The sequence below is a fragment of the Malus domestica genome, chromosome 14, assembly GCF_042453785.1.
Source record: "Malus domestica chromosome 14, GDT2T_hap1".
NCBI classification, from domain to species: domain Eukaryota; kingdom Viridiplantae; phylum Streptophyta; class Magnoliopsida; order Rosales; family Rosaceae; genus Malus; species Malus domestica.
The window spans coordinates 7,820,000-7,880,711 of record NC_091674.1 but is presented as its reverse complement, the minus strand read 5'-3'; the positions used below and the strand labels follow the sequence as shown (position 1 = coordinate 7,880,711).

At 41.8% G+C, this 60,712-nt stretch overlaps 3 protein-coding genes and 1 long non-coding RNA gene across 5 annotated transcripts; 2 read left to right on the top strand and 2 right to left on the bottom strand.

Annotated features, from left to right (window-relative positions):
* Positions 1-14,745: 14,745 nt before the first annotated feature.
* Positions 14,746-20,685, bottom strand: LOC139191451 (uncharacterized). Its single transcript, XR_011575508.1, has 2 exons — positions 20,267-20,685; positions 14,746-15,026 (listed from the first exon to the last, which is right to left on the bottom strand). It is a non-coding gene; the product is annotated as an uncharacterized lncRNA (long non-coding RNA).
* Positions 20,686-44,818: 24,133 nt separating this feature from the next.
* Positions 44,819-47,341, top strand: LOC103454398 (putative disease resistance protein RGA1). The gene has a single exon (XM_070811691.1). The coding sequence runs from the start codon at positions 44,819-44,821 to the stop codon at positions 47,339-47,341; it is 2,523 nt and encodes an 840-aa protein (XP_070667792.1).
* Positions 47,342-51,745: 4,404 nt separating this feature from the next.
* On the bottom strand, positions 51,746-56,524 carry LOC103454392 (G-type lectin S-receptor-like serine/threonine-protein kinase SD3-1). Of its 2 annotated transcripts, XM_070812304.1 has the most exons (3): positions 56,201-56,524; positions 55,822-55,889; positions 51,746-54,481 (listed from the first exon to the last, which is right to left on the bottom strand). In XM_070812304.1, exon 3 carries the CDS (start codon positions 54,458-54,460, stop codon positions 52,190-52,192), a length of 2,271 nt encoding a protein of 756 aa, XP_070668405.1. In that variant the 5' UTR covers positions 54,461-54,481; positions 55,822-55,889; positions 56,201-56,524; the 3' UTR covers positions 51,746-52,189. The 2 variants fall into 2 exon arrangements, with proteins under 2 accessions (XP_070668405.1, XP_070668406.1); XM_070812305.1 differs by lacking the exons at positions 55,822-55,889; positions 56,201-56,524 and adding an exon at positions 54,788-55,013.
* A 631-nt stretch (positions 56,525-57,155) lies between these two features.
* On the top strand, positions 57,156-59,660 carry LOC103454399 (disease resistance protein RGA2-like). The gene has a single exon (XM_008393996.3). The coding sequence runs from the start codon at positions 57,156-57,158 to the stop codon at positions 59,658-59,660; it is 2,505 nt and encodes an 834-aa protein (XP_008392218.3).
* The last annotated feature ends 1,052 nt before the right edge of the window (positions 59,661-60,712 follow it).

Here is a 60,712-nt window from a genome sequence, read left to right as displayed (position 1 = left end):
TCTTGTTATTGTTAATGAAAATACTGTTGTAACTTGCTTGAATTTCTTTGGTCAAATTGTTGCTTTCCCCATGTTTTAGTTGATCGGATTTCTCGCTTTGCTTCCCTTTGGATAAAAAGGAGAAAAAGGGAGGCCAAAAACTGACATCCTTTTATTGTCTCCGGTGGTGGAGTTGGTTGGATTTGCCGAAGTTTTAGAAGGTGTGAAGTTTTTCGTATTCTTGCTTGAGATGGTAATCATCAACTCCCTGACCCAATATTTGACTCAAAGCAAGAACTATTACTATGTATTGGATACGTAAATACAGTTTGATTTGTATTTACTCCAATGTTATCCCCGATTGTTGTGCTTTGAGATTTGCTTTCATTTTTCCCTTATGATTGAGAGCTTCGTTGACTACATTCCCTAGTTTATCGGTCGCTTAAGACAACGTTTCTTGAGCAACTTTACCACTTTGGAATGGAAATGTTTCTTTGATATGGGGATTTGGCAAATTTGTCCATTTCATTGGTAGACCCACACCCTGTTCTATTCAAAATAAACATTTGGAACATGAGAAATCTTTGGCCAATCTTCTCCTGTGTTGTACTGGCATCTCCTCTCCAGATCAGGACACTTTCTAATTATAAGTTTTGTTAAGGCAGTGAGGTGGTGCCATCGTCTCTGGCAAAGACAACAGTTTGGGACATGATCTGAGGCCAAGCATTTTAAGCGATGTGAAACTCAACCACCAGGTAATGCCTCTTCCCACAATCTAATAAACAAACAAGCACAATAATCAACCACAGAAGGAACCGTGGCTGATATATCATAAGCCTTCAATACCTTGCTTGTTCTTCGTTATGCTCGGATGTAACCATTCCTCGTTCAAAAGTATCTGATTCTTGTTTTTAGGATTGTCACTTCTTGAAAAAGTAATAAATGTGTGGAACTCTTTTTATTTCTTTTTCTTGCCATCAGGACTCACAAGAAGCATGAGCTTGGCATGAACCTGAACACGAGCAAGTTATGCACTATCCAGCTACTTAGAAGGAAATCACATATGGGGCTCAGTTTCAATCTAATCTATCTGACATTACTACAAGAACAAATTATATTGGAGTTACCCTATTGATGGCAAGAAAAAGAAACAAAGAGTTCCACACATTTATTATTTTTTTCATGCAGTGACAATCCTAAAAACAAGAATCGGATACTTTTGAATCAAGAATTGTTTCATCTAAGAGCAGAACGAAGATCAAGCAAGGTATTGGAGGCTTACGTTATTAAGTTTGTTTGGATGTGGAACTCTCCAAACGGTAAACTGCCGATTACCCCCCAACCCCACACCTGCACCGCATTAACCGCAATGGTATCAATATATAGAGGGTAATAAACTTATCAGATATATGGCATGTCATGTTATAAGACTCTGAATTTGGACCTCCTATGCATTCGTATAAAAGTTTACGAGATAAATAATCTCGATAAACTCACAATGTAACATCGAAAGTATCATAAGAACATTTCCCTGTAAATGCAAAACACACATGTGATGAAGTACCTTTGGAATTCAAAAACAAGTTTGAAATGACGAGCTGCTAGTTTTTGAGACATAGCTTGCTAAAGGGCAAGGAAATGACATGATAATCCCACAGAACAATCCCTTCGGTTACTGGCCTTCTGGTGCCACAACGGGATCTACACGATTTTATTTACAACACAACAAACTCTAAATTCATTGAAAACAAGACATATAAAACATAAGCTTTAAGACAAATGGCCTGTTGGGTAACATGGACACACAAAAAATACATGCATGTTTCTTGTCATTGGAAATGGAAACAATGAAAAGATCAGACCCCTGTGCGTCTATGATGCCCTTTTTGCACTGTTCCTAGCGAAGCAAGTACACACTCTCCTCACTACACAAACATAAGTACACAAAAAGGGTAATTAGCAACTCAGCAAAAGCACAACAACCAGAAAACCAGAAGACCAAAAACACAAAAACACGGGTTAGGCAAGTTCGCTTAGGTACAAAAACGCACAAGGTATATTGATTTCTGAAAGGCCTAGGCCAAAACTAAGGTCATCTCCATCTGATCCGGCCAGAGGGCCATAGGGCTAAAAATAGCTCGAAATGATACGAAAACCGTCTCCAACCGAGGGCTAGGCCAAAGGGCTCGTAGCACCATTAGGCCAAAAATACCAAATTAGGCCAATTGACTAGCCCAAATAAGCCAACCAGCCCCAAGCTGACCCAAAAATTTCAAATCCAATGGCTACTGGCATCAGCATGACACCAGCTAGCAACGTCTAGTTGATGTCATGCTGATGCCAGTAGCCATTGGATTTGATTTTTTTTTCTTTCGGGTTCATGCCAGGGCGCTCAACCATGGAGGCAATCTATCTCTTACGAAGATTGATGGAAAGATATAGAGATGGGAAAAAGGATTTACACATGGTCTTTATAGATTTGGAAAAAGCGTATGATAGGGTCCCAAGAGACATTCTTTGGAGGATTTTAGAGAAGAAAGGAGTACGAGTAGCATATATCCAAGCTATAAAGGATATGTATGAAGGAGCAAAGACTGCCGTAAGAACTCATGAAGGACAAACCGAAAGCTTTCCCATAACTGTAGGATTACATCAAGGCTCATCCTTAAGTCCTTACCTTTTTGCGTTGGTAATGGATGAGTTAACACGACATATTCAAGATGATATTCCTTGGTGTATGCTTTTCGCAGACGATATAGTGTTGATAGATGAAACTCAGGAAGGGGTAAATGCAAAGCTTAACCTTTGGAGAGAAGTGTTGGAATCTAAAGGTCTTCGCCTAAGCCGATCAAAGACAGAATATATGGAGTGCAAGTTCAGTGCAAATGGAGGCCAAAACGAGTTAGGGGTGAGGATCGGAGATCAAGAAATACCAAAGAGCGACCGTTTTCGTTACCTAGGATCTATCTTGCAAAAGAACGGAGAATTAGATGGAGATCTCAACCATAGAATACAAGCTGGATGGATGAAGTGGAAGAGTGCATCCGGCGTGTTGTGTGACCGCCGTATGCCACTGAAGCTCAAGGGAAAATTTTATAGGACGGCAATAAGGCCGACAATGCTGTATGGCACAGAATGTTGGGCGGTGAAACATCAACACGTACACAAAATGGGTGTAGCGGAGATGAGGATGCTTCGTTGGATGTGTGGGCACACGAGAAAGGATAAGATTAGGAATGAGGATATCCGGGGTAAAGTAGGAGTAGCCGAAATTGAAGGAAAGATGAGAGAAAATCGGTTACGGTGGTTTGGACATGTGCAAAGAAGGCCTACTGACGTTCCGATTAGAAGATGCGACTATGGGACAGAGGTTCAGGGCCGAAGGGGTAGAGGAAGACCTAGGAAAACTTTGGAAGAGACTCTAAGAAAAGACTTAGAGTACTTGGATCTAACGAAGGACATGACACAGGATCGAGCACAATGGCGTTCTAAGATTCATATAGCCGATCCCACTCAGTGACTTGGATTTTCCAAGTCTCCAACCGAGAAGTTTTCCTCACTCGGGAAATTAAGGGAACACTACCCCAACCTACATGCTCCACTCAGAAAGCTTTAACATACAAGCTTTAACAAAAGAAAATTCAAAGAACTTAGCGAAGAAGGCTTTGGTGTATTTAACACAATACGTTGAAATGAAGGAAAGCTTATTTATTGATATCCCTGATAAGCTACAAATATGTACATATACATGAGTCAAAATAAGCACACAAGAAGGAGCCTTCACAAAGGTTGCTTAGGAGAAGTCTCAGCAGTCGGTAGAGCCCCAGAAAGAGAAGGCACCGGAGGGGGATCATTTGGAGCCTCAGTACTGGACAGAACCCTAGAAGGAGGAGGCATCAGAGGTTGATCATTTGGAGCTTCATTACGCGGTACAGCCCCAGAAGACGAAGGCAATAAATGTCTTTGGAACAAACCCACAAATCTCTGATGATCAAGTAAAACCTGACCATCAGTTTCCTTCATCTGGTCAAGCTTCCTCTTCATGTTTGTAGCATAGTCATGTGCGAGCCGGTGCAACTGTTTATTCTCATGCTTGAGTCCTCTAATCTCCTGTTTGAGACTCATCACTTCAGCCGCCAATGATTCAACTTGGCGGGTTCGAGCAAATAGGCGTTGGGCCATATTAGACACAGAACCTACACACTGAACACTGAGAGCCAGCGAATCCTTAACAGCTAACTCATCAGACCGTTTGGAAAGTAGTCTGTTATCTTTGGGAGTGAGAAGGTTCCTGGCCACCACCGCAGCGGTCATATCATTCTTCATCACGGAATCCCCAACGGTAAGAGGACCAGTAGGGGAGACGAAGGATGGGCGCCATATGTTGTCTGGAGAAGGCGGGGCTGCCTCTTCAACAAGGTTCAAGTCAAAACGACGGTCGGAGGGGCCAGACATTTTCAAAGGTGTTGAAGAGAGAAGAGGTCGGACAAATCAAGATCTTAGAAGTGCAAGAATGAAGCTTCTACTGGTGGAGATTCAAGTGTGCTTTGGAACTTAATGCCAGCCCCTATAAAAATCTGCACTCGACGAAGCTTCAGAAATCGAAGAGGCGCCTGCTCAGAAATCGAAGAGGCGTTTGCTTTCTCAAAAGCTGGGCTGCTTAGAGATCACGAGGGTTGATCTCAGAAATCGAAGAGGCGTTTGCTTTCTCAAAAGTTGGGCTGCTCAAAGACCACGAAGGCCGATCTCAAAAATCGAAGAGGCACCGCCCTCCGAATCTCGAGAGCCAGACTCCCAACATGATTACTTTCTCAAAAATCGAAGAGACACTGCTCCCCGAATCTCGAGAGCCAGACCCCCAGCATGATTGCTTTTTCAAAAATCGATGAGGCATCGTTCTCCGAATCAATCGAAGAGGCGCTCGCTTTCTCAAAAGCTGGGCTGCTCAGAGACCACGAGGGCCGATCTCAGAAATCGAAGAGGCACCTACTTTTCTAGCCTTGTCAGCACCTGTCACACGCACACTCAGCTTTGCAGAAATTATGGGCATTCTGTCGAAGACTTCTGGTGAAGTAGAAAGCACATGAATCTTACTGTTCAATCACCCACTTCCCACACGCAACAATAGCTCATGGGTACCACAAATAACTTTGCCAAAGTTCTCTGCCAAAGTTGAGCACGTGAAGCTTACAGCTCCCACTACATCGCTCTGACCAAGAAAGGTAAAAGAATAGCAAAGAAACAGCACTAACAAAAGTTTAGACACATAAATTTTGAAGGTCTAGCTACCATATTATTACCCACAACTGTAAAGGAACAGTACCACTGCTGGATAATTGGAAAGTCCCTGTGTGTCAACCTTTGTGCTTCGTGGCAAGGTAGACTAGCAAACATGCCCAACCTTTACTCACATTCGAGAAAACACTCCCAATAAGATTGCTTGCTCCAAAATCGAAGAGGCACCGTCCTCCGAATCTCGAGAGCCAGACTTCCAACATGACTAGTTTCTCAAAATCGAAGAGAGGGTAAAGGAACAGTACCATTGCTGGATAATTGGAAAGTCCCTGTGTGTCAACCTTTGTGCTTCATGGCAAGGTAGACTAGCAAACATGCCCAACCTTTACTCACATTCGAGACAACACTCCCAACAAGATTGCTTGCTCCAAAATCGAAGAGGCACCGCCCTCCGAATCTCGAGAGCCAGACTCCCAACATGATTACTTCCTCAAAAATCGAAGAGACACTGCTCTCCGAATCTCGAGAGTCATACCCCCAGCATGATTGCTTTCTCAAAAATCGAAGAGGCATCGTTCTCCGAATCTCGAGAGCCAGATACCACAGACCACTTTTTCAAAGTGCTCTGACAGAGTTAAAACATGTGAAACTGGCAGCTCCCACTACCGTGCTATGACCAAGCAGGGTAAAGGAATAGCATTACTACTTGTTGTTAGGGAGACTCCTATATATGTCGACCTCCATCCCCAACGGACAGGCAGACCTGCAAAAATGCTCAACCCTTCATCATATCTGATAGGGCACTCCCAACGAAGCCTTTCGAAATATTCAGCTTTCTTTCCCCCCGATAATACCTCTGCAAACAAGCTATACTAGAGCAAGAATATCTCATATCATCAGGGTTAAAAGCAAGAGTATCCCATATCATGCTTTTTCCCTGTCTTTTCTTTTGGCCTTGTTTTTACCTGCAAGACAAGGAGAAAGAGAGCAATCAGTCAGCACTTGGAATCAAGCTTCCAGCCAGGAATTGACTGCCTGGAACCCCTTACCTGATTACTTACCTGGCATTGCTCTCGAGTACTCATCTTCAACATCTTATGTTTCTAGGGAAGATTCCGCATCTGCTTGAGGAACAGATAGGGCAAGTGCGAAGGATACAAGGAAGCATGTGGAGACAAGCGTAACAGCACACGTGCCGATACATTCATTACTCTGTCAAAAGCAGAAGTATCCCATATCAGCAGGGTGGAACGTACTCTAGATTTGATGGACTTGTTTTGACCCTCAAATTCTTCAGTCGGCCTTATACTCTGGAGAAAACCAGAAAACCCTCCAGCTCAGTTCAAGAATAAGCCTGTGGAAAGTTACTTCTTCAAAAGCAAAAGTATCTCATATCATCTCTTCTCATTTTTCTTCTCTTTATCCTTCATGCTGCTGCAAGATGGGGAGAAGGTGAACAATCAGTCGGAGCTCTGATTGCTTACCTTGTCTGTCACCTCTTTCAGCAGACCCCCTAGCTCGGCGACTTGGGGGACTCCTACTACATGGTTTGTATCGCGCTTGACCAAGCCTGAAACTACAAGTAAGCTTCAAGTGAAATTGATACATTACCTTGTGCATCTCCACCAGTTAAAGATACCACCCCTGGATGGAGGAAGAGTACTTCCAGAGAAGATGCCACATCTACCTATGAGACAGATAAGGCAAGTCAAGACGACACCACACTCCGATACTTAGAAGTTTTGTGATTACGAGATCATTCTCCCACAATATTTCCTAATGTCATTTGTACTAAATCATTCACTTGTACTCACTAAATGAGAGCTTGAACCTATGTACTTGTGTAAACCTTCACAATTAATGAGAACTCTTCTATTCCGTGGACGTAGCCAATCTGGGTGAACCACGTACATCTTGTGTTTGCTTTCCTATCTCTATCCATTTATATACTTATCCACACTAATGACCGGAGCAATCTAGCGAAGATCACAAAAAGCGATCGTTTTCGCTACCTAGGATCTATCTTGCAAGAGAACGGAGAATTAGATGGAGATCTCAACCATAGAATACGAGCTGGATGGAAAGAGTGCATCCGGCGTGTTGTGTGACCGTCGTAGGCCACTGAAGCTCAAGGGAAAATTTTATAGGACGGCAATAAGGCTAGCAATGTTGTATGGCACAGAATGTTGGGTGGTGAAGCATCAACACGTACACAAAATGGGTGTAGCGGAGATGAGGATGCTTCGTGGGATGTGTGGGCACACGAGAAAGGATAAGATTGGGAATGAGGATATCCGAGGTAAAGTAGGAGTAGCTGAAATTGTAGGAAAGATGAGAGAAAATCGGCTCCGGTGATTTTGAACATGTGCAAAGAAGGCCGACTGACGCTCCGGTTCAAAGATGTGACTACGGGACAGAGGTTCAGGGCCGAAGGGGTAGAGGAAGACCTAGGACAACTTTGGAAGAGACTCTAAGAAAAGACTTAGAGTACTTGGATCTAACGGAGGACATGACACAAAACCGAGCGCAATGGCGTTCTAGGATTCATATAGCCGACCCCACTTAGTGGGAAAAGGCTTTGTTGTTGTTGTTGTGGATAAATTTTTTAAAAAAAATGTAACAAAAAATTCCAAATTTTTTCCTATAAATACCTAAGTCATTCCTACACCATTTCTCACATAATTTTCATCATTCCATACTATCTTACTTCATTCTATTTCAATTCTTCACATTCTATTCTCTTACCCCTTCCAATAATCTTTCCTTCAATTTTTTCAATAATTTTCAAATGGCCACATCTACAATGAAAGGTAGGGCTTGGACCCAAAAATAAGATGAAGCTCTTTGTAGGTCTTATAGATGGACCTCGGAAGATAGTGTGAGGAGGAGTTCTCAAAAAAGTGAAGGTGTTTGGAATCATACGTTCAAAAAATACTATGAGTTCTACGAAGGTACCACTCCACCGAATACTTGAAACCATGAGAGTTGTTCTTCAAGATAGAAGAAACATCTTCATCCAAGTTTGAATAAATGGCATCAAGCAGTGTTAAAGGCCGCAAATAGAAATGAAAGTGGAGCCAAAACATATAAAACATAAACTTTAAGACAAGTAGCCAGTTGGGTAACATGGGCACAGAAAAATACATGCCTGTTTCTTGTCATTGGAAATGGAAACAACAAAAAGATCAAACCCCTGTGCGTCTGTGATGCCCTTTTTGCACAGTTCCTCACAAAGCAAGAACACATTCTCCTCACTACACAAACATAAGTGCACAAAAACGGTAATTAGCAACTCAGCAAAAGCACAACAACCAGAAAACCCGAACACCAAAAACACAAAAACACGGGTTAGGCAAGTTCGCTAGGGTACATAAACGCACAAGGTATACTGATTTCTTAAAGGCCTAGGCCCAAACTAACAAACTTTCCCTAGCACTTGCACCCATGTTTGAATCTTGTAACCCGTACATTAAAATGTTGAGTAGTTTAGAATATTGAAAAATAAAATAAAATAAACAAAGCCTGGTTGATTGATTTGCCGAAGCCAATCACATACCACCTCCATCGTCGGCCGTAAGCTCCGGCCAGGCTTCTTGTCGCTCCTCGACCAATCCCCGTTCTCCATCTACCTTTCCCCACCTGCCGTCAACCTATCGGACCTCCCCACCTCCTTACTCCTTCTCGTTCTTGTCGCACTCAACGCCTTTCAAGCACGGGAGATGTCGAAAGCGAGCGAGGGGTTTTTGTCGGCGTTCGTGACGAGGGTTTGTTTAGATTCGGAGTTAGTTCCGAGGAAGGAGCCGTTTGGCGGGTGAGTGAGTACTTTGGAGGCTGTGGCCAGGGCTTTTGTTCGCTGGTTATCTTAATAAGCCCATAAAAACCAGGCCCAAGTTGTTGAAGAAGGGCTAGAAAAACAATGGAAGAGTGACAGTGAAAATCCTAAAGTACTGGGGAAATGATTTCAGATACTTAGTATTACGGTCTAGTAATATTCTTCTTCACTTGTAAGTGAGAGGTTTTAGGTTCGATTCTCGCCGAAGGTGAATATGAACCAAATACTTTTGAATTAAGAATTGTTTCATCTAAGAGCAGAACGATGATCAAGCAAGGTATTTGAGGCTTACGTTATAAAGTTTGTTTGGATGTGGAACTCTCCAAACGATAAACTGCCGATTACCCCCAACTCCACCCCTGCACCACATTAACCACAATGGTATCAATATATAGAGGGTAACAAACTTATCAGATATATGGCACGTTGTGTTATAAGACTCTGAATTTGGACCTCCTATGCATTCGTATAAAAGTTTACCAGATAAATAATCTCGATAAGAGTAAATTGTAGCTATGATCCCTTAACTTTAACTCAATTGGAGCAAAGGTCCCTCAACTACAAATCCATTACCATTGGTCCCTCAACTCATCAAAACGTGCAGCTATGGTCCCTCAACTAAAAATCTATTACCATTGATCCCTCAACTTTAATTCAACTGGAGAAATGATCCCTTAACTTTAACCTAATTGTAGCAATGGTCCTTCCAACATAACTCATTTTGACAAAATTTTTGACGTAGTTGACGAAAATGACCATAATTACACACTTTGATGAGTTGAGAGATCCTAATTATATAAATGGTTATTCCAACATAACTTATTTTCACAAAATTTTGACGAAATTGATGAAAATGACTATAGCTACACATTTTGATAAATTGAGGGACCAATGGTAATGGATTTTTAGTTGAGGGACCATTGCTCCAATTTGATTAAAGTAGAGGAATTATTGCTACAATTTACTCTCTCGATAAACTCACAATGTAACATCCAAAGTATCATAAGAACATTTCCCTATAAATACAAAACACACAAGTTATGAAGTACATTTGGAATTCAGAAACAAGTTTGAAATGACAAGCGGATAGTTTTTGAGACATAGCTTGCTAAAGGGCAAGGAAATGACATGATAATCCCACAGAACAATCCCATTGGTTACTGGCCTTCTGGTACCACAACGGGATCTGCATGATATTATTTATACCACAACAAACTCTAAATTCATTGAAAACAAGACACATAAAACATAAACTTTAAGACAAATAGCCAGTTGGGTAACATGGGCACAAAAAAAATACTTCTGGTCTTGGAAATGGAAACAACGAAAAGATCAGACCCATGTGCGTCTGTGAGGCCTTTTTTACACAGTTCATTGCTTTGTACAGTTCATTGCAAAGCAAGTACACATTCTCCTCACTACACAAATATAAGTGCACAAAAAGGGTAATTAGCAACTTAGCAAAAGCACAACTACCAGAAAACCAAAAGACCAAAAACACGAAAACATGGGTTAGGCAAGTTCGCTAGGGTACAGAAACGCACAAGGTATACTAATTTTTGAAAGACCTAGGCCCAAACCAACAGACTTTCCCCAACACTTGCACCCATGTTGGAATATTGTAACCCGTACATTAAAATGCTGAGTAGTTTAGAATATTGCAAAATAAAATGAAAAAACAAAGCCTAGTTGATTGGTGTTGCCGACGTACCAATAAAATGAGGTGGATCAAACTGCGAGATGTCGCAAGAGCTATTGCTTGCTTCCAACTTTGACATGTCATCTCTCTCTCCTCTTCTCGAGGCCTCTCTCTCTTCTAAATTGAATAATCCTCCACCGTCCCACTGAAGCCAATCATAGACTCTCCACAAATCCAATCCACACCAAATGCCTCTCCAACGCCATCGCAATCTCCGGCCAGGCCTCTTGCCACTCCTCGACCAATCCCCGCTCGCCATCTACCTCTCCCCGTCCACTAAATCCTTGCTTGCCGTCAACCTATCAGACCTCCCCGCCTCCCCACTCCCTCTCGTTCTTGTCGTGCTCAACACCTTCCACTCGCGAGAGATGTCGAAAGAGATCGAGGGGTTTTTGTTGGCATTCGCGACAAGGGTTTGTTTAGATTCGGAGTTGGTTCCGAGCAAGGTTCTAAAAAATGCTAGGCACTAGTCAGGCAGTGGGTAAAATAATTATATATATTATATAAATTAGTTAAATTTACTATATAATGGATAAATAAACATTGAGTAACATGTTATTTTTGAAAAAGATATACATATATAATGAAGAGTATAATATAATTTAGTCTTAAAAAGAAAAAATAATAAAATATTATATTATAAGAATATAATATAGTATAGTTGTAAAACAAAACAAATAATAAAATATTACTGAATAATTTATATAATATATTTATTAGTGGGCAGTGGGTATTATTTTTTATGCTTTTTTATTATGAGCCTTGTGGACTTTCACACAAAACTAGGCATTTTTTCCTCTTTCCCAATTTTCCCTACTGCCTAGTCTCTATCTCTCACCTCGAGTTCTCCGTTTCTAACCCTCCATCTTCTTCTCTTTTGAAAAACAACAAATCAAACAACTCCCTCTAACCCTCTATCTCTCCTCCGCATATCTCCCTCTATCACTCCCTCTAAGCCACCACGGTAATTCTCCGTTTTCATGCACATAAGTTATGGGAAAGAGACAGAGCCACGCCAACTTTGAGTTTTGATTCGGTGCGATGTGGTCGTACTCCTCCATCATGTTGTCAACGTCCTTGTCGGTGGTGATAAGGATCAACAAGTCAAGTTCCTCGTTCAACAGTTGGTGCTTCACAGTCACGTCACTCAACCTTACCCCACACTTGCACTGATCAAGTATGCAGTTTGCACAGACGCAAAGTGAAGAGACGAGGAACGACTAGCGCCGCCTAGCTTCGTCTAGTCGACCGCCTAGACCTTCTCTGATTTATTGAACGTTTTGCCCAAAATCACCACGGAAGCCCACCGCCCAACTCCTAGGCGCCGCCTAGGCTGATTTTTAGAACACTGGTTCCGAGGAATGAGCTGTTTGGCAGGTGAGTGAGTACTTTGGAGGCTGTGGCCAGGGCTTTGGGTGCGCTCGAGCCTAATGGGATGGATAGGGTGGCTTTTATTGGCTGGTTATCTTAATAAGCCCATAAAGACCAGGCCCAAGTTGTTGAAGAAAGGCAAGAAAAACAATGGCCAAGAGGAAAATGATTTCGGACACTTGTAAGTGAGAGGTATTAGGTTCGATTCTCGTTAAAGGCGAATTTGAACCAAATTATTGTTAGTGCATTGTGAGGTTAAGTCTGTCCCATCCCCTTTAATGTAGATAATATCGTTTGTTAAAAAAAATGTTGTATTTCATATGCGAAAATTTATTCATTAAAAATTATTTTTCACTTCTTTCTCTAGGAGAAGGAAAATGCAAAAAAAAATTCTCATGTTTGGTAAGAATAGGAATGTAGGAAATATCATTTTTTGGGGGGATATAATGGAAATTTTGCAGTGTTAATTTGTTACTGACACCAAATTTGTCATAAGAAGATAGCAATCAATGCATCTTTTTTGGTTTCCTGTAAGGAATGAGAAGTTAATACCAAGGGCTGGAGGGATTCACTTGTCCTCCTATTTTTTTGTGACCCAAAAAATCATTTCACGAGTGTGCACTTAACCCAACATGGGAAAGTTGTAATATCCCGTCTCAAAATTTATTATTTATTTGTTTTACTGTTTTGAAAAATGTGATTCAATTTAAGTTTCAATTTGGTGTACTCAAAATAGATAGATAGAGCTCATAGCATATGGTGGGTGTGTACTTAGAACCTTAACTTGAGGCGGTGGCCGTGGCGGAGTTCAATTGGTTCTTTGAAGCATTTGAGAAGCCTGGACTTTCCTCAAAATAAAGGAATCACCGATCTCCTCAATTCAATTTGTAAGTTGCAGAGCTTGCAAAGTCTGAATCTCGATGGATGTGTGAATCTTAAAGAGTTGCCTAGAGACATGAGCAAGTTGATCAGCCTTAGATTCCTTAGAATAACCACAAAACAATCAAGTTTCCCAGAGGAGATGCATCGGCTCAGTGCCTTAACACAACTCAGAATCATAGAGTGTCCTGATCTGGAGAAGAGATGCTAGTGCGACACATGAGAAGATTGGCCAAAGATTTCTTATGTTACAACTATTTATTTTGAATATAATAGGCAAGTGTCTTCAATGCCGCCTGCCTCTTAGTTCTCTGTTTGTCTTTGTTTCATGTTTCTAATCTTTTGTTGTTTCTGAGTTGCTTGTATTTTGTGCCACCCGATTTAAATTGTATTGTTTTTTTTTATTTCAGTAGATTTAAACATGTTGATTTAGTACTACAATCTAGTTGTATTCCTCTTCATTTGTAAGCGAGAGGTCTTAGGTTAGATTCTCGCCAAAGGAAAATTTGAACCTCCTCCCCTTTAATGTAGATAATAACGTTTGTTCCAAAAAACAATGTTGAATTATTGTAACATTACTCCATTTCAATCACACTTTTGAGAACCACGCTGATTCTCTATCACGACCACACCAAGCTTTGGGAAATTTGGAAAAATAACCAAATTTTAGATCTCATATAGAATTATAACCACCATTTTAATTTTATGATAATTATAACCAAAACTTGATGTAAAACTATTAATATACCCTTAATACTAGGGTTTCTCATAACAACCACAACACAACCTTTAAACTACCTTAAAATGTTGAGGATTACTGCAGATTGAGGCCACTGAATTAACTTTCTCTTTAATTAGCAAGACAAACTATGAGAATGTTCTTCAGAAGGTACTAATTCCATAGCTAATTATTATTTTTGTAATTAGATACTTCGATTTAGTGTTTCACTGACTAAATTGCATACATTCCAATATATTTTTCCAGTGGATGAAGAAAGAATACGAAATTGCATATGCAAAGTGAATAGTGAAAACAAAAAAGTGATGAAGATTAATTTCTCATTTTAGGATAGTTTAAAGGTTTGTTTTGGTTGTTGTGAGAACCCCTAATATTAAGGGTATATTAGTACTTTTACATCAAGTTTTGTTTATAATTATCATAAAATTAATATGGTGGCTATAATTCTATATGGGGTCTAAAATTTGGTTATTTTTCCAAATTTCCCCCAAGCTTTTGAGTAAAAACCACATTGGTCACATCAATTTATGTTCCTGTCGCCTCATCTTTAGCACGGACCTCAAATTTTCTTAGTAATTAAATTCTGTTACTCCCCCCCCTCGGGGAACTATCTCAAGGCTGCCTACCCCCTTAACTATTTTTCTTATAGATTTATCCCTTTAACTAGTACAAGACAACCAAATAACTCATTGCCTTTAGATTTAAGAGAATTTCATCCAAATGTCTGTTAAGCGGTGTCATGTGAGAGGTGCGAGACACATTTTCGAGCGCAAACTTGTCTTTGATCTAGCTCCTCCCTCTACTTTCCCTTTGCGTAAAAGTCGAATTAGCAAACAACTGAAAAGATTACGGTTATTTGGGACAGATAGAGCAGGGATTGATGTGTGGTTGGACTAAAAAATGTGTCTCATGTCTCTCACATGACACCACTAAACGGAAACTTGGATGAAATTCTCTCAGATCCAACTACAGGGTGTTATTTGACTGTCTTATGCTAGTTAAGGGGGTAAATCAGAAAGGAAAATAGTTTGAGGAATAATTGGCAACCTCGTGATAGTTTGGAGAAACAATTGGCAGCTTACCCTTCTCCAGTCTACGAATTCTGACTACTGACGATTTCACCATCATCAAACTATACAAAAGTATTAGAGGAATTCAGCACTTGCATTGCGCAACAATAGGTTGGTAGAGATGAGGTTGATGAAGCCAATTGCCAAGAGAATGTTTCATGTGTCTTCTATCAGAAGCAAAGGAACGAAGGAACATTGGTACATGCACTATCCGGAAACACTCTGCACCACATTACCCACAAAGGTATCTGTTGATGCACAAAACCGGGGCGGTCTTGGAACAACGTAAATCCGACCGTGAATCTGCACAAACGCTCAAGAACACGAAGAACACAAAGAACACAAGGATTTTATCGTGGTTCACCCCAATGTTTGGGCTACGTCCACACTGTAGTTGATTCTGTTTCTCTGTAATTGTATGGATACAAGTGTTTGAGGGGAAGTCCCCCAGAGAGAGAAGAGAAGGGAGAGGAGAGCCTCGGTGGTGTGAGAACTCTCTCTCAAGGCTTCTAGCCTTTGTTTTCAGCTCTAGCCCTTAGAAATGAGGACTTAAGACCTTCTTTAGAATGAGGGGGAGTCCCCTTTTATAGAATAAGGGGCTCCTCCTCTTTTACATTTGTCGTGGGCTTAATGTGTGAGGCCCAAATACGAGGCCCAAATATATGGTACCAACAGTAGTCCCCCAAGTCTTCAGTCAAGAGAGTCTTTTGGCTGGAGACTTGAAATTCAGTCCATGTGTGGGCCGAAGTAACTAGATGTCGTCTTGAACTAGTACTTGATATGAGGCGGTGCTCAAAGTGAAATGATGTTCAACTATAAGTAGCACATGTTGCGAGGCTGCTCGGCTTGTGGCTTATGTTGCCTTGTTTGGCTCGGCTTGTGGCGTTTGAAGGTGAGGGAGTCCCTTTTATAGAATAAGGGCTCACTCATCAATACATAAGTGATGGGTTATGAGTGATGCTCGCGGCGAGGCGGTTGCTCAGCTGGCGGCGTTGCTCTCTAATGAAGGTGGGGGAGTCCCTTTTATAGAATAAGGGCTCGCTCCTCAATATATAAGTGATGGGTTAGGGGTGATGCTCGCGGCGAGGCGGTTGCTCAGCTGGCGGCGTTGCTCTCTAATGAAGGTGAGGGAGTCCCTTTTATAGAATAAGGGTTCGCTCCTCAATACATAAATCATGGGTGATCTCTTAATGAAAGTGATGGAGTCCCTTTTATAAAATAAGGGCTCGCTCCTTAATACATAAATAATGGGCTAGAGTCCCCCAAGTATTTTTCATGAGGCCCAGTTGAGGCCCAATATATGGTACATAATGTAGTCCCCCAAGTCTTCGGTCAATAAAGTCTGTTGGCTGGAGACTTCAAATTGAATCCATGTATGGGCCGAAGTGGCGGTTGTTCGGATGCGGTATTTGTATACCCTGCACTGAAGCTTTGTAGGTGAAGCTTTGCAAGTGAAGCTTTGAAGCTAGAGCTCTGTAAATGAAGCTTTCGAAGCTGGAGTTTTTGTAAATGAAGCTTTGGAAGTTGATTGACATAAGTGATGCTCATGAATGTTTATGTTGATTGACATGAGTGATGCTCATGAATGTTTATGTTGATTGACATGAGTGATGCTCATGAATGTTTATGTATGATTGTCATGAGTGATGCTCATGAATGTTTATGTATGAATGACATGAGTAATGCTCATGTATAATTTGAAGTACTAGGCGTACTTTTGATCACCTGGTTGGTGGCATGAAGGAGAGTACGGGTTGTACATTTCATCACCTGGTTAGTGGCATGAATGACTAGTTGCCAAATTAGAGTACAGGTTGTACAACTCATCACCTGGTTGGTGGCATGAATGGCTAGTTGCCAAAATTAGAGTACGTGTTGTACATCTCATCACCTGGTTGGTGGCATGAATGGCTAGTTGCCAAAATTAGAGTACGTGTTGTACATCTCATCACCTGGTTGGTGGCATGAATGACTAGTTGCCAAATTAGAGTACGGGTTGTACATTTCATCACCTGGTTGGTGGCATGAATGGCTAGTTGCCAAATGATATTAGAGTACGGGTTGTACATTTCATCACCTGGTTGGTGGTAATAGCGGCGGGTTGCCGAATAATTGTGGAGTACTGGGCGTACTTTTGATGGCCTGGTTGGTGTTATTTTGGGCTTATGGGCCTTCGCCCTCCACAACATTCCAGCCCATTTATTTTGGGCTTTGCCCTTTTTTTTTTTTTTTTTTTTTTTTTTACTATTATTACCCTCTGATGGGGTTAATACAGATGTCTCCGAAAGATAAAAAATAAATTACATCACTCAAAACAAAGGTTTCGACAGTTGCAGATATTTGGTACGTACTGCACCTACTGCGTACTGGGTTGTTGCAGATCTTTTTCCATGTGCGTATTCCAATGGCTTCAGAAAAGTGGGAATAAGTTTTCTTTTTCAAAAGTTGATGGCATCTTCTGCTTTACTTTTGTTTTTGCTTTTCTGCTTTCTGCAATTATCTCCGATTGAGTAGTGGGTTGTTTCATCATTCTCTGGTGGTGGTTTAGAGAAGTAATAATGATAAAGCAAAATAATAAAGAAAAAAAAGGGTCTTATCTTGATTTGTTTGTGTTGTCCATGTCGGCTTTTCCAGAAAAGCTTCTTTAGTCTCTCTCTTCCTCCAAATTTTAGAAAAGCACTGATAAAGCTTATGGCATGTGAAGCTCAAATGCAACTTGGATTGCTTTAGAAAAGTCGGCATTTAATACAGCATTTCTAGCCCCTGGTTCTTTAAAACACATTCCTCATGTCTGGGCCCGGCTTTACATTAGCACATGGTGGGACTGGGGGATTGAAATCCAGAAAAGACCGATTGCTCAGCAGTGTCCCCAGCTGTTAAAGAAGAAATGAACGAGTTCGCGGCAGTTTTGGGTGCTGAAGGCGAGAAATTGGTGGTAGCAGCAGCGGCAGAATCCATCTTCTTCTCAGCACACCCAATACCTTTTGTCAGCGCAACCGGAGTGGTTTTTAGATGAGGATTTTTACGGCAGCGGCGAAAGGTGAACCACCGGCGTCAGACAGTAAATCTTGAACGCAGTAGATTGTTGAGAACAAAAGGTTGCTCTGTTCTTTGATCCCGGGGTTCTGCAATTGAAGATATCGGAATTTGGGTTACCGGAGCTTTCCGGGACAGGGCGTGGCCGATTCTTCCTCTGTCCAACAACGAAATGACCTTCCTGAACTTGGTTACTGCCATTTCCGTCACCGCTTTATACTCTGTTGCATCTTCCGTGTTCGACGACACGGACTGGTGATGGTGATGATCATTATACTCCAGCCCCCTGTTAATGCACTCGGTGTGGAACACGTGGCAGAGACAATTCTAAGTTGTTTATCAGATACAATAATGAATCACATCTCAAAATCCCAGGTACTCTCAGCAGTTAATTTTGGCATCTTTCGTTCCTCCGCCAAATTGACAGATGCTGAAAACTGAGAAAAGCCATTGATTTTTTATTTCCTCGACCACTCCAACCCCAACAACATTATCATAAACCATCTGGGCCACCGCGAGATCCCACAAATTCTTGCCCAAATCGCACGATGGCTCAAACATCGTGGAGTGAGCCTCTCTGGTCGTGGCACCAAAACTTCAACAGATAGACCGAAGAAGGCGTTGGGACGTTGGAGATTTGATTGAGATAAAATGAGAAGAAGCACGACGACGGGCACGCGGACGAGAGCTGATCCTTCAACCTCTCCTAATTGCAGGTAAGGCCGGCCTTGTTGGGACAGTTGACGGTGAGGACGGAGGGCTCATCAGGAGCCTTCCTCGGCTTGATAACGACGATGTCGTCGCAGGGAATGCCCATGGCGGAATCAGGGTAATCACGAAACTACCCCTCTTTCAGTTGGGTGTGTTGATTGATGTGTCAGGTTGAGCGATGAGGGACAAGATAGAGACGAGGGACATGAGAGATATATAGAGATGTTGTTGTAGCTGCTTTAGCATAGACAACCAAAGACCAAGATTTGATCAGAAACCCATTAAAATTCTCCGATTGGAAAGACCACCCATTTCGAAAAAATGCCGATTAGGAGACCCAAGTGAGGATTTGATCCAACACGCCATGGGAGGGCATGAAGCTAAAGAATTCGTGCTTATTTTTGTTTTGCTTGAGAAAAATCTGTAAAGGTGTTGAAAAAGTTGTAGAGAAAGACATGGAAGCCATCATTTTTTTCTGGTGAGCACTTTGGAACTCGGTGGAAATATGAGGACATGGTGGCGTGGATGGGCTGCAAAAGCAGGTGAATTTGCAGCTGAAATCTTTGGTTTCCGTGTTGACTGACTGAGAGAGGAGGCAGAGGTGGTTGGAGATCTGCGAAAGTTTTCTGGAGAAGCCAAAGAGTGAGGTTTTTGGGTTCTTGGATTTCTGCAGATTCACGGTGGGGGTGAAAAACTGAAAGAGAACCGACACAACTTTTCGTATCGATTCCCACAGACGGCGCCAAATGTTGATGCACAAAACCGGGGTGGTCTTGGAACAACGTAAATCCGACCGTGAATCTGCACAAACGCTCAAGAACACGAAGAACACAAAGAACACAAGGATTTTATCGTGGTTCACCCCAATGTTTGGGCTACGTCCACACTGTAGTTGATTCTGTTTCTCTGTAATTGTATGGATACAAGTGTTTGAGGGGAAGTCCCCCAGAGAGAGAAGAGAAGGGAGAGGAGAGCCTCGGTGGTGTGAGGACTCTCTCTCAAGGCTTCTAGCCTTTGTTTTCAGCTCTAGCCCTTAGAAATGAGGACTTAAGACCTTCTTTAGAATGAGGGGGAGTCCCCTTTTATAGAATAAGGGGCTCCTCCTCTTTTACATTTGTCGTGGGCTTAATGTGTGAGGCCCAAATACGAGACCCAAGGCCCAAATACGAGGCCCAAATATATGGTACCAACAGTATCAATTTACATAGAGGGAAACAAACTTAAAAGATATATAGCATGTTACGAAAGAGATGCTGAAACACATATTCTTCGCCCCGAAAAGGAGTACGCATCCTCCCATTTTCATATCATTCATTTCACTTTAGAGTGATCTTCAAACAAAATATTCCACTTCAATTAATCAAGCACAAAATGATACCAAAACATAAAGAACATTCTTGCGCATTTCATTCATTCACAAGGCAGCTTATCGGTTTTACCCACAAGGAGTAAAAAGGTAAAAATAAAAAGCATTTGTAAGTAGTTTCTTAAGCATCATACAACTCACTTTTACGGTTTCAGAATTAGTAATTTAAAAAGACCAACGTGATCAACAACAAATATAGGATAAATGAGATTAATTGCATGCCACCTTGAAGGGTTGTCTTTGGATCATTATTCATACATTTATCATAAGGAAGCATCATCATCATTATTCATACTATCTCAATTCCCCTGCAAAAAAAAAAAAAAAAAAAAAAAAACAGATGGCTGACCTTGCATTTTCGTTGGCAAGCAGACTCATTGAAAGGCTCAGCTCCATTGCTTCCGAGGAGATTTTCCTGGCGTGGGGCGTTAAAGCGGATCTGCAAAAGCTTGGACGCACCATGTCCATCATCAAAGACGTGCTCTTGGATGCCAAAGAGAAGAAAGCACGTAACAAGGACCTACGCAATTGGCTACAACAACTTAATGATTTGTTCCTTGATGCAGAGGATCTGTTGGACAAGTTTGAGTGCGAAGCTTTGTGAAGACAAGTGGTTCATGGCAGTGGCACAACTAGAAAGTTACGCTGTTTCTTTTCCCGCTCTAATCCAGTTGCATTCCACTTGCGAGTAGGTCATGGAATTAAGGACATAAGAGAGCGGTTAAATCAGCTTAAAGATGATAAGAAATTTGCTGATCTTCGCCCTGCTCATCATCATTAAATTGGTGATAATTTAAGGGAGAATAGGAATACGACTGACTACCTTATCCCTTCTTCGAAGGTTATTTGTAGAGAAACAGAAAAAAAATAAAGTTGTTGATCTTCTAATGGTACCAGGCGATGATTATGAAGGTCGGGAAAATGGGAATGTGGTAGCATGTGGTAGCATGTGACATTGACTTTGATGCTACTACATTGACAAAAGAGATCCTTGGCTCTGCATTAGGTACAAAGATCAGTTAAAGGTTGTCTCCGTATCAGTTGCAAGAACAACTATGAGCCGCTTTACAGGATAAAAAATTTCTGCTTGTCTTACATGATGTGTGGAATGAAGATCGTAACAAATGGTGCCAGTAGAGAGATATGTTGACAGAGGGGGCCAAGGTAGGAACTAAGATTTTGGTGACGACACGGAATAGCTCTGTTGCTTCAATCATGGGCACGGTTCAAAACATAAATTTAGACATTCTTTCTTTTGAGGATTGTATGTCTTTATTTGTTAAGTGTGCATTTAAAGGACAAGGAAGACAGCATCCACGCCTCTATGAAATGGGAAACGATGTTGTAAGAAAGTGCGGAGGGGTTCCGTTAGCTGTGAAAACCTTAGGGAGTCAACTTTACTCAAATACTGATGAGCGTCAATGGAAATTGATTAGAGATTCTGAGATATGGGAATTAGAACTAGAGGGAGATGGTCACATTCTACCTGCTTTGAGACTGAGTTATACTCAATTGCCCTCTCATTTGAAGCAGTGCCTTGCTTGCTGTTCCATTCTTCCAAAGAATTAAATTGGATTTGATTGCAGGGAATTGATCAATCTTTGGATGGCACAGGGAATCCTTGAATCTCGTGATCATGGGAATATGGAGTTGGAAGATGTTGGTGAGCTATATTTCAAAGAGTTATGGGACAGATCTTTATTTCAAAATGTTAAAGAATACACCTTCTTCTGTGAATTTGATATGCATCATCTCATCCATGACCTTGTACAATCATTCGCACAAGGTGAGAGACTGATAGTAGAGTCTGCAGGCACAAAGGGCGTCTCTGAAAATGTTAGACGTCTAACATTTTTGGAAATTGGCCAAAAGGTTTCAACAACCTTGCAAAAGTTGAATAAGGTACGGACTATAGCAGTAGAGAGTTGTATAAATACTGATGAATCCTTCCTCCGCACTTGCATTTCAAGATTCAAATATCAGCGGTGGCTTAGAATAGTCAATGCATCTTTGGAATTGTTGCCGAGTTCCATTGGTTCTTTGAAGCATTTGAGATGCCTGAACTTGACTAAAATTGAAAGAATCACCGAACTACCCAATTCAATTTGTAAGCTACAGAGCTTGCAAACTCTAATTCTCGCTAGATGCGTGAATCTTGAAGAGTTGCCTAGAGACATGAGCAAGTTGATCAGCCTTAGATACCTTGCATTAACCACAAAACAATCAAGTTTTCCAGAGAATCGAGTGGGATGCTCGACATCACTTTGATATCTTGGTATTATGGGGTGTAGTAATATAACATGTTTGTCTTGCATCATTACGCTCTTTGATGACGGTTAATTGTAAACAACTTGATTTGGTGATGGAAAACTATCAAGTAATTCCACTAAGGCTCCAGAAATTGAGGATTGAAGGAGTACCACGAATGGTGGCATTGCCTGAATGGTTTCAAGGAGCCACAAACACACTACAAGAATTTGGTATAGCAGACTGAGAATTTGGAGGCATTACCTGGGTGGTTGACGAGTTTCACATCGCTTAGAACAGTTGCCCTCATATCATGCCCCAAACTGTTGTCTTTGCCAGAGGAGATGCATCACCTCACTGCCTTAACAGAACTTAGGATAAAAAATTGTCCTGATCTGGAGAGGAGATGCTAGCAGGACACAGGAGAAGATTGGCCACAGATTTCTCATGTTCCATTTGTTTATTTTTATTAAAACAGGGTTGATGTCTTCCATGCCACCTGCCTCTTATTTTCTCTGTTTGTCTTCGTTTTATGTTGTCTAATCTTTTGTTGTTACTCCATTTTAACCAACCTTCTAGTAATTCCGACGGTTTGTGATTTCACTGCCGTCAAACTAGGCAAAACTATCAGAGGATAGGCACATACAAAGCTGTTCCATTGTTACAACTAGCAGTTAAAGCTTGGCCATTGCGGATGGAGCTTCCCTGTTATATTTTGGCTAACCATACGGCACAAGCTGACCACAAACTTTAATTAAGCAAATCGAAAGCTTTACTAAACAATAATCAACTTCTTGATTTTCAAGCCCTGAAGACTTGCAGAGAGTAAAAACAACTTAAATAATATTGAAGTTACTTGTCATTCAAGTTAAAGATGCAATTCTCTATACAATCTTAAGGCTGTTTGTACCATACTTGATCAATCCCGAAACTACTGAGCACCGGTCAACATTATACCGTTAAGGACCCAGAAGAGTTTCCCTCCAACCAGGAGGCCAATCACAGTGCGACACATGTCGACATCAGAAGCCAATCACAGTGCGACACGTGTCAACATCAGAAGCCAATCACAACACGACACGGGTCAATGTCAGAACAAAGCTAGAAACTCTTCTATAAAAGGAGATCATTCTCCCACAATATTTCCAAATGTCATTTGTACTAAATCATTCACTAGTACTCACTAAAAGAGGGCTTGAACCTATGTACTTGTGTAAACCCTTCACAATTAATGAGAACTCCTCTACTCCGTGGACGTACCCAATCTAGGTGACCCACGGACATCTTGTGTTTGCTTCCCTGTCCCTATCCATTTACATAATTATCCACACTAGTGACCGGAGCAATCTAGCAAAGGTCACAAACTTAACACTTTCTGTTGTACCAAAGTCCTCACTGATTTTGTGCATCAACATTCGGCGCCGTCTGTGGGAACGACACTTATTCCCACTCTCTTCAGCTTTGTTAAGCTGGTTTCCACCATTCGTACACTCTCTTTTGACCAGGCATCCCTTTCCAACATAGGGAGCGAAGGAAGCCACAACACACAGAATGACACCCTTCTGGCACCTAGTGCGAAGCAACGAAAGAAGGAACAAAAGAAGTTTGCTCTTCAGGCTAAATTCAATGAGCTGGAGGCTTAGAACAACAAGATAGCGATGAAGAATGAGATCCTCCAAGAGCAGTATGAGAAGGTCTTCGAGATGCTCCACGAGGCTAGATATACTAAAACACACGAGCTCATCACCCTTGTGGAAGTCAACCATCAACTGGGTGCCCCCTAACACGGAGGGTCATTTGCCCTCGACATGGGTATTCCTGTTGAGGAGTGAGCTACTCATCAAAATGGCGACCAACATGAGACTTCTCTCAACCTAGCTACTTCGACTCGAAGCAGGAGGAGTGGAGGAAGCCACCTCCTTACAGAAGGAGTGGAAGGATCGAAAGCTGTCTTTCGCGACTGTCGAGACTTCCTAAAGCAACGTCGAGACAATCTCATCCATGTAAGCTCAAAGATCAATGACCCAAAGGTCTCTGAAAGACTCGGTCCCCTCCCATGTCCCATGCCGTCTACCAATTTGGGGAAAGGGCAATAAGTCATAGAGAAACACGAAAATATAGAGGACTCAGAGATATTCCGACAAACATACCTTGGAAGTCAGTACGGCGAGTCCAGGGAAAAATCACATGCTTTTGATCAAACCTTCCTACTTCCAAGAGGAGATGGAGATTTACGAAAGAAAGCTTCAGTGGTACATGACTCCACTCAGGACCCTCTTGTCCTACAGCTCCTTAAGGAAGTAAACAAGTTGAAGGCCGAACGACAAGCTAAGATACCTGATTGGAACCAACCTAGGCCTAGCCCTCTTACAAGGAGGATCCTCGACACCCCCTTCAAGCAAAGACAAAGCAGAAGCTTGGCTTGCAACTCTATACTATAAAGGAGGACCCGATTGAACACCTTAACCTTTTTGAGTCCACCATGGCATACTGGATGCACACCGATGAAGAGCGATGTCTTCTCTTCCCCTCTACCCTCTCTGGTGGAGCTTTAAACTGGTATTACCGTCTTTCACCTGAGATGATAGACTCATTTGAGGAATTGAGGAAATTGTTTGTTTCTCAACACATTTTCCAGACCGATCGCTTGCACTCTGCGAATGACTTGTACACTATTCCCCAGAAGCCAGACGAGTCATTACGTATGTATGTTAGTCGCTTCAGCCATAAGTATTCTTGTTGTGCCAAGGCAGACGACAAGACTGCCCTCAAAGCCTTCACGGCAAGCCTACGTGACTGTTTCTTTAAGTACATGATCAATGCCAACACTTAGAAGACTTACTCTGAGGTGATGGCGCAGACTTATAACCATGCCTCCGCCAAGGCAAGGACATACTAAGAGAAACCCCCAACAATCATCCCCTATCTGCAAGTGGGAAGTGGAAACCAGACCCACCCAAATGAGAAGACCTCAACCTTCCAAACGGTAGCGGTGCCCCCTGCCTTACTTAATACTTTGCCAAGTCAACAGACATATCAATCTCAGGGCAAAAGGAAAGATTTTCATCTTCACCAGTCTTATTTTAGTAAAAGGAGTAAGGGACACTACCGCGATAACCAAGTGTATCGCCACGATAATCCCTAACCCCAGGCAGTCAACACAGTAGGTCAAGCACGTGTCAGAACAGGCCCTACCCCGAGGTATGAGGCATACTAACCTTTGAACGCCACATGCATGGCCATTTACCCCACCATAGCACACCTGATACCGAAGCCAAAGCCAAGGCACTCAGATTACAAGCCCACGAAGAACACGGGCACGTTTTGCTGCTACCACGAACATAATGGCCATGACGGCGAGAAGTGTATCACCCTTCGTGATCATATTGAAGCTTTAGCACGTGAAGGAAAAATTGATCAATTCCTCATTCACCCTCCAAGGGGTAACCATAACCAACGTCAGGTGAATGTGATATATTCCATAAGTGGCGGCACACCCATATCTAAATCTTCCAACAGGGCTATGAAAAACAGCGAACGAGCTTTAAGGCCTGGTCACCAAGTGTTTCACGTGGAAGACATCAGGGGAGGCAAGTATCAAAAGCCTAACTGGGATCCAATATGTTTCTACCTTGAGGAAGAAAAAGGTATCATCTACCCTCACAACGACCCACTGATTATGGAAGCTCACATAGCTAACTTTGAAGTACGACGAATCCTGGTAGACACGGGGGCTTCGGTTAATATCATGTTTGCTAAAGCTTTCAGAGCACTTAATGTAGCTGAACACTTGCTCGATCGCTTGATTTCTCCTTTGATAAGCTTCTCCGGTGATATCGTGCAACCTTTAGGGAGCATACACTTACCTTTCACCATTGGTACATGCCTTTACATAGCTACCACCTTTCACCATTGGCACCACCTTGTCACCACCCATTCGGTTGGCATTGATCTCTTTTTTGCAAAAGAACATTGAGGTCTTCACCTGGTCATACGAGGACATGCCAGGTATCTCTCCAGATATCATATGTCATCGCTTGAGTATTGACCCCAAGACCAAGCCGGTGAGATAGAAGCGAAGATCTTATGATGCTGAACGATACGAAGCAATGAAGGCAGAAGTTGAAAAACTTAAAGGCATAGGCTTCGTCTGTGAAGTCAATTACCCGACATGGGTAGCAAATGTGGTCCTTGTTAAGAAAAATTAGACCAAAGAAAGTCTCCTGCTCCAAAAGGTCTTGTGGAGAATGTGTGTCGACTACACCGACCTAAACAAAGGATGCCCCAAGGATAGCTTTCCTTTTCCTCTTATTGACAGACTTATAGACTCTACGGTAGGGTGTGAACTCCTGAGCTTCATGGATGCTTACTCAGGATACAACCAAATCCTCATGAACCCTCCGAACCAAGAAGACACAGCCTTCACTACTGACAAGGGCCTATATTGCTATAAAGTCATGCCCTTTGGCCTAAAGAATGCAGGAACGACTTATCAGAGACTAGTCAATTCAATGTTCGCCGAACAGATTAGGAAGAGCATGGAAGTTTACGTTGATAATATGCTAGTCAAGAGCAAACATGCTGACCAACACATCACTAACCTATCTGAAACTTTCACCATTCTGAAGAGGTATCGAATGAGGTTAAACCCAAACAAATGTGTCTTCGGTGTAGGCTCCGGTAAATTCTTAGGCTTCATGATAAGCCAACGAGGCATTGAGGCTAATCCCGAGAAGATCAAAGCAATCCTCGACATGAAGGAACCGGTAACTTCAAAAGACATACATAGCCTTACTGGCAAGGTGGCAGCCTTAACTAGGTTCATCTCTAAAGCCATAGACAGATGTGCTCTTTTCTTCAAAACACTTAAGGGAAGTAAGAAGTACATTACATGGACTAATGAATGTGCCAAGGCATTCAAGAACCTCAAGGACTACATAAGTAAAGCCCATCTGCTTTCCAAACCTGAGGTTGGTGACACTCTCATTATCTATCTATCAGTATCGGCTTCAGCAATAAGTTCCGTTCTCATTCGAAATGATGGTAATGTCAAACGGCATGTCTATTACGCTAGCAAGGCCTTACAAGATGCGGAGACACGATACTCCAACATTGAGAAATTGGCTTTAGCATTGGTTATGTCTGCTCGAAAACTTCGCCATTACTTCCAAGCACACTCCATCATCGTGCGTACCAATCATCCTCTTCGACAGATACTCCAAAGTCCTAACACTTCGGGAAGAATGATCAAATGGGCGATAGCATTGGGTGAGTTTGACATCTCCTACCAACCAAAGCCAGCTAAGAAGGGCCAAGCAGTGGCAGATTTCATCGCTGACTTCACATATCCTGTTGACATTGTTTCTACGCCTAGAGAAGTGGTTTCATTACCCTCAGAAGCTCAGAAAATAAAACCAACAGCCCCAGCATAGAGTCTATATGTTGATGGCTCGTCCAACCAACAGGGTTGTAGAGCAGGACTAGTCCTTATGACCCCTAACAAAGTGGCAATGGAGTATGCTTTTCGTTTCAAATTCAAGGCATCGAATAATAAGGTCGAATATGAAGCCCTTCTAGCAGGCTTACGTTTGACCAAACACCTTGGGGTTAAACGAATTGATATCTTCAGTGACTCCCAATTAGGGGTTAACCAGGTCACTAACAACTTTGACGCTAAGGATGGCTCCATGGTAGCATATCTGGCACAAACACAATTGTTGCTCAAGCACTTCCACTACCAAATCACCCAAATTCCTCAAACGGAAAATAGTCATATAGACGCTTTGGCTCGCCTCGCCTCAGCAATGGAAGAAAAAATTGGGAGAAAAATTCAAGTCGAATTGTTGGCAGCACCAAGCACTATGGTCGCTGAAGTGTGCAACTTACAACAGGGGGATAGTTGGATTACCCCGATTTATAAATTCCTTGCGCATAGTACCCTCCCAAATGATAAGGTACAAGCTAAGCAGATTTGATACAAGGCTACCTGTTACTTGATCATTAATGACCAACTCTACAAACGGGGTTTTAACCTACCATACCTAAGATGCCTTACGCCCGCGGAGGCGGAAATTATCCTTCGGGAAATACATGAAGGAGTCTGCGGAGATCATGTTGGATCTCGATCCCTAGCACACAAGGCTTTTCGCCAAGGATATTACTGGCCAACACTCCACCAATATGCCATCAGAATATCTCTCTCATCTGATAAGTGTCAACGCTACGCAACTATTCCTCACTCCCATCCCGAGCTGCTCACTCCTATGATCAACCCTTGGCCCTTCGCCCAATGAGGACTTGATTTGATCTGCCCAATGCCTGTAGGGAAGGGCAAGGTCCACTATGCAATCGTTGCAGTTGACTACTTCACAATATGGGCTGAAGTAGAACCCTTGGCAACCATTACTGAGGCAAAAATAAAAGACTTCGTATGGAAGAACATCCTTTACAGATTCGACATTCCTAATGCAATAATCACTGACAATGGGCGACAGTTCGACAACAATAAGTTCAGGATGTTCTGCTCTAAGTTCAACATCAACTTATGTTTTGCCTCCCCAGCTCATCCCCAGTCTAATGGACAAGTCGAAGCCATCAACAAAATAATCAAGCTAACTTTAAAAACCAGCTTGGACAAGGCTAAAGGTTGTTGGCCAGAATTTGTACCCCAAGTTATTTGGTCATACCGCACTTTGTATCGGACATCAATAGGAGAAACCCCATTCTCACTTACCTTTGGTACAGAGGCAATTGTCCCAATTGAGCTTGAGCAAGCAACGTTCCGAGTCCAAAACTACGTGCAAAGCGAAAATGATAAACAAATTACCCTCAACTTAGCTCTAGTAGAGGAACATAGAAACCAGGCTCACTTAAGGAATGTCGCCTACAAGTAGCGCATCTCCAACTACTATGACTCAAGGGTCAAACCTCGTTCTTTCAAAGTGGGGGACTGGGTATTGAAGAAAAGATTACTCTGCAACAGAGTCCCGAGTGAAAGAACACTTAGTCTTAACTGGGATAGATCGTTTGAAGTTGTTGGCATCAATCGCCCTGGCTCCTACAAGCTTAGAAGCTTCGATGGCAAGACCATTGGCCATCCATGAAACGTTGATCACTTGAAGTACTATTACAAGTAAACTCACATTGTACAAGTGTTAAGCTTCAGCCGTTCGACATCCTATGTAATGAAGACTATTTGGCATGAATTCAATAAAGAGGTGATTTAGACAACTCGGTCCTAATCCTCTTACATTCCTAGCAATGAAACACTCGGGTTTAAAGCTTCAACATGAATGCTTCCAACATGAAACAAAGTCTAAGTATATGTCAACAAGATTATAAAAATAAACGAACAACTTCACAGTATATTCGTTCCATCATACATTCCAACACATTCATACATAAGCCAACTGTGCTTCGAAAGGGTTCAACATATTTTGTGTCATTCGACACTTGCTACAATGTGCCTCGACACCTTGCCCTTATTCTCACCAACCAGGTGATGAAATGTACAACCCGTACTCACCAACCAGATGATGAAATGTGAAGAAGAAACTCATCTTCATGCCACCAATCAGGTGATGAAATGTACAACCCGTACTCTAGTATCATTTGGCAACTTGCCACTCATGCCACCAACCAGGTGAAGAAGGAACTCATCTTCATGCCACCAACTAGGTGATGAAATGTACAACTCGTACTCTCCTTCATGCCACCAACCAGGTGATGAAATGTACAACTCGTACTCTAATATCATTTGGCAACTTGCCATTCATGCCACCAACCAGGTGAAGAAGGAACTCATCTTCGTGCCACCAACCAGGTGATGAAATGTGATGAAAGGTGATGAAGGAACTCACCTTCATACCACCAACCAAGTGATGAAAGCAACTCACCATTCATTCCACTTACCAGAAGACGAGTGGTACAACTTGTACATGTGAACTCCTAGCATTCACAAATAATCAAAACCCTCAAGCTTGACAACTCAACTAGGGGAGCACTTATGCCCAACAAGAGTTATAGTCATCAACAAAGTCTTATTGCAAGCCAACAACAACTTCAGTGCAAGGCATACGAAGATCAAGCTATTAAGCCCTCTTGCATCTGCTTCAGACATTTATCCTCTGTAACAATGCAAACACTACAACTCGTAGAAAGCTTCACACATTCTTGATCAAGACAGTGTGAAGCAAAACCAATTTATGGTGCCAACAAGAGCTTCATCAAAGGAGTTCAACCACAATTCTCAAAAGCTTCACACACTCTTGATCAAGACAGTGTGAAGCAAAATCAATTTATGGTGCCAACAAGATCTTCATCAATGGAGGACAACCACAATTCTCAAAAGCTTCACACACTCTTGATCAAGACAGTGTGAAGCAAAACCAATTTATGGTGCCAACAAGAGCTTCATCAAAGGAGTTCAACCATAATTCTCAAAAGCTTCACACACTCTTGATTAAGACAGTGTGAAGCAAAACCAAATTATGGTGCCAACAAAAGCTTCATCAATGAAGGGCAACTACAACTCGTAGAAAACTTCACACGCTCTTGATCAAGACTGTTCGAAGCCAATTCAATTTATATGGTTCATCCAAACCTTCGACTACTACAAGGTGTGGCTTGCATCACAATCTCTTGCTCAACAGTGTGGAAGCAAAATTTGTATATGTTGTCTCTCCCACATTTTCAAATTTCTAATTTTCCCAAAAAAAAAGGAAATTGGAAAATTCAACAAAACTTCATCAATGAAGGACAACTACAAATTTTCGAAAGCTTCACACTATCTTGATCAAGATAGTGTGAAGCAAAATCAATTCATGGTACCCAACAAAGGTTCACCTACAAAGCTTCACCACAAAAGTTTCATCAATAGAGGACAACTACAAATTCTCAAAAACTTCACACTATCTTGATCAAGATAGTGTGAAGCAAAATCAATTCATGGTACCCAACAAAAGCTTCAACTCCAAAGCTTCACCCACCATAAAAGCTTCACCCACCACAAAAGCTTCACCTACAAAAGCTTCAACCATAAAAGCTTCACCAACAAAAACTTCACCCACAAAAGCTTCACCCACCACAAAAGCTTCACCCACCACAAAAGCTTCACCTACAAAAGCTTCACACTATCTTGATCAAGATAGTGTGAAGCAAAATCAATTCATGGTACCCAACAAAGCTTCAACCTCAAAGCTTCAACACCAAAACTTCACCTACAAAACTTAAAATATATATATATATATATATATATATATAATTTTTTTTTTTTTCGGAAATTCAAAAATTCAAAAATTCAAAAATTCGAAAAAAAAAAAGAATTCGAAAAAAAAAATAAAAATTCCTAGACCTACTCTTCTTTGGGCCTAACAACTTTCATAACAAATGTATATGAAAAATGAGTGTTGGGCTACCACTTAGAAAGGAAAATGGTGAAATTTTGTTACTTTGGAAACTTGGCTACTAGCAAGACACCTTCTTCGTCAACTCCCTCGACTGAAGACTTGGAGGACTCCTACCATATGCTACTGCACCTTGATACTCGAAAGTCTCACGACCACTCAGTGACTTGGATTTTTTCAAGTCTCCAACCGAGAAGTTTTCCTCACTCGGGAAATTAAGGGAGCACTACCGCAACCTACATGCTTCACTCACAAAGCTTCAACATACAAGCTTCAACAAAAGGAAAAATTCAAAGAACTTAGTGAAGAAGGCTTTGGTGTATTTAACACAATACGTTGAAATGAAGCAAAGCTCATTTATTGATATCTCCGATAAGTTACAAATATGTACATATACATGAATCAAAATAAACAAACAAGAGGGAGCCTTTACAAAGGTTGCTCAGGAGAAGTCTCTGCAGTCGGCAAAGCCCCAGAAAGAGAAAGCACCGAAGGGTGATCATTCGGAGCCTCAGTACTGGGTAAAACCCCAGAAGGAGGAAGCACCGAAGGTTGATCATTTGGAGCTTCATTACGCGGTACAGCCCCAGAAGACGAAGGCAATAAATGCCTTTGGAACAAACCTACAAACCTCTGATGATCAAGTAAAATCTGACCATCAGATTCCTGCAGCTGGTCGAGCTTCCTCTTCATGTTTGTAGTATAGTCATGTGCGAGCCTGTGCAACTGTTTATTATCAAGCTTGAGCCCTCTGATATCCTGTTTGAGACTTATCACTTCAGCCGCCAATGATTCAACTTGGCGAGTTCGAGCAAATAGGCGTTCGGCCATATTAGACACAGAACTTGCACACTGAACACTGAGAGCCAGAGAATCCTCAACAACCAACTCATCAGACCGTTTGGAAAGTAGTCTGTTATCTTTGGGAGTGAGAAGGTTCTTGGCCACCACCACAGCGGTCATATCATTCTTCATCACAGAATCCCCAACAATAAGAGGACCAATATGGGATAAGAAGGATGGACGCCATATGTTGTCTTGAGGAGACATAGCTGCCTCTTCACCAAAGTTCAAGTCAAAACGACGGTCGGATGGGCCAGACATTTTCAGAAATGCTGACAGAGAAATGAGGTCCAATAAATCTCTGAAGTACAAAAATAAGGGGAAAATTCCTACAAGCAATAACTCTCTGAATGTACTTCTTGCACACAATTGGTGCCCTTATAAAAGAAAGGGCAACAGGGTTGTTGGTTTAAAAATCGAAGAAGCACCACTCTTCGGATTTCGAAGAGGCACCACTCTCCACACTCAACATCAACTCCTCAGGTACCACAGATAACTTTGCCAAAGATCTTTGACAAAGTTTAGACACATAAAATTTAAAGGTCCAGCTACCCTACCATTACCCACAAGGGTAAAGGAACAGCACCACTGCTTGATAACTGGAAAGTCCCTGTATGTGTCAACCCCCGTGCTCCGTGGCAAGGCAGACTAGCAAAAATGCCCAACCTTTACTCACATTCGAGAAAACACTCCCAACAAGACTGCTTTCTCAAAAATCGAAGAGGCACCGTTCTCTGAATCTCAAGAGCCAGACTCCCAACAAGATTACTTTCTCAAAAATTGAAGAGGCACCGCTCTCCGAATCTCAAGAGCCAGACTCCCAATAGGATTGCTTTCTCAAAAATCGAAGAGGCACCGTTCTCCGAATCTTGAGAGCCAGATCCCTGACAGGATTGCTTGTTCGAAAACCAAAGAGGCACGCTCTCCTAACTTTGAGAACCAGATTTCCTTGGATAAAGCTTGTCTGCAATCTTCATACGCAACATCAGCTTTGTAGATACCACAGACCACTTTTTCAAAGTGCTCTGACAAAGTTAAAACACGTGAAGCTTGTAGCTCCCACTACATTGTTATGACCAAGAAGGGTAAAGGAATAGCATTACTACTTGTTGTTGGGGAAACTCCTATATATGTCTACCTTCACCCTCCACGGACAGGCAGACCTGCAAAAATGCTCAACCATTCTTCATATCTGAGAGGGCACTCCCAAAGAAGCCTCTCGAAATACTCAGCTTCCTTTCCCCCGATAATACCTCTGCAAACAAGCCACACCAGAGCAAGAGTATCTCATATCATCAGGGTTAAAAGCAAGAGTATCTCATATCATGTTTTTTCCCTATCTTTTCCTTTGGCCTTGTTCTTACCTGCAAGACAATGAGAAAGAGAGCAATCAATCAACACTTGGAATCAAGATTCCAGTCAGGAATTGACTGCCTGGAACCCTTGCCTGATTACTTACCTAGCATTGCTCTCGAGTACTCATCTTCAACATCTTATACTTCCAAAGAAGATACCATATCTGCTTGAGGAACAAATAGGGCAAGTGAGAAGGATACAAGGAAGCATGTGGAGACAAGCGTAACAGAACATGTGTCGATACATCCACTACTTTGTCAACAGCAAAAGTATCTTATATCATCAGGGTCGAACGTACTCTAGATTTGATGGACTTATTTTGACCCTCAAATTCTTGAGTCAGCCTTATACTCTGGAGGAAACCAAGAAACCCTCCAGCCCAGTTCAAGAGTAAGCATGTGGAAAGTTACTTCTTCAAAAGCAAAAGGATATCATATCATCTCTTCTCCTTTTTCTTCTCTTTATCCTTCCTGCTGCCTACAAGATAGGGAGAATGAGAACAATCAGCCGGAGCTCAAAATCAAACTTCTGATCTGGGACTAATTGCTGGGATATCTAATTGCTTACCTTGTCTGTCACCTCTTTCAGCAGATTTCCTAACTCGGCGACTTGGGGGACTCCTACTACATGGTTTGTATCGCGCTTGACCAAGCCTGAAACTACAAGTAAGCTTCAAGTCAAATTGATACATGACCTTGTGCATCTCCACCGGTTAAAGATACCACCCCTGGATGGAGGAAAAGTACTTCCAGAGAAGATGCCACATCTACCTATGAGACAGATAAGGCAAGTGAAGACGATACCACACTTCGGTACTTAGAAGTTTCGTAATTACTCAGCGGCTTGGATCTTGCAAGTCCCCAACCGAGGAGCTTCCCTCACTCGAGAACGTAGGGGAGCACTGTTTGTATCATACTTGACCAATCCTGAAACTACTGAGCACCGGTCAACGTTATACCATCAAGGACCTAGAAGAGTTTACCTCCAACCAGGAGGCCAATCACAATGCGACACGTGTCGACATCAGAAGCCAATCACACCGCGACACGTGTCAACATCAGAAGCCAATCACAACACGACACGTGTCAATGTCAGAATATTTCCGAATGTCATTTGTACTAAATCATTTACTAGTACTTATTAAAGGAGAGCTTAAACCTATGTACTTGTGTAAACCCTTCACAATTAATGAGAACTCCTCTATTCCGTGGATGTAGATAATCTGGGTGAACCACATACATCTTGTGTTTGCTTCCCTGTCCCTATCCATTTACATACTTATCCACACTAGTGACCGGAGTAATCTAGCAAAGTTCACAAACTTAACACTTTCTGTTGTACCGAAGTCCTCACTGATTTTGTGCATCAACAAAGGCAAACCCCAATTCTCAGAAGCACCAAAGAGAAAGCAAAATGCAGCTAGAAATGGAATGAACTAATCCCAATGCAATGCAGCAACTCAGTCGGAAGACGGAAAAAAGATTAGCTTTATAAATACTAGGTCCAGCTGACAAGAGAATTACCATACATTAAGAATCTGGGGAAAAAAAACTCATCCAGCTGATTTTCTGTCACGACCACACCAAGCTTTTGAGTAAAAACTGCTTTGGTCACATCAACTCTTGTTCCTGTCACCGCATCTTTAGCACGAATCTGAAAGTAACCAGCAAGGTTGTGTACAGTCCCATCTGCACAAGTTTACGAACCCAGAAAAATAAATTCACTTCTATTGTGCCATTACTCACCACCTCACTTGGCAAATAGCTTTTGGAAGTTCAATGCCAGAACAAAGTAATTTAGAAGTTATAACAATCGACCATAACAAGCATGATATGCACCTTTCAGCTTGTTTGTACCATACTTGACCAATCTCGAAACTACTGAGCACCGGTCAACGTTATACCATCAAGTACACAAAAGAGCTTCCCTTCAACCAGGAGGCCAATCACAATGCGACACGTGTCGACATCAGAAGCCAATCACAGCGCGACACGTGTCAACATCATAAGCCAATCACAACACGACACGTGTCAATGTTAGAACAAAACTAGAAATTCTCTTCTATAAATAGGGATCATTCTCCCACAATAATCTCTAATGTCATTTTGTACTAAACTATTCACTAGAACTCACAAAATGAGAGCTTGAACCTATGTATTTGTGTAAACCCATCACAATTAATGAGAACTCCTCTACTCCGTGGACGTAGCCGATCTGGGTGAACCACGTACATCTTGTGTTTGCTTCCCTGTCCCTACTCATTTACGTACTTATCTTCACTAGTGATCGAAGCAACCAAGCGAATGTCACAAACCTGACACTTTCTGTTGTACCAAAGTCCTCGCTGATTTTGTGCATCAACATTTGGCGTCGTCTGTGGGAAATCGACACTTATTCCCACTCTCTTCAGCTTTGTCAAGCTGGTTTCCACCACTCGTACACTTTCTTTTGGCCAAACATCTCTCTCCAACATGGGGAGCGAAAGAAGCCATAGCACACAGAATGACACCCCCATTGGACCTAGTATGAAGCAACGAAAGCAGGAAGGAAATAGAGTTACTCTTCAAGCTAAAGTCGATGAGTTAGAAGCTCAGAACAACAAGATAGTGATAAGGAACGAGGTCCTCCAGGAACAGTATGAAAAACTTTTCGAGATGCTTCATGAGGCTAGGCATGCTCAAGCACACAACCTCGTCGCCCATGCTGAGGTCAACAATCATCTGAATGCCCCCCAACACGGAGGGTCACCGATATCCAACACGGACATCCCTGATAGGGATCGAGCTACACATCAATGTGATAATCCACATGAGTCATCTCTCAACCCAGCTGCTTCAACCCGAAGCAGAAGGAGTAAAGGAAAGCACCTCCTCACAGAAGGAGTGGAAGGATCAAAAGCCGTTTATCGCGATTGTCGAGACTTCCTAAAGCAACGTCGGGAGAATCCCATCCATAAAAACTCGAAGATCAATGACCCAAGAGTTTCTGAAAGACTCGGTCCTCTCCCATGACCCAAGCCAACAGTTAATCTAGGGAATGGGCAACAAGTCCCAGAAGAACATGAAGGTACAGAGGACTCGGAAATGTTCCGACATACTCACTCTAGGAGTCAGTGTGACGAGTCCAAGGAAAAATCATGCTATCTTGATCAAACTTTCCTACTTCCAAGAGGCGATTGGGACTTACGGAAGAAAACTTCAGTGATGCACGACTCCACTCAAGACCCCCTCGTCCTACAGCTCCTGGAGGAAGTAAACAAGTTGAAGGCTGAACGTCAAGCCGAGATACCTGACTGGAACCAACCCAGGCCTGGCCCCCTCACAAAAAGGATCCTCAACACCCCCCTCCAAGCGAAGACAAAGCAGAAGCTTGACTTACAACTCTATACTGGAAGGGAAGACCCGATTGAACACCTTAACCTCTTTGATTCCACCATGGTATACCGGAGACACACCGATGAAGAACGGTGCCTTCTCTTCCCCTCCACCCTCTCTGGCGGAGCTTTAAACTGGTATTGCCGTCTTCCACCCGAGACGGTAGACTCATTTGAAGAGTTGAGGAAGTTGTTTGTCTCTCAACACATCTTCCAGACCGATCGCTTGCATTCCGCAGATGACTTGTACATTATTCGCCAGAAGCCGGACGAGTCATTACGAAAGTATGCTGGCCGCTTCAGCCATGAGTATTCTCGCTGCGTTGAGGCAGATGACAAGACCGCCCTCAAGGCCTTCACGGCAGGCTTACGTGACTGTTTCTTCAAGTACATGATCAACGCCAACACTTGGAAGACTTACTCTGAGGTGATAGCATAAGCTTACAACCATGCCTCCGCTGAGGCAAGGACATATCAAGGGAAACCCCCTACAGTCACCCCTTATCAGCAAGTAGGGAGTGGAGGCCAGATCTAACCAAATGAGAAGACCTCAACCTTCCAAACGGTAGCAGCACACCCCCTGCCTCATTTAATGCTTCGCCAAGTCAGCAGACATATCAATCCCAGGGCAAAAGGAAAAATTTCCATCCTCACCAATCTCATTTTAATAAAAAGAATAACGGGCACTATCGCGATAACTCAGGATATCGTCACAATAACGCCCGTCCCCAGGCAGTCAACGCAGTGGACCAATCACGTGCCAAGACAGGCCCTACCCCAAGGTATGAGACATACACACCTTTGAACGCTACATGCGCGTCTATCTACCCCAGTATAGCTCACCTGATACCAAAGCCAAAGCCAAGACAGCCAGATTACAAGTCCACGAAGAACACGGGCGTGTTTTGTTGCTACCACGAGTATAATGGCCATGATGGCGAGAAGTGCATCATCCTCCGTGATCATATTGAAGCTTTGGCACGTGACGGAAAAATTGATCAGTTCCTTCTTAACCCTCCAAGGGATAACCGTAACCAACGCCAGGTGAATGTGATATATTCCATAAGCGGCGGCACACCCATGTCTGAATCTTCCAATAGGGCCATGAAAAACAGTGAACGAACTTTAAGACCTGGCCATCAAGTGTTTCACGTGGAAGACATCAGGGGAGGCAAGTATCAAAAGCCTAACTAGGATCCAATATGTTTCTACCCTGAGGAAGAAAGAGGTATCATCTACCCTCACAATGACCCGCTGATCGTGGAGGCTCACATAGCAAATTTTGATGTGAAACGAATCCTGATAGACACAGGTGCTTCAGTCAATATCATGTTTGCTGAAGCTTTCAAGGCACTCAATGTAGCTGAACACTTGCTCGATCGCTCGATTTCTCCTCTGATAAGCTTCTCTGGCGATATCGTACAACCTTTAGGGAGTATACACTTACCCCTTACCATTGGTACAGGCTCCTACACAGCTACTATTACCACTAACTTCCTAGTGGTCAATTGCCCGACTGCATACAATGTCATCTTTGGGCGCACATGCATCAATGATCTCAAGGCCATGGTATCCACACATATGTTGTTGATGAAGTTTCCAACCCCTTTCGGCAATGGATACATCAGGGGAGATCAACTTAGTGCTCGATCATGTTACAACACTTCAGTTAAGCAATAACACCTGCATGTCCCCAAGGAGACCCTCTTTGTACATAACCAGGTAGTAAAGACCAATCAAGATGAAGCCAACTCGGATTTTCATGATAGCAACAGTCAACCCGACGACCCTCGAGATGACTCATTCACCCAGCAAGCACAACCCGCTGAAGAGTTAAAGAATGTCTCTATCTTCAAAGACCATCCAGATCGCATGGTGAAGATTGGCACCACTTTGTCACCACCACCCCTTCGGTTGTCGCTGATCTCATTTTTACAAGAGAACGCCGAGGTCTTCGCTTGGTCATATAAAGATATGCCGGGCATCTCTCCCGATATCATCTGTCACCACTTGAGTATTGATCCCAAGACCAAACCAGTAAAACAGAAGCGAAGATCTTATTGTTGAACGATACGAGGCGATGAAAGCAGAAGTTGAAAAACTCAAGGACATAGGTTTCGTCCGTGAAGTCAATTACCCAACATGGGTAGCAAATGTTGTCCTTGTTAAGAAAAATTCGACCAAGGAAAGTCTCCTGCTTCAAAAGGTCTTGTGGAGAATGTGTGTCGACTACACTGACCTAAACAAAGGATGCCCGAAGGATAGTTTCCCTCTTCCTCTCATTGATAGACTTATAGACTCTACGGCAGGGTGTGAGCTCTTGAGCTTCATGGACGCTTATTCAGGATACAACCAAATCCTCATGAACCCCTCAGACCAAGAACACACAGCCTTCACTACTGACAGGGGACTATATTGCTACAAAGTCATGCCCTTCGGTCTAAAGAATGCAGGAGCAACTTATTAGAGACTAGTCAATTCAATGTTCGCCGAACAGATTGGGAAAAGCATGGAAGTTTACGTTGATGATATGTTAGTCAAGAGCAAACATGCTGACCAACACATCACCAACCTATCTGAAACTTTCACCATTCTAAAGAGGTATCGAATGAGGTTGAACCCCAACAAATGTGCCTTCGGCGTGGGCTCTGGCAAATTCTTAGGCTTCATGATTAGCCAACGAGGCATTGAAGCTAACCCCGAAAAGATCAAAGCAATCCTCGACATGAAAGAGCCAGTAACTTCAAAAGACATCTAAAGCCTTACTGGCAAGGTGGCAGCTTTAACCAGATTCATCTCTAAGGCCACAGACAGATGTGCTCCTTTCTTCAAAGCACTCAAGGGAAATAAGAAGTACATTACATGGACAGAGGAATGTGCCAAGGCATTCAGGAACCTGAAAGAGTACATGAATAAAGCCCCTCTGCTCTCCAAACCAGAAGTTGGTGACACTCTCATTATCTATCTATCGGTTTCGGCTTCCGCAGTCAGTTCTGTTCTTATTCGAAATGACAGTGGTGTCGAACGGCCCGTCTACTATGCTAGCAAGGCCCTACAAGATGCGGAGACACGATACTCCAACATTGAGAAATTAGCTCTAGCATTGGTCATGTCTGCTCGAAAACTTCGCCTTTATTTCCAAGCACACGTCATCATCGTGCTTACCAATCACCCTCTTCGACAGATACTCCAGAGTCCTGACACGTCTGGGTGAATGATCAAATGGGCGATAGCATTGGGTGAGTTTGACATCTCCTACCAACCAAAACCAGCCGAAAAGGGTCAAGCAGTAGCAGATTTCATCGCCGACTTCACATATCCTGTTGACATTGCTTCTACACCTGAAGCAATAGCTTCATTACCATCGGAAGCTCAGAAGATAGAATCAACAACCCCAGCATAGAGTCTGTATGTTGATGGCTCATCTAACCAACAGGGCTGCGGAGCAGGATTAGTCCTCACTATCCCTGACAAAGTGGCGATAGAATACACTCTTCGTTTCAAATTCAAGGCATCGAACAACGAGGCCGAATACGAAGCCCTTCTAGCAGGCTTACGTTTGGCCAAGCATCTTGGAGTTAAACAAATTGATATCTTCAGTGACTCCCAATTAGTGGTCAACCAAGTCACGAACAACTTTGATGCTAAGGATAGCTCCATGGCAGCATATCTTGCGCAAACACGACTTTTGCTCAAGCACTTCCACTACCAGATCACCCAAGTTCCTCGAGCGGCAAACAGTCATGCAGACGCTTTGGCCCGCCTCGCCTCGGCAGTGGAAGACAAGATTGGGAGAAAAATTCATGTCGAATTGTTGGTAGCACCAAGCACCATGGTCGCGGAAGTGTGCAATTTACAACAAGGAGATAGTTGGATCACCCCAATTTATAAATTCCTTGCCCATGGCACCCTCCCAAATGACAAAGTCCAAGCTAAGCAGATTCGATACAAGTCTGCTCGCTACCTGATCATTAATGACCAACTCTACAAGCGCGGTTTTACCCTGCCCTACCTAAGATGCCTTACACCTGCGGAGGCGGAAATTGTCCTTCGGGAAATACATGAAGGAGTCTGTGGAGATCATGCTGGGTCTCGATCCCTAGCACACAAGACTTTTCGCCAAAGATACTATTGGCCAACACTCCACCAAGATGCCATTAGAATATCTCGCTCGTGTGATAAGTGTCAACGTTACGCAACTATCCCTCACTCCCCTCCCGAGCCGCTCACTCCTATGATCAGCCCTTGGCCCTTCGCCCAATGGGGACTTGATTTGATCGGCCCAATGCCTGCAGGGAAGGGTAAGGTCCGCTATGCAATCGTTGCAGTTAACTACTTCACAAAGTGGGCTGAAGTAGAACCCTTGGCAACCATTACTGAGGCAAAAATAGAAGACTTCGTATGGAAGAACATCCTCTGCAGATTCGGCATTCCCAATGCGATAGTCACGGACAATGGGCGGCAATTCGACAACAAGAAGTTCAAGATGTTCTGCTCTAAGTTCAACATCAACTTATGTTTTGCCTCTCCAGCCCATCCCCAGTCTAATGGACAAGTCGAGGCCATTAACAAAATAATCAAGCGCACTCTGAAAACTAGCTTGGACAAAGCTAAAAGTTGTTGGCCAGAATTCATACCCCAAGTTCTTTGGTCATACCGCACTTCATATCGGACTTCCACAGGAGAAACTCCATTCTCACTTGCTTTTGGTACAGAAGCAGTTGTCCCGGTTGAGCTTGAGCAAGCAACATACCGAATCCAGAACTACATGCAAAGTGAGAACGACAAACAACTCACCCTCAACCTGGATCTAGTCGAGGAACACAGAAATCAGGCTCACCTGAGGAATGTCGCCTACAAGCAGCGCATTTCCAACTATTATGACTCAAGGGTCAAACCTCGCTCTTTCAAAGTGGGAGACTGGGTACTGAAGAAAAGATTACTCTGTGATAGAGTCCCGAGTGAAGGAACACTCAGTCCTAACTGGGATGGACCATTCGAGGTCGTCGGCATCAGCCGCCCTGGCTCCTACAAGCTCAGAAACTCCGACGGCAAGACCCTTGGCCATCCATGGAATGTTGACCACTTAAAGTACTATTACAAATAGACTCACATTGTACAAGTGTTAAGCTACAGCCGTTCGGCATCCTATGTAACAAAGACCATTTGGTATGAATTCAATAAAGAGGTGATTTAGCCATCTCGGCCATAAACTCTTTTCCATTCTGAGCAATGAAACACTCAAATGTTGAAGCTTCAACGCAAATGTTTCCAATACAAAACAAAATCTAAGTATGTGTCAACAAGACTATACAAAGGATCTACATCATACATTCCAACACATTCATACATTCCAATACATTCATACATAAACATCATACATTCCAACACATTCATGCATAAACATCATACATTTCAACACATCCATACATAAGCCAACTGTGCTTCGAAAGGGTTCAACACACTTTGTGTCATTCGACATTTGCCACAATGTGCCTCAACACCTTGCCCTTATTCTCACCAACTAGGTGATGAAGGAACTCACCTTCGTACCACCAACTAGGTGATGAAATGTACAACCCGTACTCTGATATTATTTGGAAACTTGCCACCCTTATCACTAATCAGGTGAAGAAGGAACTCATCTTCATGCCACCAACCAGGTGATGAAATGTACAACGTGTACTCTCCTTCATGCCACCAACCAGGTGATGAAATGTACAACGCGTACTCTCCTTCATGTCACCAACCAGGTGATGAAATGTGATGAAAGGCGATTAAGGAATTCACATTCGTACCACCAACCAAGTGATGAAAGCAACCCACCATTCATTCCACTAACCAGAAGACGAGTGGTACAACTTGTACATGTGAACTCCTAGCATTCACAAATAATCAAAAACCTTCAAGCTTTACAACTCAACTAGGGGAGCACTTATGCTTAACAAGAGCTATAGTCATCAACAAAGTCTTATTGCAAGCCAACAATGGCTTCAGTGCATGGTATACGAAGATCAAGCTCTTCAGCCCTCTTGCATCTGCTTCAGACATTTCTCCTCTGTAACAATGCAAACACTACAACTCATAGAAAGCTTCACACGCTCTTGATCAAGACTGTTCGAAGCAAATTCAATTTATATGGTTCATCCAAACCTTCGACTACTACAAGATGTGGCTTGCATCACAATCTCTTGCTCAACAGTGTGGAAGCAAAATTTGTATACGTTGTCTCTCCCACATTTTCAAATTTCTAGTTTTCCAAAACAAAAAAAAAAGAAGAAATTGGAAATTAGGAAATTCAAAAAAGCTTCATCAATGGAGGACAAATATCAATCTCAAAAGCTTCGCACTATCTTCATCAAGATAGTGTGAAGCAAAATCAATTTATGGTGCCACCAAAAGCTTCATCAATGGAGGACAAATATCAATCACAAAAGTTTCGCACTATCTTCATCAAGATAGTGTGAAGCAAAATCAATTTATGGTGCCACCAAAAGCTTCATCAATGGAGGATAAATATCAATCTCAAAAGCTTCGCACTATCTTCATCAAGATAGTGTGAAGCAAAATTAATTTATGGTGCCACCAAAACTTCACTTACAATACCAAATTTCAACACCAAAACATACAAAAGCTTCACACACTCTTCATCAAGATAGTGCGAAGCTAATTCCAGTGGAGCTGAATTTTGGACATCTTATAGTTCTTGAGCAGATGAACAACTTTCACGAAGGAAAATTTTCTATTTGAGCGACGGAAGTTAGAGTGTTGAAGCTCCAAACATGACGGTCAGATTTCTGCAAGCTTCAAAGCTGTTGCGGTGTTTCGAAGATCTGGAAATATTAAACCGTTAGTTTGTTCTGAATTTTTTATATGTTATGGAAGAGATGATGAGGAACAACTTCGATGAAGAAAGTATGTTGATCTGAATAAGAGAAAATGGAGTTTCGAGGCTCACAACAAGTCTGACGGGTTAATAGAAAAATTATGAACAGTTACTCATCATACCTGAATGTCTGGAGTTGTACTACTTCGATGGATCTCAAATTTGGGTATGTTGTAGTTCACACGTTAAGGAACAATTTTCATGAAGACAATTTTTCGATTTGAGCTACAGAGGATGGTTTTATATTGAACAGTTACTCATCATACTGATCATCCCATTACATCCTTGTAGAATTGCTCCACGCGGTTTTGTATGCAAGATATAATCACACAACCTCCATTAATTCGAACTCTATTGTTGTTGCCTTCATTGGAGGTAATGAGAATCCCACGTATCCCGTCGTAAAAAGAAAATGAATCTGAATGATAATTATTACGATAATGATCATAATAACGAAACTATTTTCATCATTCATCCAACGGTTAGGAGCTAGCTCTCTCAACGGCCTCGATTGCTTGGGCCGATGGTGTAAAATCGGGTCCAAACACACATTTTTTGTGGAGTTCACTTCATAATGTATTTCAACAATCCAACCGTTTATCTTTTATGTTTGATCTCAAACATCATGTCTACCAAAAATCATCATCAAAAAGTTAGGTGAACTCATAATGTGCTTGGCCATTAGACTACTTATCATAAGGAAGCATCATCATCAGTATTCATACCATCTCAATTCCCCTGCACTCACCTCATCAAGAAAGAAAGAACGAACGAAAGTAAGAAAGAAAGAAGATGGCTAACCTGGCATTTCCGTTGGCAAGCAGACTCGTTGAAAAGCTCGCCTCCATTGCTTCTGAGGAGATTTGCTTGGCGTGGGGTGTTAAAGTGGATCTGCAGAACCTTGGACGCACTATGTCCACAATCAGAGACGTGCTCTTGGATGCCGAAGAGAAGCAAGCACGTAACAATGACCTACGCAGTTGGCTACGACAACTTAAAGATGTGTTCCTTGATGCGGAGGATCTGTTGGACGAGTTTGAGTGTGAAGCTTTGCGAACGCAAGTGGTTCGTGGCAGTGGCACAACTAGAAAGGTACGCCGTTTCTTTTCCCGCTCTAATCCAGTTGCATTCCGCTTACGAGTAGGCCATGGAATTAAGGACATAAGAGAGAGGTTACAAAAGCTTAAAGATGATAAGAATTTTGCTGATCTTCGCACTGTTCATCATCACCCTCATCTAGGTGATCATGTGAGGGAGAACATGAATACGACCCACTCCTTTGTTCGTGCTTCGGAGGTTATTGGTAGAGAAACAGAAAAAAATAAAATTGTTGATCTTCTAATAATACAAGGCGATGATCATCAAGGTGGGGATAATGGGAATGTTTCTGTTATTCCTATAGTGGGATTAGGAGGTTTAGGGAAGACCACCCTTGCCCAGTTGGTGTACAATGATCAAAGAGTTGTTGGGAGTTTTGACTTAAGAATGTGGCAGCATGTGTCTGTGGAGTTTGATGTTACTAGATTGACAAAAGAGATCCTTGGCTCGGCATTAGGTACAAAGATCAGTGAAGGGTTGTCTATGGATCAGTTGCAAGAACAACTACGAGACGCTTTAAGGGAGAAGAAATTTCTGCTTGTCTTGGATGATGTGTGGAATGAAGATCGTATCAAATGGAGCGAGTTGAGAGATTTGTTGATAGAGGGGGCCAAGGTGGGAACTAAGATTTTGGTGACGACACGGAATATCTCAGTTGCTTCAATCATGGGGGCGGTTGGAAACATAAATTTAGACGTTCTCTCTTTTGAGGATTGTTTGTCTCTGTTTGTAAAGTGTGCATTTAAAGAAGGACAAGAAAGACAGCATCCAAGCCTGTATGAAATGGGAAAAGATATTGTAAGAAAGTGCGGAGGGGTTCCCTTAGCTGTGAAAACCTTAGGGAGTCAACTTTACTCAAAGACTGATGAGCGTCAATGGAAATTGATTAGAGATTCTGAGATATGGGAATTAGAACGAGATGGAGCCGGTCACATTCTACCTGCTTTGAGACTGAGTTATAATCAATTGCAAAGAATTACAAAGACTTGTTTGCAATCTCATTTGAAGCAATGCCTTGTTTGCTGTTCAATTCTTCCAAAGAATTACATTAAATTTTATAGCAGCGAATTGATCAATCATTGGATGGCACATGGACTCCTTGAATCTCGTGATCATGGGAATATGGAGTGGGAAGATGTTGGTGAGCTATATTTCAAAGAGTTATGGGACAGATCTTTCTTTCAAAATGTTAAAGATTACACTTTCGGCTATGGATTTGATATGCATGATCTCATCAAGGACCTTGTACAATCAGTCGCACAAGGTGAGAGTTTGATAGTAGACTCTGCAGGGACCAAAGGCATCTCTGAAAATGTTAGACACCTAACAATTTTGAAAAGTGGCCAAAATGTATCAACAACCTTGCAAAAGTTGAATAAAGTGCGGACCATAGCACTAGAGAGTTGTGAAAATATTGATGAATCCTTCCTCAGCACTTGCATTTCAAGATTCAAATATCTGCGACTGCTTAAGTTAACCAATGCATCTTGGGAATTGTTGCCCAGTTCCATTGTTTCTTTGAAGCATTTGAGAAGCCTAGACTTGACTGCAAATGAAAGAATCACCGCACTACCCAATTCAATTTGTAAGCTGCAGAGCTTGCAAACTCTGAATCTCTGTGGATGCGTGAATCTTGAAGAGTTCCCTAGAGACATGATAAACTTGATCAGCCTCAGATGGCTTGAATTAACCACAAAACAATCAAGTTTTCCAGAGAATGGAGTGGGATGCTTGACATCACTTCGATTTCTTTCCATCTGGGAGTGCAGTAATCTAATGTGTTTGCCGCGTGATACGAGCTATCTTGCGTCATTACGCACTCTGATCATAGGCAATTGCAAACAACTTGATTTGGTGATGGAAAACTATCAGGTAATTCCACTAAGGCTCCAAAAATTGGGGATTATAGGAGTACCACGAATGGTGGCATTGCCTGAATGGTTTCAAGGAGCCACAAACACATTACAAGTCTTGGTTATAGAAGATTGTGAGAACTTGGAGGCATTACCTGGGTGGCTGAGGAGTTTCACATCGCTTAGAAGGCTTATCCTCAACTCATGTCCCAAACTTTTGTCTTTGCCAGAGGAGATGCATCGCCTCACTGCCTTAACAGATGTTTGGATTGTAGATTGCCCTGATTTGGAGAGGAGATGCCAGCGCGACACAGGAGAAGATTGGCCAAAGATTTCCCATGTTCCAAATGTTTATTTTGAATAGAATCATGGGCGATGTCTTTAATGCCGGCAGCCTCTCAATGTCTCTGTGTTTGTTTTTATATTGTCCAACTTTTTCTCGTTGTGTGTCTACTTATTGTAATATTACTCAATTTAAATCAAAATCCTTCCTTATCAGTCACATTGTGTGTCTCTACTTATTTGTTCTCAGAAACTCAAGTTTTTTAGAAGCGGTATTCTCCAATCTAGTAACTCCGACGGTTGGTGTTTTCACCGTCATCAAACTAGGTAAAACTATCAGAGGAATTCAGCGTTTAATTAGGCACATACAAAGCCGTTCCATTGTCACAACTAGCAGTTAAAGCTTGGCCATGGCGGAGGGGGCTTCCCTGTTAGATTCTGGCTAACCATACGGCACGAGCTGAAGACCTGAAGACCTGCACAGAGTGAAAAGTTTGTTACTTGTCATTCAAGTTAAAGATGCAATTCTCTCTACAATCTTTCAGGCGAAACCCAATTCTCAGAAGCACCAAAGAGAAAGGAAAATGCAGCTGGAAATGGAATGAACTAATCCCAAATGCGATGCAGCAACTCAGTCGGAAGCCGGAAAAAGATAGGCTTTATATATACTAGGTCCAGCTGACAACAGAATTACCGGACATTAAGGAATCTGGGAAAAAAACTACTCCAGCTGATTTTCTGTCATGACCACACCAAGCTTTTGAGTAAAAACTGCATTGGTCAAATCAACTCCTGTTCCTGTCACCGCATCTTTAGCACGGATCTGAAAGTAACCATCCAGGTTGTGTACAGTCCCATCTGCACAAGTTTACAAAACCCACGAAAAAATAAATTTACTTCTGTGGTGCATTACTCACCACCTCACTTGGCAAATAGCTTTTAGAATTCCAATGCCAGAACAAATTAATTTAGAAGTTATAACAATCGACCAAAAGAAGCATGATATGCACCTTTCAGCTACATTCTAGAAATCGAACAAATTTCTTAAATCACAAATGAGGCTCAGTTTTCAATCTTATCTGACATTACAAAAAGAGCGATTGGCATCACCCTCTTGATCGCATAAAACAATCGGCCTAACGAAGCGTGAGCTTGGCATGAACCTGAACACGGGCATGTTATGCACCATCCAGCTACTTAGAAGGAAATCACATATGAGACTCAGTTTTAATCTTATCTGACATTACAACATGAACAAATTATATTGGAGTTACCCTCCTGATGGCAAGAAAAAGAAATAAAGAGAGCTCCACACATTTATTACTTTTTCAAGAAGTGACAATCCTAAAAACAAGAATCAGACACATTTTCGAGCGAAAACCTGTCTTTGATCTATCTCCTCCATCTGCTTTCCCTTCGTGTAAAAGTCGAATTAGGGCAACAATTAACAGAATGGTTTCAAGGAGCACAAACACACTACAAGTCTTGTCTATTATAGATTATGAGAAGAGGCATTACCTGGTGGTTGACGAGTTTCACATCGCTTAAAATGCTTGGCCTCAGATCATGTCCCAAACTGTTGTCTTTGCCAGAGGAGATGGCACCGCCTCACTGCCTTAACAAAACTTAGAATTAGAAAGTGTCCTGATCTGGAGAGGAGATGCCAGCGCGACACAGGAGAAGATTGGCCAAAGATTTCTCATGTTCCAAATGTTTATTTTGAATAGAACAGGGTGAGGGTCTGCTAATGATATGGTCAAATTTGCCAAATCCCCATATCAAAGAAACATTTTCATTCCAAAGTGGTAAAGTTGCTCAAGAAACGTTGTCTTAAGCGACCGATAAACTGGGCAATATAGTCACGGAAGCTCTCAATCATAAGGGACAAATGAAAGCAAATCTAAAAGCACAACAATCAGGTATAACATTGGAGTAAATACAAATCAAACTGTATTTACGTATCCAATACATAGTAATAGTTCTTGCTTTGAGTCAAATATTGGGTCAGGGAGTTGATGATTAACATCTCCAGCAAGAATACGAAAAACTTCACAACTACTACAACTTCGGCAAATCCAACCAACTCCACCACCAGGGACAATCAAAGGATGTCAGTTTTTGGCCTCCCTTTTTCTCCTTTTCATCCAAAGGGAAGCAAAGCGAGAAATTCAATCAACTAAAACATGGGGAAAGCAACAATTTGACAAAAGAAATTCAAGCAAGTTACAACAGTACTTTCATTAACAATAAACAAGAAAAGTAAACCCCTCTCATAAGTCATAACCAAAATACAAAACTGCCAGATCTTTAGGCCATGTAATAATGAAAATGAAATGAGAATTCATACCTGAGAAAACTGGATTTGGCTACTTGGAAGAGAGCAGGGACTTCATTAGTGTTGTGATTATTCTTATATGCAGAGAAAAAAAGAGGGCACAAATGTAAAATACATTTCAACGTTAAACACAAAATTCAAAAGTTAAATGGTAAAATGGCATTTCATTATAGTCAAGTCCGAGGGGGGAAATATCTTGTTAGGACTATCTCAAAGAAGAGAACACAAGGCTAAATTGTCACTGTGTTGTTAGTCCTACTATGCACAGCGTAAAACTCTTGAGGATATTTCAAAAATAAAATAAAATATCTTCCATATAGCCGGATTCTATGGCTCCTCTTCGTCATCCCGTGGCCCTTGACAAGAAAAAGGGGGTGGTGGTGGATCAACGCTCAAGGTGCTATCCAATACCTTAACCACCTCTCTCATTGGAGGTCTTCTACGTTCATCAATTTGGACACACCAAAATGCAATTCTTAAAGCACGTTCAAGCTCTTGTGGAATAAACCCACCAATTATTTTTCTGTCTACCACATTCTCTGGATGCCCTTGCAGCCACTCTTTGTATGCCCACTCACAAAGGGGCTTCCCTGTTAGATTTCAGCTAACCATACGACACAACCTGACCACAAGCTTTAATTAAGCAGATCGAAAGCTTCACTAAACAATAATCAATCGAAAGCTTCACTAAACAATAATCAACTTCTTGATTTTCAAGCCCCGAAGACTTGCACAGAGTGAAAAGTTTGTTGCTTGTCATTCAAGTTAAAGATGCAATGCTTTATACAATCTTGAAGGCGAAACCCAATTCTCAGAAGCACCAAAGAAAAAGGAAAATGCAGCTGGAAACGGAATGAACTAATCCCAAATGCGATGCAGCAACTCAGCCGGAAGACGGAAAAAAGATAGGCTTTATAAATACTAGGTCCAGCTGACAAGAGAATTACCATACATTAAGGAATCTGGGAAAAAAAATGCATTGGTCACATCAACTCCTGTTCCTGTCACCACATATTTTGGCATGGATCTGAAAGTAACCATCAAGGTTGTGTACAGTCCCATGTGCACAAGTTTACAAAACCCAGGAAAAAATAAATCCACCCCTCACGGAACTATCACAAGGCTGCTAGTCACCCCTTAACTATTTTTCTTGCCCATTTATCACTTTAACTAGTACAAGACAACCAAATAACTCCTTACCTTTATATTTAAAAAACTTCATCAAACTTTCTGTTAAGTGGTGTCATGTGAGAGGGGCGAGACACATTTTCGAGCACAAACCTGTCTTTGATCTATCTCCTCCATCTGCTTTCCCTTCGTGTAAAAATTAAATTAGGGCAAACAACAGAATGGTTTCAAGGAGCCACAACACACACTACAAGTCAAGTCTATATTAGATTGGGAGAATTTGGAGGCATTACCTGGGTGGTTGACGAGTTTCACATCGCTTAAAATGCTTGGCCTCAGATCATGTCCCAAACTGTTGTCTTTGCCAGAGGAGATGAATCGCCTCACTGCCTTAACAAAACTTAGAATCATAAAGTGTCCTGATCTGGAGAGGAGATGCCAGCACGATACAGGAGAAGATTGGCCAAAGATTTCTCATGTTCCAAATGTTTATTTTGAATGGAACAGGGTGAGGGTCTGATAATGAAATGGACAAATTTGCCAAATTCCCCATATCAAAGAAACATTTCCATTCCAAAGTGGTAAAGTTGCTCAAGAAACGTTGTCTTAAGCGACCGATAAACTGGGGCATATAGCCAAGGAAGCTCTCAATCAAAAGGGAAAAATCAAAGCAAATGTCAAAGCACAACAACCAGGGATAACATTGGAGTAAATACAAGGTCACACTATATTCACGTATCCAACACATAGTAATAGTTCTTGCTTTGAGCCAAATATTGGGTCAGGGAGTTGATGACTACCATCTCAAGCAAGTATACGAAACACTTCACACCTTCTACAACTTCAGCAAATCCTACCAACTCCACCACCGGAGACAATCAAAGGATGTCAGTTTTTGGCCTCCCTTTTTCTCCTTTTTATCCAAAGGGAAGGAAAGCTACAAATCCAATCAACTAAAACATCGGGAAAGCAACAATTTGACAAAAGAAATCCAACAAAGTCCACAACTTTTAGCCTTAGAAATTCAAGCAAGTTACAACAGTTTTTTCATTAACAATAACAAGAAAAGCAAACCCCTCTCATAACCAAAATACAAAACTGCCAGATCTTTAGGCCATGTAATGATGAAAATGAAATGAGAATACATACCTAAGAAAACTGGATTTGGCAACTTGGAAGAGAGCAGGGACTTCATTAGTGTCGTAATTATTCTTCTATGCCAAGAAAAAGAGAGGGCATAAATGTAAAATTCATTTCAACGTTAGACACAAAATTCAAAAGTTAAATGGAAAAATGGCATTTCATAAAGCCAAAGCTCCGATAGGGGGTAAATCTCTTGCTAGGACTATCTCAAAGACAAGAACACAAGGCTAAATTGTCATTGTGTTGTTAGTCCTACTATGCACAGCTTAAAACTCTTGAAGATATTTCTAAAATATAATAAAATATCTTCCATATAGCTGGATTCTATGGCTCCTCTTTGTCATCTCGTGGCCATTGACAAGAAAAAGGGGGTGGTGGTGGATCAACGCTCAAGGTGCCCTCCAACACCTTAACCACCTCTCTCATTGGAGGTCTTCTACGTTCATCAATTTGGACACACCAAAATGCAATTCTTAAAGCACGTTCCAGCTCTTGTGGAATAAACCCGCCAATTATTTTCCTGTCTATCACATTCTCTGGATGCCCTTGCAGCCACTCTTTGTATGCCCACTTACAAAGGTCCCCAACTCGACAGCCACTTACTAATACTAACACCATCTTACCAAAGTCCTCCACATCTCTCTCAGCAGATGAGCATGAAGAGCATGATACCTTGCTGACTATGTTCCCAAGTCCAAATTCAGTCACCTTGGCCTCTAAATTTTCATCAAGTACAACATTCTCACATTTCAAATTCCCATGGCTCATAAATTCCCTACAGCTTGTGTGTAGATAACAGACGGCCCTTCCGACACTTAAGCATATATCAAATCTCTTCCCCCAAGTCAGCTTCTTACACAATTTAAGATCTTCTATATACTTCTCCAGAGAACCATTCTTGACATATTCATAGACCAGAAATTTGTGATCTACCTCACAACAGTAGCCCTGCAGCTTTACAAGGCTTTTGTGATGAATGTTACCTATCTTTGTAACTACACCCCGGTATTTTCTGTCTTCTACACTTGCATCCACATCTTTGATAGCAACTGGTTTTCTATTTGGAAGAACGCCTTTGAACATCTTTGGCCCAATCTGATATTTGAAGTTCTCTGTAAGATCCTCTATTTCAGAGAAGGATAACACTATCAAGCCGTTTGAGTTTGGGCTGGTATGAGCAAAAGCAGCTTTCTTCCTAACCGAAATTCTTCTTCTGTAGAACCAGAAACCAAGTGCCAGTTGAACTAAAATAAATACAATGAACATTCCTGCCGCTGCTCCAATTAGGCAAGGGAAACAAAACTTATGAGACCGATTGAGTGGAGGAGGGGAAGACAACGAGAGATTGGGGTTTACAGCTAATGGATCAGCACACATCTTTGCGTAAGATACTGAACTCAGTGAGGGGTCTGAATAGCCAGTAACATACGGTGTTCTCTTAATTAAGCATCGTGCAGTTCCATCATTTGAAAATGTTGCAGCTGTACAAGCCAGGTCATTCTGACACAAGCTTTTGCATTCCTCTAGACTAACTTTGGCAACTACATCATCAGTTGGTGGGTACATTCCATGTAGGAAAGTATGCTTATAATGAAGCATGTTGGAACCAAAAGAACAGCGATTATTTGGAATAAAACATCTGGAAGTGGACTCATTTGTCTGCTGCTTAAATGGACATTCGCAATCAGGGGACCCAGATTCATTGAAGACACAGATACCACGTTGGCCACAGGTTGCAAAGACATCACACTGGTTCTCAACAGCCTGCCAGACTGATCTCCATGACTTTGAATCTTCTACCCATGAGTATAATCGGAGATTACCATCAACATCTAGCCTAAGAAACCTGTAGCTTATGGAGTCATTGTGATCTTGACTGTACAGTGACCACACAGGTTTCAAGCTTTGGTCGCGGAGTTGTAGGGCTCCATCAGAAGTGATGAAAGCACTGAGGTTTGAACTAGAAAGGCTTCCACTTCTCCAGTAGGTGACATGGCTTTCCCATTGAAGTTGCAACTGACTAGAAGCACTCATAAAAAGAGTGTAGTAACTGGACACACAATTCTTGCTTGCAGCTCGAAGTGTTTGCAATGTAGAGAAGCTCTGTCCAGGAAGAAGTATGTCAGATGGAGTATCAAAACTTTGCCAAACAATATGTTTCTCTTGATTCAATAGAACAAGATTTCCATTGTCATTAAGAGCAGCAGAAACAACTGATAATTGCCTTGTTTTACTGGTCCATGCAGTGACACCCTTCAAGGAATCGAATAAAACTAGTTCGCCATCCTGGGTCAGCTGGGCATAAGAATTGTTACCAATAATAAGATCAGCTGCAGCACTCCATACCAAAAGTTGTTGGTCAAGAGGAAAAGACTTCGAAATGAGACGGATCCCGAAACTATAGTTTGGCTGGTCTGAACGGTTAAAAAATCCAAATGCAAAATCACCATTTGGAGAGATCCATATGGTTTTATCGGCTACAGAAATTTTGGAACCCAAGGGAATATCTGAAGTCGCAAGAGTATTTAACAGGAATGCAACAAAGATACACAGCAGGAGACGCGATTTACGGAGATGCTCGACCAGTTCAGGCATATCTGAATATGCTTATAGATCCTACAAAAACAAATAATCAGTACTATGACCTCCTTTAAGTGTAAATCATGTTTGCGTACCAAAGTTAATGAATTCAAGGCAACATTTTTCATGAACAACACTGAAAAGTAAAAATGGCAAGAATCAAGGCAACTCATAGCCCAAATAAAAAATAAATAAAAACAAACAAAAATTGAAAAAACACTGTTTTTAGGCCAACAGAAAATTGAAGTTCCAAAAAATTTACGATGAACTCAAGGAAATAACAGTCAACATAAATTTCATACAAGTCAAGAAGGAATATATGCAATATTCAGAACTTGGTACCTGAAAAGGCAGTTAAAACCCCAGAAATTTAACAAGCCGGTGGAATGCCCCCATGATCATCTCAGAAGCATCCCATTATATATATTTGGAACATTGTAAAATTGTCATGTGAGCATTCAGAATTTTGAATATCAAACAGAGATTTGACTGACCGAATGAGGCAGCCTACGACTGAAAATGGAGGAAGCAAGTGACAAAAAAAGGAGCTGTAAAGGGAGTAAAATTTTGGATATTTAAGGGATTATAAAGTGGGTGTTGAATAGACTCAAGTGGATGAATGGGACCCAAAACTAACCCAATTGGGTACAGTGTGGACTGTTTAGGCAAGGCAATCACTTACAGGAGCTTGAAAGTTCAACACTCTGGGACAACGATATTGCAGGTAGATCTGTAAACAGGTCGGGTTTATTGAATTTGAATCAGGTTCAATCTGACCCGTTAAGTTAACGGATTATCCGAATTCGACCCGTTAAGCTAAAGGGTCATTCGTTTCACCTATTAACAATTATTATTATTTTTTTTTGCATAGAATTTATTTTTTGTTGTTAAGACTTTATTTAAATTACTAAAACATCATCAACTAACGGGTTGATTCAAAATGACCTGTTATTTAACGGATTCATCCGTTAACGACCCTACCCGTTAAAAATCCATCCGAATACTAATATTAACTGGTCGGATCGAATCGAGTCGGGTTAACGGATCGGATCCAAAATGTCAGGTCTATTTGCAGGCAAATCATCATTGAAGATTAATAGCTGATAAATATATAGAAAATCTACAAAGTCACAAAATAAACAAGAAACTGAAACACCCCATTATTGGAAAAAGCTTCTTTTTTTGGATTAAAACCATAGATTGGAAGCAGCTTGAGCAAACATGAAATGACTTTTTTTCTCATTTACACTATGAATTAGTGAGATTTGAATACAAGCGATGTTACTACTTTAATATTTACACCAAGGGAGGGGGGAGAACCCAGGACGCTAAAAATTGAAACTTTAAGCATTGACAGTGAGTACCACACTACTAACCAGTTTGTCAAATTTGCTTTCCTTCTTCTGCTTTTTCTTTAAAGCTTTTCAAGAGACGCTTTTTCTTCCTGAAAAAAAAGGGCAGATAAATAATGGGTCGTTCTTGAAAAGTTGAAGAGATGAAAATGTAGGGGCCTAAAAGCAGAGGATAAAAGAGAACTAGAAGTGGCGGTTCATATAACAACTCAACAAACACAACACTTCCAGTAGAACCTAATTACAAACCTTAATTCGAAACCCGCAAATCAAATTCCCAACTTAAACCACCACATTGGACCATAAAAAAATGTAAAAAATAAAAATAAAAATAAAGCACAAAATTGAGAGTCTGTAAAGAGAAGCGGCGGCACAAGAAAAAGTGAAGAGAATAAAAACTTACCGAAGAAATGTGAGGCGAATGGGCGAAGGCTAAAGAGAAACGGCGGCACGAGCGAGAAAAGTCGGGCGGGCTGCAGTTTTGAGATGGAGAGGGGTTGGGAAGAAGCTGCTTATTGAAAAAGTGATTCTACAGAAGCAACGTGAGAGAGAGTGGAAGAGAGAGTGGGGGTTCGAGGGGGTGTTAAACGTTAGTGCAGCCGGAGACTGTGAGAAATAGTCGCCGGAGGAGGAGTGACCATATCGGTAAACACTGACTGGACTCAAGGCGGTAGTGAGTGAGTGAAGAAAAAGATTTTGCTGCTACGACTGTACCCTTCCTTTTATTATTTCTTTTCCTTTTTATTACAAGGTTAATATTTTTTTTCCTTTTGCACCCTTCTTTTTATTTATGTTTTTATTTATATTTTTCTTTGGTTAACTAGAAAAGAAATTAAATTTTTTATTTTAACAAACGATATTAATACACTAAGGGGATAGGAGTAGCTTTGGTTGCCTCACAATAAATTAACAATGATGTGTTTCAAAATCGTTTTTTGCGAGAACTTAACCTAAAACCTCTCATTTATATGTGAAGATGAATACTATTAGACCGTAGTATTAAATGGCAAGAAATTAAATATTTATGTAAAATACTTTTCACATGCTCCACATTCTTTTTTTTTTCCAAAAATCGATTCGGCTATCTCAAATCCAAGCTTCCTCTTGGTTCCTCAGTCGATCCGAAGCTGCTTGAGGGGGTGTATTGAGACATATAAACCAGTCACTAGATTGTTATAACAGTAAATAGTTAGTTGTGGTAATTGTGTAATTAGTTGTAGAAGATAAGGGCACTGATGTAATGAGGCTGTGGCTATATATATACCTGTGCACTGTCATAATTATTCAACCAATGAAAATATCTTTTCAACAGAAGGAACTGCAGTTTCTATCAAGGAAGAAAGAAACAAAGAAAGAAGATGACCACCGAGCTTGCTTTTCCGTTGGCAGCCAAACTCATTGAAAGGCTCAGCTCCATTGCTTCTGAGGAGATTTGCTTGGCGTGGGGTGTTAAAGCAGATCTGCAAAACCTTCGACGCACCATGTCCACAATCAAAGACGTGCTCTTGGATGCCGAAGAGAAGCAAGCACGTAACGATGATCTAAGCAGTTGGCTACGAGAACTTAAGGATGTGTTCCTTGATGCGGAGGATCTGTTGGACGAGTTTGAGTGCGAAGCTTTGCGAAGGCAAGTGGTTCATGGCAGTGGCATAAGTAGAAAGGTACGCCGTTTCTTTTCCCGCTCTAATCCAGTTGCATTCGACTTGCGAGTGGGTCATGGAATTAAGGAAATACGAGCGAGGTTACAAGAGCTTAAAGAAGATAAGAATTTTGCTGATCTTCGACCATTTCATCATCACCCACAACTCGGTGATCATCTGAGGGAGAATAGGAATACGACCCACTCATTTGTCCGTGCTTCGGAGGTTATTGGTAGAGACACGGAGAAAAATACAGTTGTAGATCTTCTAATGCAACAAGGCGATGATCATCAAGGTGGGGATAATGGGAATGTATCTGTTATTCCTATAGTGGGATTTGGAGGTTTAGGGAAGACCACCCTTGCCCAGTCGGTGTACAATGATCAGAGAGTCGTTGGAAGTTTTGACTTAAGAATGTGGCAGCATGTGTCAGTGGACTTTGATGTTACTAGCTTGACAAAAGAGATCCTTGGCTCTGCATTAGGTACACAGATCAGTGAAGGGCTGTCTCTGGATCAGTTGCAAGCACAACTACGAGATGCTTTAAAGGATAAAAAATTTCTGCTTGTCCTGGATGATCTGTGGAATGAAGATCGTATCAAATGGAGCGAGTTGAGAGATTTGTTGGTAGAGGGGGCCAAGATAGGATCTAAGATTTTGGTGACAACACGGAATATCTCAATTGCTTCAATCATGGGCACAGTTGGAACATACATAAATTTAGAAGTTCTCTCTTTTGAGGATTGTATGAAGTTGTTTGTGAAGTGTGCATTTGAAGAAGGACAAGAAAGACAACATCCAAGCCTCTATGAAATGGGAGAAGATATTGTAAGAAAGTGCAGAGGGGTTCCCTTAGCTGTGAAAACCTTAGGGAGTCAACTTTACTCAAAGACCGATGAGCGTCAATGGAGATTGATTAGAGATTCTGAGATATGGGAACTAGAACGAGATGGAGCTGGTCACATTCTACCTGCTTTGAGAGTGAGTTATACTCAATTGCCCTCTCATTTGAAGCATTGCCTTGTTTGCTGTTCAACTCTTCCAAAGAATTACACTAAATTTGATAGCAGGGAATTAATCAATAATTGGATGGCACATGGAATCCTTGAATCTCGTGAACATGGGGATATGGAGTTGGAAGATGTTGGTGAGCTATATTTCAAAGAGTTATGGGACAGATCTTTCTTTCAAAATGTTAAGGATTACGCCTTCTTCTATGAATTTGATATGCATGATCTCATCCATGACCTTGTACAATCAGTCGGACAAGGTGAGAGTTTGATAGTAGGCTCTGCAGGGACCAAAGGCGTCACTGAAAATGTTAGACATCTCTTATTTTTGGAAAGTGGCCAAAATGTTTCAACAACCTTGCAAAAGTTGAACAAAGTGCGGACCATAGGAGTAGTGGATTGTAAAGACATTGATGAATCCTTCCTCAGCACCTGCATTTCAAGATTCAAATATCTGCGGTGCCTTGGATTAGTCAATGCATCTTGGGAATTGTTGCCGAGTTCCATTGGTTCTTTGAAGCATTTGAGAAGCCTGAACTTGGCTGGAAATGTAAGAATCACCGCACTACCCAATTCAATTTGTAAGCTGCAGAGCTTGCAAGCTCTGACTCTCGGTAGATGCGTGAATCTTGAAGAGTTGCCTGGAGACATGAGCAAGTTGATCAGCCTTAGATGCCTCGAATTTACCACAAAACAATCAAGCTTTCCAGAGAATGGAGTGGGATGCTTGACATCACTTCGATATCTTTGTATTCAGGATTGTAGTAATCTAACGTGTTTGCCGCGTGATACGAGTTATCTTCTGTCATTACGCACTCTGATCATAGCCAATTGTAAACAACTTGGTTTGGTGATGGAAAACTATCAAGGAATTCCACTAAGTCTCCAAAAATTGTGGATTGTAGGAGTACCACGAATGGTGGCATTGCCTGAATGGTTTCAAGGAGCCACAAACACACTACAAGACTTGGGTATAGAAGATTGTGAGAATTTGGAGGCATTACCTGGGTGGTTGACGAGTTTCAAATCGCTTAGAAGGGTTGGGCTCAGATCATGTCCCAAACTGTTGTCTTTGCCAGAGGAGATGCACTGCCTCCCTGCCTTAACAGAACTTAGAATCACAAAGTGTCCTGATCTGGAGAGGAGATGCCAGCGCAACACAGGAGAAGATTGGCCAAAGATTTCTCATGTTCAAAATGTTTGTTTTGAATAGAAACAGGGCTGCCGTCTTCAAAGCCGCTGCCCCTTATTTTCTCTGTTTGTCTTTGTTTCATTGTCTAATCTTTTGTTGTTTCTCAATTGCTTGTATTTTGTTCCGGCTGATGTAAATTGTCGTGTTGATGTATTGTAATATTACTTCATTTTAATCAACCTTTTATTACATCAAAGTACTTCCTTATTAGTCACACTGTGTCTGTAGACTCTGTACTTGTGTGTGTAGTTGACTATTTGGCTTGCTTATTGTTTCCCGGAAACTCAAGTTTTTTAGAAGCGGTATTCTCCGATTTAGTAATTCCGACGGTTGGCGATTTCACCATCATCAAACTAGGTAGAACTGTCAGAGGAATTCAGCGTTTAATGAGGCATATACAGAACCGTTCCATTGTTACAACTAGCAGTTAAAGCTCGGCCATGGCAGAAGGGGCTTCCCTGTTAGATTTCAGCTAACCGTACGACACAACCTGACCACAAGCTTTAATTAAGCAGATCGAAAGCTTCACTAAACAATAATCAACTTCTTGATTTTCAAGCCCTGAAGACTTGCACAGAGTGAAAAGTTTGTTGCTTGTCATTCACGTTAAAGATGCAATGCTCTATACAATCTTTAAGGCAAAACCCAATTCTCAGAAGCACCAAAGAAAAAGGAAAATGCAGCTGGAAATGGAATGAACTAATCCCAAATGCGATGCAGCAACTCAGTCGGAAGCCGGAAAAAGATAGGCTTTATAAATACTAGGTCCAGCTGACAAGAGAATTACCATACATTAAGGAATGCAGCCGGAAAATGCAGCTGGAAATGGAATGAACTAATCCCATTTTGTGTACGTGTTGATGCTTCACCGCCCAACATTCTGCGCCATACAGCATCGCCGACCTTATTGTCATCCTATAAAATTTTCTCTTGAGCTTCAGTGGCCTACGACGGTCACACAACACGCTGGATGCACTCTTCCACTTCATCCATCCAGCTTGTATTCTATGGTTGAGATCTCCATCTAATTCTCCGTTCTTTTGCAAGATAGATCCTAGGTAGCGAAAACAGTC

What these genes read in the sequence shown, in the direction of transcription:
- LOC103454399 (XM_008393996.3), top strand. Translation starts at nt 57,156, where the DNA reads ATGACCACCGAGCTTGCTTTTCCGTTGGCAGCCAAACTCATTGAAAGG.
- LOC103454398 (XM_070811691.1), top strand. Translation starts at nt 44,819, where the DNA reads ATGGCTAACCTGGCATTTCCGTTGGCAAGCAGACTCGTTGAAAAGCTC.
- LOC103454392 (XM_070812304.1), bottom strand. Translation starts at nt 54,460, where the DNA reads ATGCCTGAACTGGTCGAGCATCTCCGTAAATCGCGTCTCCTGCTGTGT.